General features: G+C 41.0%; 1 protein-coding gene across 1 annotated transcript; it reads left to right on the top strand.

The window, feature by feature from the left end:
- The first annotated feature begins 35,809 nt into the window (after positions 1 to 35,809).
- Positions 35,810 to 63,565, top strand: NXPH2 (neurexophilin 2). The gene is made up of 2 exons (XM_028745104.2): positions 35,810 to 36,411; positions 59,910 to 63,565. Exons 1-2 carry the CDS (start codon positions 36,352 to 36,354, stop codon positions 60,651 to 60,653), a joined length of 804 nt encoding a protein of 267 aa, XP_028600937.2. The 5' UTR covers positions 35,810 to 36,351; the 3' UTR covers positions 60,654 to 63,565.
- The last annotated feature ends 8,524 nt before the right edge of the window (positions 63,566 to 72,089 follow it).

Below are 72,089 nucleotides of genomic sequence, written 5' to 3'. Positions count from 1 at the left end.
GGTGCCCTTACCTAGTAGAGCAAGGGTGGACAACCTGTGGTCTTCCCAGCATATTTGAGTCCAACTCCAATCAGCCCTTGCCAAGCATAGCCAATGATCAGGGGCAATGAGAGCTGTAGCCCAGCAATGTCTGGAAAGGTTACAGGCGCTCCACTCCTGTACTAGGACTTGTTTTGATAGGGCATGAGAGGTGCAGGTGGGGAAAAGAATTGGTTACCTCTCCTGTACTAGTACTACCTCTCACAGCAGAATCCAAGCCACTGTTGCCTGTTAATGCATATTCTCTTGTTTACAAACCTGGCAACATATCCTTCAAGGCACCCAGCGACAACATTCATCCAAACGTATGCAGTAGTTATTGAACTTGTCGACCAAAGAGCAACCATGCCAAAAGAAGAACTTCGCCTGAGGAAAAGGCCAGGCAGCTGTCAGGTTTAGATAGGATCAGGCAGCTGGGACTCCTCCACCTGAAAGAGGGCTTTGTACTTTGAAGCTGAGCCTTCCTAGGAAAGAAACAATATGTTCAGAATGAAGAACAGCAAACTCAAATGGGCTTTCAGCCAATAAAAAAAAAACCTAAAGGGTTTGAATAAGCCATGCATTTTGAAATACGTTCCAGTCAGACAGGTGTGTTGGTGGCAACACGTATTGCCGATGAACATGAATACATCAGGGCAAATGTAAAAGTACATTTGTGAAAAATGTGAAAGCAAAGTAAATCTAGAAGAAGAAGAAGAAGAAGAAGAAGAAGAAGAAGAAGAAGAAGAAGAAGAAGAAGAAAATATGGCTACGTTGGCTAGAAGTGACACTAAATATACATGTGTCATTTAAAATAGCCAGTTTTTAAGCTTCCCTGTGCCTAATAATTTAATTGAAGTAACTCATATCAAATAGAACAGCATTCTGTGTTTCTTCACTAGTTGGTATCAGCCAATTACATGTGGCAGTGAAATGGTGATCATCATGGTGTCAGGACACATGAAAACACATTAGAGCCAACATTAAAGGTAAAGGTACCCCTGCCCGTACAGGCCAGTCTTGACAGACTCTAGGGTTGTGCGCCCATCTCACTCTAGAGGCCGGGGGCCAGCGCTGTCCGGAGACACTTCTGGGTCACGTGGCCAGCGTGACATCGCTGCTCTGGCAAGCCAGAGCCGCACACGGAAACGCTGTTTACCTTCCCGCTAGTAAGCGGTCCCTATTTATCTACTTGCACCCGGGGGTGCTTTCGAACTGCTAGGTTGGCAGGCGCTGAGACCGAGCAGCGGGAGTGCACCCCGCCACGGGGATTCGAACCGCCGACCTTTCGATCGGCAAGCCCTAGGCGCTGAGGCTTTTACCCACAGCGCCACCCATGTCCCAACCAGAGCCAACATTAATGTTATCTTATTCTTGTCTTTTCTAGGAGACCCAGACATCTACCTGGATATATCCTTAATCTGCTCATCTTCAAGCCACATTGCCTTGTTTCTCTTAGAGGAGAAATTAGTACATTTAGATCTGTGGAAAATAATCCACAAGTGGGGATCCATGAATGTTTCATGGTTGGTGTGGCGATTGGGTTCAAAAGACATCTGAGCTCTGGTGAGACACCATTGTTAAAACATCTGTGCTGGCTGCAGGACCATGCAGAGCTTGTCTGAGGCCTGGGGCAGGAGTCTTCTTAAGAGTAAAATTATAAGCTAAAAGAAGAAAAAGCAGCCGGTCCCTGGCAGCACCCCACTCCACAGCTGGTTTAGCCCTCCAAGGCCCAGGGCAAGTGTACACAGCTAGCCACCCCCTCTGCCTGGGCCTGACTGGCAGTCCATCTGCTACCAAGCCAAGTTCAAAGTCTTTGTATTAATTTACAACTTGGGTCCAAGTCACTTAGGGAGTGCCTGAACCCTTATATCCTAGCTCAGTCACTGGGATCATCTATCTGTAGGAGTGTTGCTGGTTGTGTCCCAGGTTAGTGAGGCTCATGTGGCATCAGCACAAAACCAAGCTTTTAGTGTAATTGGTCTAGTCCTGTGGAATGTTCTTCCAGCAGGGATTTAGCAGGCGTCTTCAATATTGACTTTTAAATGTTTGCTGAAAACTTTCCTTTGCATCTAGGCTTATGCAGACAAGTGAGATTAAACACTTTCTGTAATAGTAAACTGGCAAACTGTTTAAATAAGAATAACCTCTGCTTTTTATTTTGCATATATAATGGTTGTAAACTGCTTTGATATTTTTGATGAAATTGCAGTATACACAGGGTGTGGGTGGGTGTATGGATAGATGAATACATGTGTGTGTGTGTGTGAGAGAGAGAGAGAGAGAGAGAGTGAGTGTGTGTGTACACACCAGCTTATATTAGTTTTAAATACAACCCAGAAAAAAATAAGCACTTTAACTCCGGTTGAGATAAATGAGGAAAATAAAATTCAACACCCCCCCCCCCACTGAACTCAGTCATATTTAGAGTTACAGAATTAGCATTCATTTATTTCCAGGTGCAACTATTTCTACCTCCCTCCATAACATATATGGATTGACAATAAAATGAATAGCAGGAGATAGTCGGACCATTTCCTTGCCAGAATATCAATTCAGCCTTCAGGCATTTGAGCTAAAATCTGTAGGCACCTAACAATTAACTCCAACTAGCACCTGCAGGACTCTTTAATTCCTCTACTTCATAGACAGAGCTTTCCAAAATGTGTGTCGCGACATGTTAGTATGTCAGCTGAAGTGTTGTAGGTGTGCCATGCAAACGCTACCTATGCTCCTCCCGGGGCTGGAAAGGGGTTAGTTTAACCTCTGTTTTGCTAGTAAAACTGAATTATTGCGTTGAGAAATGATGCATAAGAAGTGTGACACCAACATGAAAAGTTTTGAAAGCTCTGTTAGGAAATATAGATGTCTAACCCATTAATTTGAGTACTATTCTGACATTTAAAAATGTGAATGGAAGTGAATATTTAATTTATTCACACTGAAAACTGAAATGCTGCTTTGTTACTTATGCATGACATGGAGGTCTTCTGGTTCCATACTCAGGGTCCTGATAATCTATTTTCTTTGGTTCTGTGCTTCTTAATATTGGGGTTATATGTTTGGTCTTTCTGAAAGGTCAGGCTCTATTGGATTATAGCACCAAACTGGATATTGCTCAGAGATCTACACAGGTATGACCCAGCAAAGGTCAGCAGTAGTCCAATACTTTGTTCAAGTGTGGAGAGTTATAAATAGAGGGTGAAAATATAGTTCTATATAAACAGGTGATGTGTGCTAGCCTTCTAAGGTCATTACAAACAGTCCAGAGAAGATTCGTGCCTGATTCAACCAAAAGCTGATCAATATATGAATAAAAGGAATCAAGAATTTCTGGATATTTGAACTTTACAAAAGTCTTGAACGATAATTTCCATTGGGAGCTCATATATTTAGTTCCTCTAAAAATTGCTTTGTGCTGTGATTCAATAAGTGTGTAGCTAAAGTTTTAATCAATTGTTGTCAAGGTTTCAACTGGGTAGCCTTACCTGAAAAATAAATCATGCTATTAAAAAAATAAAATGCAGCACTTCAAATTATCACAGACGTATTCTAAAATTAAATTTTGTGTCAAGTCTTATAGATAACACTTCGCGTGAGATTATAAATTCAGGTTGCCAGGACAACATTTACGAAGGAAGAGTGCTCTGGGCCTGTAAAGATGCCTGAAGCAGGTTTATACCATCCCTTATTTGTAGCTGTTTGAGAAGGAAACTGCCTAAGCATTGTTCTAAGAAGATTAGCATCTGCATGAAGCAGACCTTCTGCTACTGGCACACTTTCAACCATGCCTATTTTATCTTTTAGGGTTTTTTCCAAAGGGGTTTAGCTGATGTGGGCAGCTGAAATCCCAGGTGTATAGAGATCCCAGGTGTATAGAGGTGTATACGGACGCAGGTGGCGCTGTGGTCTAAACCACAGAGCCTAGGGCTTGCTGATCAGAATGTCAGCGGATCGAACCCCACAACGGGGTGAGCTCCCATTGCTCCTGCTCCTGCCAACCTAGCAGTTTGAAAGCACATCAAGTGCAAGTAGATAAATAGGTACTGCTCTGGTGGGAAGGTAAACGGCGTTTCTGTGCGCTGCTCTGGTTCGCCAGAAGCGGCTTAGTCATGCTGGCCACATGACCCGGAAGCTGTACGCCGGCTCCCTCGGCCAATAAAGCGAGATGAGCACCGCAACCCCAGAGTCGTCCGCGACTGGACCTAATGGTCAGGGGTCCCTTTACCTTTACCTTTACCTTTAACTGATGTGGGCAGTTGAAATCCCATGTGTATAGAGATCCAAAGGAGGACAATAGCCTATCTCTCTTTATCTTTACCACTTTATAGCCCCAGCAGACTTTCAAAGCAGCTTACAGAAGATTCCCACAGTAAAAAAAGAGAAAAAATTCAAATCTTGTTCCAGCAGCGGGAGTAGCATGGTATTCCTATGATTGGAGAACAAATGTTTGCTATCCAACAAATTCAGATCTCTTAGCCCCCTTCATCAGGGATTTTCAAACAGAGAAGTTCCATCTTCGGGTATACTGCCTCCCTCTTCTATTGTGGCAGGATTAGCTGGGTAGCATGCTGTGTTCTTATCCTTGGTTTTCCCTGGTTTTGCCATTTGGTGGCGGCATACTAAGTAGTAGAGCCTGCTGATAACCTCTGAGGGAAAGGTATAGGGCAGAGCAGCTGGAATTCACTCAGCTCAAGATGGAGGCAAGCTTCCCCTTGCTGATGAAGTTGCTGGACTTCTGTTCCCTGAAGCAAGGGAGTGGAGCTGAGTGGCTGGATCTTGCTCAGCCAATGATGGAGAAACAGAAGCAGAAATAATAAGACTTCAAAGCAGTGCTATTTTTCCAGAAAAAGAGGTTCTGGGGCGGGGGGGGGGAGCCCTGCAGCAAAGTGATTCACCTGCATCATGCATGAACAGAGGACACATATCTTATACGAGGATGAATAGGTTATATGACTCTGCTGTATTAGTGCCTTCCATCATCCATATCAACAGTCTCCAGTCTGAGATGACAGCGGAGACCAGTAATGTTAGCAACTCTTGGAATAAAGGTTGTGCCTGCTCCTCATATATCACAGAACCACTGGGAATTATAGGGGGCGTAGCTTAGATTTCACTTTTCTTTCCTGAAATAGTCCATTTTCTCTGAAAGAGAGAATGTGCTGTTCTATCAGGCAGAGCATACTTGAAAGAAAAATGATGATGAACCCCCCCCCCCATCCTTACTCAGATTGTGAATTTAAAGATAAGCCTACATTCTGCTGCCACCCCGAAGGTCCTGAGATGCATTACGGTCAGAAGAAAGTATGACTTCAAATTTATTCTTGTGGGACAAATGAACCGAGATACAGCTCCCCTTTCCTCCTCTTGCTGCAGTTGCAAAGAAATTGCTTAAGATCCTTTAATAGGGAGAAAGAATGAGACATACAAGCAAGCTATATAGAGCTAGATGAAAGAATGGCAGGGGACAGGAGGGGAGGAATGTTACTGGGCAGAATGATGAATTTTTGGACAGTGAAATCTATCTCCTCACTTTGTAGTCCACTTTCTGATCAAGATTTTGCAGGCATGATGATCCTAAAAGTTTGTAAAGCATGCTCTGCTCCATCAGAAACTGTACTGTATGCCTGTCCAGTTGTGTTCATGCAATTCTGGGGCACCCTGGAGGCAAATATTAACTGCAACAGATCAACACGGGTTGTAGGATCTGAGTTGCTGTCTTAATATTGAATTCCCTGGCCAGCTCTCTACTTCCAGCAGCAGCAAAGAGCGTGGGAGGAAATCAAAGAGACGGAAACCGCTGCTTTCCATGCTTATCCAAAGCAGGAATGTATCCCAAGGGAAGCAACACAAGAAAGCAAAAAGGCTTTATAAAGGATGCCCTTAGAAGGCCAAGTAAATCTAGTAGGGGGGAAAGGAGAAGAAGATAATAAGCAATGAATTCTGAAACCCACTAGAATAGCCTTTATCGAACCATCGTTCAATGCATCTGAGAAGCTAAGTTTTAACAGTCCACATTTGTGGCTGACAGTACAACCTGGGTGCTTCAAGCCCATTTCCCTGAAGTTTGTATATCACATATAATCAACTATACAGCTGCTCAGTAGATGCCAGATTATTCTGACTGCTCATGAATTGGAATACAGAGCAAAACACTTCAGCATACAACAAGCGTTCTTGAAAATAACAAGATAATTGCTACAGTTTACCCATAAGGAACGGGTTAATATTAGGGTTGTAAAGTTTAATCAGTAGTTTAATCAAAGCTTTAGTTGATTACTCAGGGTCAATGTGAATTGGTGAGGGCAAATTTGAATTGATGGTACTGTGAGTTAAATGCTTAAAAAAAATATTCGAGGCTACTTTGGTTTTGCCATGTAATGAAAATTAAAATATTGCAGGGAATGAAAAGGAAAATATTAAATATAGATATTTTTTTCTGACAGTGAGTGGTAGGTTTTGTTTATTAAATTGTATGTTATCTTACACTTTCTTCAAGATCTCAGAAAGATGCCTATATTGAGGTTTTGATTATATTCATATTTAATAAATTGATCAGGGGATAGCCATTGTTTATCATACTCAAGTAGACTTGCTGCAATCAGTGGACTTAAGTAACTTACATTCATTGATTTCAATGGGCATGACTTAGCTAGACTCTTTCTATATTGAAATGGATTGTGAAAGGATGGCTTTCAAATTTTGGAGGGAAACATGACAAAAAATCACTGTCTAGGGCTGAGCCCTGGTTGCTCTGATGGCCCATCTTTCATTGCTCCTACCTTGTGGTTTTCCTCTACACAAATGAGTTAGTAATGACTATGTGACTTTTAAAATGTACAGTCTGAATTACCTCAGAAAACTGCAAAGCCTTTCACACTGGACAGATTCCTTTAAGTTATCTGAATACCGAAGAACCTTTTTAAATGTTTAGGTAACCTCATTCTGTCCATTACCAACCCCACACAAAATAGCCTTTATGGAAGCAAACACTGGAAAATAGCATTCACAGTAGGATTTGAGAAACTTATTGTAAGACACATGTGTATTTAAAAAGTTGATTGAGCAAGCGACAATCAATTCAACATGACAAAAATATCCATCAGTGTTGCAGCAGTTTGTATGAGTTAATACTTTGGTACCAGACCCGTGACACTTTTAAATCTCATAAAGTATGGAAAATGCAAATGTATGCAGGTAGGCTTTTAAAAGGCAAATCTTTAGGTAGCTGCACAAGTTCCTTTGATCTTTGCAGGGCTTTTAAATTGTAAATGAGAGGCATCAACTTGAATGGCACTTATGTTTTCAAATATTTGCAGGTAATTCTAATTCATTCTGCAGAAAGCAGGACTTTGCATTAGCAAGTGATTTGCGGTTCAGGAGACTGTCTTTTAATTTGTTTGCATAATCAGATAAATCATGACATTTTTTAAAACTCAGATTACTATTATTAGAATATTTGAGTTAATGATTCACTCTAAGAGGTGGATATTCCAGGGTACTTTGATCTCTGAACTCCGGCAAGTGATTATAGAGGCTTTCATGGAGAAACTGAGCCCATTACAAGAATAAGATCCTTCATATTACATAAATGTTGCATTAGGTTTTTAAGAGAAGCAGAAGAATGTAATGGGTTCTATAAACAGGGGGTTGATTATACCACTTTGACATTGTGAGCGTAACAATCCAAATTAGAACCATATGTTTGCCAAGCTGCTGTCATGATTAGGTGTTCAAGAGCTCATCTTGCTTTCTCAAACAATGCTTCCCCAAACGAGACCTGCAACAAAATGTTGTAGTGTTAGCAGCCCCTGTTCAGAATATAGCCATTCTATTCCTCTTACCCAGTTTTCTTTTCCTGACCAGGAATAGGGGATCTGGCAGACACCCCCTACTTTTGTGGGGAGGAAGAGATGGTTATTGCCGGTGGAAATTGCCATCAGAATTTCTCAGTTTTCCTGCCAGAGAACATATTCTGTGCTTGTAGTATTCGGGAACTTGATTGAAGGACATGCCTGGCTCCCTTGGGCAAAATGGAGAGCAAAAGAACAGAGCTTCACTCTGCCCCAGGAATCTTGGCCACTCTGCTTTATTTTGGCTATAGCCAGTTTGGTACTAGGTTGATTACAGTACAGTAGCAAATTTGACCTGTGATGGTTGCCTCTGTGGTCTTAGGGTTGTGGGCCTGCAAAAGAAAAACAGGAGAGACAGATCACATACGATACTACTATCATCCCCAGGATCACCCTGAAGAGGGTTCTAGCTACTACACATATAACCAGAGCTGTGTGGAATGTAACTAAAGGGAATCATTAGGTATAATTATTGTGAAATATATGGACCAAGCGGGTGGTGCTGTGGGTTAAACCACAGAGCCTAGGACTTGCCAATCAGAAGGTCGGCAGTTCGAATCCCCGTGACGGCCCCGTGACGGGGTGAGCTCCCGTTGCTTGGTCCCTGCTGCTACCAACCTAGCAGTTCGAAAGCACATCAAAGTGCAAGTAGATAAATAGGTACCACTCCGGCGGGAAAGTAAACGGCATTTCCGTGCGCTGCTCTGGTTCACCAGAAGCAGCTTGGTCATGCTGGCCACATGACCCAGAAGCTGTCTGCAGACAAACGCCGGCTCCCTCGGCCAATAAAGCGAGATGAACGCCACAACCCCAGAGTCGGTCACGACTGGACCTAATGGTCAGGGGTCCCTTTACCTTTACCTTTACATGATGCTGTCTGTCTTCGTGCAAAAAAGTAACACTTTCTACATTATTCCTTGCAAAACAGAATTCGATATTAGTCTCACTTTTTTTATTTATTTATTACATTTCCAACCTGCTTTTCCTCCAAGGAGCTCAAGGGGGCATTATTATCCTAAAAGTTCACCCCACATTTCATGCTCATATCAGCCCTGCTCTGCATGGGAGAGGGAGGCGTGTCCCAATTTGAGCTTGGTGTTCTTTCTGGTCCTCATCCTACACACTAACCATTACCCTGTGCTCGCTCTCTTAAATGCATGATGAGAGAGATGAGAGAAGGAAAAGGGAAAATGAAAACTACCCCCAAATTGGGGAAAGGGCCTATCTGAGAGAATATAGGCCTCCTGTTTTTGACATTTTAAAGCAATCAGTTAGCTGATTGTTTAAAGTAGTGTAGTGAAATCACACAAGGAATACAGAGTTTTCTGCTTAGGAAGCCCTAAGAAACATTGAAAATGTTTTGCAAAAACCTCCAATACACTGGAGTCCTGAAATGTATTTTATTTCAAGTGAAGTACGTTGTCTGAAAAAATATAATGTAAGTTCAGAATGTATTCTTAATAGCAAGGGGGGGGCGGAATAGAGTTCTGTTTTAGCTGAAGTGTTTTGCACACATCATGATTGGATGATGGCATACATAGCAGCCCCTGTTCTAGTCTTCAGAGTCTGCTTCCAGCTACTTTGAGTGACAGAGTTATCAGTAACATTTTTCTTGCGTGCTTGGTGCACTCACTTAGTGCCCCAGAGATTTCAAGTGTAATTTCTTCCTTCATTCCTTTCCTCTCTAAGCATTGCTTATGGAACACTTTCCCCATTAACTGCGTACCTTTCGTTTCAGGTTTGTAAAACAGTTCTGCCTTCTAACATCTTACAAGGGGGAATACTGTTGAATGATTTCAGTTGCGTAGACTAAAAAAAAGAAAACCCTACAAAACAAAACCCACAAAAAACCTACCAATTCTAGTATAACCATTTCTCTGGCTTTCTCTCCAGAGAAAGAGGATACAGTGATATCACTGCATTGGGTGTATATGCAGATTCTGGGCCACACCATACTTGACATTTAACATCATGTGCAAATGGAATTGTGGTTCGAGGACCCGACCCCCGCGATGTGAAATAAATACACAAGGACACGTGATATAAGGTTAATAGGCAAGAAAAGGCCACAACTTTATTGATTACAGCAGTGAAAAGGTATTGGCTTAGGCATTGGATGTCTAAAACAAGGGGGTTTATTCACCAGTAGGTGGAGCCTGTTGGTGCTAATCCAACTATAGGCTCTCCCCTGATGTCACCGGGGGTCGTGCCATGGCCTCCTGCCAAGCAGGCATCGGACAGAGTACACGACCGCCAGATTCCTTTAACGGAATACCCAAAAATTGAAGGCATAGGCGATGGCCACACCCAGCCCTTCGACACACCACAACACATTATTCCAATGCCTAACCTACCCACCAATACCACAAAAAGTTGTGACGATTGCTACGATGTAGGCAAAAAAACCAAAAAGCCTAATGCCAAATGGAAAAATTCCTACCAGGCCCCCTAGACAACCAGGGCAACCAACCTAAGGTCCATAGCAAGGCCAAAGAACAAAGACACTGAGCTAAAAGGGAGTGGAGGGTGGGTGACTCGCGATGAGAGGACGGAGAAGAATGAGGCCGAGGAGAGGCTGGCGCCGCCGCAAAAGGCTGCTGAACACGTCCCCTTGAAGGCACCTGGTTGGATGCCTGCCGAGGGGGCGTGGGCGCCAGCCAGGTGAGAGGAGGAGGCAGGGGGCTAATGCCCCCTGCTAGGGGCAGTGCTCGGGCTCCCGCCCACAACCACTCCCCTCTCTTCCAGGGAGGAGAGTCTTTACCACGAGCAAGTGCCTGTAGACAAATGTTATACAGATACACTTGTGAGGGACTGCCTAGAGTAATCAGAGTTGTTCGACTACAACTCCCATCACAACACTCGTAATTCAGAAGCTGCTGGACTCCAGCTCTCATCATCCATGGCTACTGGCCATGCTGGCTGGGGCTCACAGAAGCCAACACCTGAATTAGATAGAAGCGTGAAAAGAAGAAAACTTAAGCAGGGGAAATTACCAAGAACATTTAATAATCTGGTGGAAAATCTAGATCTGATAGACATCTGGAGACATAAAAATCCAACAACGAAACAATATACATACCTGTCAGAACCACACCAAAGTTGGGCCAGGCTAGATCAAATATGGGTCTCAAGAGAATTAACATTAAGAGCACTTAAATGTGAAATCCAACCCAGAACTCTTTCAGATCATAGCTCAGTAATGTTGGAGATAAAAAGCAGATTACAAGGAACATACAGATGGAGAATGAACTGTTATCTTTTTGAAAATGAGGAAATAATTGAGAAGGCCAAAAGGACGTTAAAAGAATATTTTGAGATCAATTTAAATAAAGAGACTAATATAGAGATAGTTTGGGATGCCAGTAAGGCAGTGTTAAGAGGATTTTTAATTAATCAGAACAGCTATAGGAAAAAGTTAAGAGAGGGGGGAAAAAGAAGAAATACTCAATCAATTAAGAGATTATGAAAGAAAACTAGCAATAAATCCAATTGAGGAGTAGGTTAAACAAACTTATAGAATATTACAAACACAATACTCAAATTTAGTAGGCCAAGAAGTGGAATGGAGAATCAAGATATGGAAGCAAAAATTCTTTGAATCAGCAAATAAAACCGGAAAATTACTAGCGTGGCAATTACGAAAAAACAAAAAACAAAATATGATCAACAAATTAAGAATAGAAGAGCAAATTGTGGAAGAACCTAAGAAAATAAAGGAAAATTTCATCAAATTTTATGGAAAATTATACAAAAGAGAAAAAGAAGACAGCACAGAAATAAAGAAATATTTAGAAGAAAATAGACTAAAAGGATTAACAGAAGAAGAAATAACACAATTAAATAATCCTATAAAAATTGAAGAAATCCAGGATGTGATAAAAAGAATGAAATTAGGAAAGGCTCCAGGGCCTGATGGCCTTTCAGCTAAATACTACAAAGTTCTAGAGGAATATTTAGCCCCGGTGCTGTGCGAAGTAGCGAATAACATTTTAAGCGGCGGAAAGACACCAGACTCATGGAAGGAAGCCTATATTACATTAATATCTAAGCCAGACACAGATAAATTAGATATGAAAAACTACAGACCAATATCATTATTAAATAATGATTATAAATTATTCGCGGAAGTAATGGCCAACCGTCTTAAGAAATGTTTAAGAAACCTTATCCATATAGATCAAGTCGGATTCTTACCCAATAGACAATTAAAAGACAACATAAGACATATAATTAACATCATTGAATATCTAGAGGCCAAGAATGAAATACCTGCGGCACTAATTTTTATTGACGCCGAAAAGGCCTTCGATAATGTATCTTGGCAATTCCTTGTAAGATGTCTAGAAACAGTAGGGATAGAGGGCGCCTTCCTGGAAGGGATAAAAGCTATTTACTCAAGCCAGAAAGCAAAATTGATTATTAATAATGATTTAACTGATTATTTCGAAATTTCAAAGGGTACGAGACAGGGGTGCCCTCTATCACCTCTTTTATTTATAATGATACTAGAAATTATAGCGAATAAGATAAGAACAACTCCAGAAATACGTGGAATTAAAATTGGAAAAAAAGAATACAAACTGAAAGCATACGCTGATGATCTGATGGTATCATTAGAAGATCGACAAAAAAGTGTCCATAAGATAATAGAATTGTTAGAAGAATTTGGAAAGTTATCGGGTTTTAAGTTAAACAAATCAAAAACTAAAATGATGACGAAGAACATGGAAGAAGTTATGAAAAACCAGCTGGAGGCTAAAATTGGAATTAAAGCGGTAAAAAAAGGTAAAATACCTGGGAATTTGGCTAACTATGAAGAACATAAATTTAATGATGGACAATTACGAAACAACCTGGAAAGAAATTAAAAAAGATTTAGATATATGGAACAGAATAAAATTATCATGGTCAGGAAGAATGGCCGCAATTAAGATGAATATACTTCCAAAGTTGTTATTTCTATTTCAAAATATTCCGGTGATAACATAATTAAGTTATGTTGTTTTTATTATGTTTTTTTTCCCGTGAAGAATTTATTTTCTGTACATATGTGTGTATATGTGTGTATAAAAATTAATAAAGAGAAATAATAATAAAAAAAGAAGCTGGAGTAAAACAACATCTGCAAAGAACCATGTTGGCTACCCCTAGCTAAGCTGGCAAATTAATTAATGTGGGAATGTGACCACATGAATGTTTGAAAAGGAAATGACCACACAACTTTGTTTAAGGACATACAATGAAAAAGATATAAGGGTATTAAAAGTTCACACTGGGAGTAGACCAGTGGTCACCAGGCAGTTGCCTATTGATATTTTACTGGGGGGGGGGGGGGATGCGTAGAAACAAGTAAGTCCCATTTAGTACAACACTAATGGGCACTCACCTTAATGGTGATTATATTATATGTTTTACCAATCTGTGTATTTTTGTGGTTATATAGTACACTACTATTTTTATTGATGATGAAAGCTGCCCTAGGTAGAATAGTAGAAAAGTAGCATATAAAGTAGTAGTTAGTAATAGTAGTAGTAATAGCTACTTTTAGATACGCAGTGCTGTTCAATTGTGTGGATCTTTTACTGCTGTTTTTATGAACTATGATAATAGAACATTTTATCTGAATTGTCCTTGGAAGTTTCAGGGGAGGTGTTATATTCAACCGCAGTTGATATACAGTACTCTTATTTTCATATGTAATCCGCCTTGGTGGAATTTTTATTTAGAAAGGGAACAATTATTTTTTTTAAAAAAATCAATCAATATTCATTTTATTATTATTATTAATAATAATAATAATAATAATAATAATAATAATACCATCTACACAAAAGCAATTGTGTAGATGTAATTTCCCTGTCTGCAAACTGCAAAAAAATGCTTTTTTTCTAAATTTCTAAATCAATGTACGTCCATTGTTTTCCATTCTTCATATGTGCAGAATAAAGTATGCTGTAAAGTTTTGCAGGGTTTTTAAAAAAAAAAAATTAAAAATTGCACGGATTGTGATATAAAATACCAGGAGATGGCAGTATAAAGCCATTTAGCTGGTACTGTGCCCATGACAGACAAAATCCAGAGAGGAAACAGGTGAAAGAAACAGATTTGTGTTTTGCTTCAGTTTCACTTATTGGACATTTTCTGAAAATAAGGACAAAATTGATTGGGAATGGGCCAGCAAGAAATGCTGTGGGAAAATGCGATGGTGTTGGATATAAGTGGCATGAAACACACACAAAAGTAGTCATATATATCTAAAGTCTTTCAGAACGCCTTTCAGTTTTCTTCTTGAACAATAAGCTGTGAATTTACATTTTCAGTGGAGCGTTCTTGTATTTCAGTGAGCATTCCTGTACATTAGCACGGGATGAATAACTATTGCCAAATTTGCCACTAAGTTCCGTAATTTGCAGTTCATTTTGTGCCAACTTTCAGAAGCACAATAAAAACTGTGGGAAAGTATTAATGACATTATGTAATCACTCTTATGCATGGAGGATAGTGAGGTCACACTTGCACAGTCAAATTGAAACATGAGGTGTTTGGGTGGTTTTGTGTTTTTTTTAAGTGTCTCTTAATTGCTTTCCCTTGTTTTCTAGTCATGAAGTAAGTGGGATCTGCAACAAAATATTGTAGTTTGGAATGCTTCTCTTCCCAGTGTCTGGCAGCCAGCCATCGGGGCGGACCTTGGTAATATGCCATCCTGTGAGAGGCCATTTAATGCCCTCCCCACAGACCTCGTGGTGCCACCTTAAGCCAACCTTTGAGAAAAAAGGGTGATGTTCTGACAGGGTCCTAGAGCCCTTGTATCTCCTTCCCAAAGCCTGGTAAGCACCTGCCTGGCTTTGGGAAGGAGAAAGGAGGACTCTAGGACCCTATCAGAGCCCTCACACCTCCTTCCTGAGGTTGGGCAAGCACTTACCGGCCTTTGAGAAGGTGCCCTCCTCAGCTGTGCACCCAGCGCAATCACACCGCTCACAATGCCCTAAATATGTTTCTGCGGCGGCCATATCCTCTTCTAAGATTCTATGTTCTGTTATCTCCCTCTCTGCCATTTGTCTTTCCTCCTCTACCCACCAACCTACTCAATAGTGAGCCAGCATCCCAGGACAACTGAGCAGGCTTAGTCATCATTGGGCTATAGTAAAAGGTCCCCCCACAAGAAGTTTCTGCCCTCAAAGATTTCTTTATTATTCTTGCAAACCTTGGCATTTTCCTAAACCTCCTGTTATTTATTTTTTGTGTGTGGCTGGTACAGACAAAGCCATCACTTTCAGCTTCACTCACGTTCTCATTTTTTTAGTCTTAAATTCGGTTCTCCTCATATCTGCAGCAATTTGCATTTTTTAAAAAAATCAATCCCCATGAAAATTCATCAGCATTTCATTGTGAGTTTCTCCAAATATATACATTTTTGTATTCAGTTTTGGAGTAATATACACATTTTTGCTAGCTGTTTTTTCCTGATATAATGCATTTAATATGTCGTTTTCATGCATTTTTGTACACAGGGCTTGCTTGGAGAAGTGTATCGCAAAATTCAGAGCAGGGCGAATTTCAAAGGATAATAGTTTTGGCTCACATATTATGCGCACATTCGGTATGAAATGATGCAAATTAGGTAGTCTCTCATTAAAATGCAAACAAAATTGAATTTATCCCCCATCCCTATCTTCAGTTCAACTACCCTATCCAGATTCCTTTCCTATTAGCCACACCTTCCTGTATACATATTCACCTACTGCTGTCTTCTTCCATTGTCTTTTTTCAATACTGAAAAAAGAAGAGGAATCTTTCCAAAGAACCCATTTAGCAGTAGACAGGTAAAGGAGTGGCAGCAGGCACAGGAGTAATAGTGCGTTTAACTGCTGTTAACAGTCCAAAAGGAGGCATGCCAGACTCTACCAGCTGTCACAAAGAAGTATATGCCAGGTTTCTATCACCACATGCCTTACCTCAGTGTAACCTTTGCAATGATGCAGCACATGGTTTTTCTTTAAAATGGATCCCCAGTTCATCTCCTATTTTTTAAATATTTTCTGTTTCTTAGAGTTCAGTAGATACAAGCCTCACTTCAATGGTAAAATCCAAGAATTTTTGTTAATTTTGAATGCTTTCAAATGTAAAGGATGGCATTCTGCCTGAACAAATTTAGACATGAATGAATGTGAAGCTATAAACCTGTGGTAAAACTTGGAGCCGAGTCCTACCTATGAGCCAGCAGAAGGAAGAGAAGCTAATCTCAGCACTAAGCTTAAAATGAATGAATGAATGAATGAATGAATGAATGAATGAATGAAACTGAAAGAGAAATGTATGGTGATTCATATTATTTTTAGAAGAAAATGTATTATTAAATAATAAAATAGGTTATTATCCAAAGAAAAACAGAAAAGATTGAAGTACAAGCAAAAGAGTTCACAGGGAGAATACGAAGTTAAATTACCAAATTATTATAACAGTAATATGGTAATACACAATTGCCCAGTTTGCATGTATCACTAAGCCAAACCATGGCTAAGCATGAACATGCAAGTGTGTGGGTACTCACGGCAACAATTGTGGCTTCTCTACTCCTTCCTCAGTCATCCTGTTGCTGCACTACCTGGAGCTAAACCATGGTTTGGCTTAGTGTTACATCTGAACCTAGGCTGGCGTCTCGTCTTCTTCCAGGCAAACCATGAGCTGTAGCCAAGGTTTGTTCTTGGCTTATTGCTTGCTGTTTGTCTGGCAGATGCAAACCATGATTTCCAGTTCACATGTCATGTGAAGCCAAACTATGACTTACCTCCGGGTAGTGCAGCAACAGCAGGAGAACTGAAGCACGTATTATTTTTGCTGTGCCTACTCACACATTCACACTTAGCCACTGTTTGAGCTGGGGTAATAAATAGGTTACTTTTATAAATTACTTAAGCTATTGCAATCACTTTCATTCTACTATGACTTTGATGTGTACTTGGTACAACTTCATCTGCAAGAGTTCTCATAGTCACTTCAGTGCTGGGAATAGCTCTGGGGATGCAATCTCAGTGTATGTAATATAGCAATGATGGGGGGAACCAATGGGCAGCAGATGAGCATGCAAAAGTTGCCTCTGAGCTTTGAATGAATCCTCAGAACTCCTCCCCGAAACTAATAGGATCAGACTCTGGGCAAAAATCTCAAGGTCACTGCCTAATTTTGAAAACTGTTTTTAAAATCTAGGCTGACCACAATTTGTGTTCCTGTTACACAGTTCGCAAGACCAGGAGAAAACATGCATATGTAATCAAAGCTGATGTGGGGGAGGGAATCTACTTGGTTGTACAACAGGGATGGGCATTCACTTCAGAACACTGGAGCAATTGCAAATGGGGCTCATGAGGTTCCATTTTAATTTGTTCCAAAATGCACAGAGGTGTGAAGGGATAGAAGAACCTAAGAAGAACCCTCCTGGGTCAGAGTTATCTAGACAGACTAGAATGCTATCTAGTCTAGCATTCTGTTCTTATAGTCACCAACCAGATGCCTATGGGAAGCTCACAAACAGGAGATGGCACTGTTTTGTTGCTTCCATACCATTCAGGGGTGGGCAATCTACTGGTCTCCACTGGCATGAGCTGGGTTCCATGGTCACTACTGCTGCTGGCCATTTCCTCCGCCCCAGATTGCCCCAGCAATCACAGTATTTCAGCAAAAAAAAGGAGAGGTGTTTTTTTAGTAGTGACCCCCAACCCCCTGACATGAAATGAAATGTCTGGAGAAGAAGAACAAAGACCATTTTTTGAGTAGCTGCCCAAGTTGGTTCTATTGACGGCACTGCTATAAGGCGGTGACAAAACAGTAATGAAAAGAAGCAAAGGTGGGTGAGACCCAAAGCAAACAACTGCAAATCACAAATAGAATATAAGTCCAACAAATGAGCAATAAAATGAATACAATTTGCATGGTGTGATAATCAAACTAGTGTGCCCACTAATGAAGAAAATGAATGGCGTTAAAGAATGGAAAAAGTACTTACACATCCCTGTCATGCAATACCTGAAAATAAAATAATGTTCAATGCATTTTTTTTAACATTTATAGCCTGCTTTTCTTCCATATCGGGAATTTGAATTCACAACAGGTTAAAACAATTGTACATGGGATTTCAGACAAAGTCAACCATCTGACACAACCCCATCTGAAATGCAGCAATACATATTCATTGTAAATGACTAGGATTTATTTATGCAGCTGAGAGAGACAAGGCAAGAGAAAAATAGGTTGTGCAAGTGAGCACTTGGCAGATGGAACTGACTCCGATTCAGAAAGAGCGTACAGTCTTAAAGGACTCTAGGACTGATTTATAGCTATGTACTTACTTGGCTATACAGTTCCTCCTGTTTTGACTTTGTCCCTTCAATCCATCAAAAAAGGACAACATTTTTTACATGGTCAGAGATGTACATCACACTCTAGCAAAACGACGATCATTAAAATGGAAAGGGCCCATGGATTACAGCAACCTTTGGCAGGTGGGGGCGGGGGTGGAATGAATCTTTTTCTTTCCTGACACATGCAACCCCTCTAATAGCCTCTCAATGTATGTTGCTTTGCTCCACAGAAGTGAACAGCAACTACTCATACTCTCAACTGGGAAAAATAAAACTTTGCAATAGCAAGCACCATTGACTTCTGAGCCACCTGGCTCAGAGCCACATTATGAAGCATTCCAAGTCAAAACACTGACCAGCTGATTAATATTCCCTATGAAGCTGGGTTTTCCTCTTCATAGCCCACACTAGGCAGTAGTCTAATTAATAGGCCAGTCTCCTCCCCTCACTGACTTTTACACCATTCAACAGTCCAATCTGAGGCATGCCTACTTTGAAACATTACCCGTTAAGTTCAGAATGCCCTACAAGACCACCTAGTTTGTTTCTTCTTCTTCTTCTTCTTCTTCTTCTTCTTCTTCTTCTTCTTCTTCTTCTTCTTCTTCTTCTTCTTCTTCTTCTTCAGTGCTTAGCATTTTAAAAAGCTGCCAGTGAACCTGGGAAGGTATGTTGCCTCCACCAGGTACTCCTAACTTCATGCAAAAGAAGCTCTACCCTTCTGATGCAATTAGGAATAACGTGTGTGTGTGTGTGTGTGTGTGTGTGTGTGTCTGTGTGTGTCCCTTACCACACACGCAGCTCCAACTTCTCTACTAGATCAGAGAGAAGACAATAAAATGTCAATTTGCCTGCCTTCGCTGGGCACACAATGTAAAAAGCAAGTTATTGTTGAAGACGTAAAATCAAATGCAACCCTCTTATTAGAACAATTAAGAGATTTTAAATGGCTCGTTCTTAACTTGCCAGGTCGCCTGAAACGATAATGTTCGCTTTCGACGTTTTGAGTGCAACTAAACTTTGTTCTGTCATGTGAGAAGAAATCAATTGGAAAACATCTACTTCACTCTGGGAGTGACTGGCTAGAACCCTTAATAGCTGCTGACAAATTTAGCCTCTGCAAGCCTGTGTTATTGGCTATAATTCTTTCATCTTATATATTTAGCATTAAATATAGGAAATCGCTAGAACACATTGCACCAACTATATCACAGTGTTCTAGTGACTATCCGACAGATAAGAGCTGCCCAACAAAGATCTTCTTTTTTTTACTGTAGCTCAAGTTGCCACTAAGAGCTCACAGGAGTAACAAGCCAGTTACTGTGTTGTCCTCGCAGCCAGCTACGATTTTGCAGTGAAGCTTTGCTCCTCTTTTCGTGCTAGGATAAGCCATTGCTGTAGTTCAGCAGAACAGCAGCAGAAGAAAGTAAAAGGAATTGATACAAAGCTGAAAACAGGCACACACAGCTAGTAAAATAAGGACTGTACAGCTCAGTGGTAAAGCATCTGCTTTGCATGGAAAATGTCCCCGGCCTAATCACTGGTATCTCCAGGTGGGGCTGGGAATTTCTCATCTGAAGCTCCAGAGAAGTCCCTGTCCATGTCGAGAATATTGGCTAGCTGGATTAATGTGTATATCAGCTCCCTGTGTTTCTGTGTTCCTATGCTTTGCGTACAGAAGGGCCCAGGTTCAGAAATGTGTCTGAAACCTGGAAGGCCACTGCCTGTCAATGTAGACATTACTGAGCTACATGAACCAATAGTCTGACTTGGTATATAGCAGCTTCCTAATAACTCTGTGCCAGAAATCTATATAGAGCTTCAACTAATGGAACTATCACTTTGGCACCATTTGAACAACCCACAAAAACATTTGCAAAAAGACAAAAAAGGGGGAAATGATTATATTAGGCAAACTTGTTTACAAACGTATGAATATTAGGAGAAAATCACATTAAAATTGTGATTGTTTTTCTTTTTAGCTTAAAAAAATATGCAGTTTGATGTGGAAATGTGGAGGGGCTTAAGACTGGAAAGATGTGTAACTGAGAGAAACCAAAACTGACAGATCTGCCCATCCCTATCTTATACCAGTTTATGCCCATTCCTCTCTTGTACCCATTTACAAACACATGCAAACATTATTTTTCATATAAATTCCTATTATACGTTTGTGCACATTATCTTTTTCTAGAGCCACTCCATATGGCACATTTTTTTAAAAAAAGTGTCAAGAAAATATGAGTGTAGGAAAACATGTGTGCCTTAAAATTCATTTAATAAATAAATTCAATGATTAAATTCATAAAAAGTAGAGCACACTGGTCTGATTTGTGGTGAGCTGCCCCGATAACCACAACTTAAGCTTCTCTTTAAAAATAAAGAAAGAGGCAGAATCTGTGAACAGAATGTATTCTGTACTGGGTTTTCTCACCAGGTTGTTTCTGTAAAGAATCCTTTGTAATGAAGCATTTCCCCAAAGTGCTAAGACTCAGTAAATTTTTAAAAGAAGTTTCTCTTACATTGACATAATTTGAAAAAAACTTACATATATATATATATAACTCATGCAGCTGCATAAGGAGTGATGTGAGTTAGCGGTAGGGTATCAGTGTACCTTTCAAGTACTTTAATTAAGCCGGTTTGCCTGTTACCTTTTCTATAAATTAATTTTCTCCATTTAATAGTATCAAAGCACTTACATTTAGTTTTGATGAATGATGTAGAGAGAGGGAAATGTAAGCCCAGCAGGGACCAGTAACGAGCATGCCAGTTTAGGATATCTCCTGCATTTCTATAGTCAAGCCAAACTGGTAATTTGTTACTTCCCTGCTGATAAACTGCAACTCACAAGCTTGTCTGCTCCTAGTGTGGATGAAAACTTAATTGGCTCCAGTATTGCAGCAGAAGGAGGAGTAGGATGAAGGCTTTGTCTTTTATAAGGAGAGAAGAATGACTTCTTATTTTTGTGTGCAAAAAGAGAACATACGGAAGACCAAAGATGGTGAGCGAAACAAAAATAGGCATATTTTTGCACCTTAGTATCAGCAAGACAAAGGAGATGGTGTTGGACTTTCGGAGAAAGAGAGAACTAGCCCCGCTGTACATTAGGGAGGACTGTGTGGAGAGAGTCTCTTCCTTTAAATTCCTAGGAGTTTATCTCAGTGAAGACCTTACTTGGAAAATCAATACAACCCAGGTGGTTAAGAAAGCCCAAAAGAAACTCCATCTCCCCCAAGTATTGCGAAAGAACGATGTCAATCAACATTTGATGATCCCCTTCTACCGGTCCACAATAAAAAGTATCCTTTCATACTGCATCAAGGTGTGGTACGCTGGTTTGACATCAACTGATAGGAAGTGCCTACAGAGGGTGGTGAATACAGCACAAGATATTATGGGCTGTCCCGTGAATCCACTGGATGACATCACGGAAGAACATTGCCTCAGGAGAGTGAGGAAAATTCTCAGGGATGATTCACACCCTGGCTGGCACTTTCTTGATCTCCTGCCCTTGGGCAGAAGATATAGAAGCATGAATAGTCACACCAACAGGGTAAAGAACAGCTTCTATTCATGGGCTGTTAGGCTGCTGAATGAATGAAAAGATAACAACAGGGCAACTGACTTTCGAGTAAACGAGGGGAATTAAGACTAAGAGAGCTGAGTGGGGGGTGCTTGTGTAATCTCACTATATACAAGTTGTACAAGTGACAATAAAGTATTTCAATTTCAATATTCCACAGGAGATGAAGGTTTACTTCTGCCAGATTTCATCCCAGAACTTCCTTTGGGCCTATGGAAGCAATACATGGAGGAAGAAGACTATGGTGGTACTTTTGCATCTTAAATGTAGCAAAATCTGCACATGCAATCCCACAGTAACCCTGGCTGAGTCTCAACATTTCAGGAGGAAATCAATGTCTTCTCCCCCCATGCACTGATCTGGGGGTTCTCCTGACTCCCCCCTGGTGCATGGGGTAGGAGAGAAAGCCCTGTTATGCTAGCAGGATTCCTTGTGCTTTCTCCTATAGTCGTGTGACTATTCAGTTCAATACAGCCCTTTGGTTTTTGAAAGATTATTGTTCAGATGTTCCGCTCATGCTCTGCAAGCATAGGGATCTATGAACATCCATCTTGCTGTACTGAGGAACGCTTCTGTCTGAAACCATGCAAAGTCTGTTTTGCCAGTTGAGGTTTGCAACACTGGATTAGGCAAGATTAGCCTTCTTCAACCTGGTGTCAACCAGATGTTGTTCAACTCCAGCTTCCATCAGTCACAAAAAGAATAGCCAGTGATCAGTGGCGATAGCATTAGTTTTTCAACAACATGGGAAGAGCAGAAGGCTTGGAGAGGGCATTGTTCAGCTCCACCCCACATGCCCAGAGAATAGGAGAGGTGGGACCATGACCTCTGGCCATGCCTCTGTCAGTGCTAAATGTACCTGCTGGCCACAGCATTATTGGCTGTGCACTAGGAATTAGTAAAAAAGAAGAAAAGAGCCAGAACAAATACTGCTGTAGATGCATAGAGATTTCTCTTGTAATTGAGAAGCCTGAGCAAATCTGGTTTACTGGCAGCATGGAAAAACAAGCCTGACGATCGTGTACCTGCATGTATGAAGATCCCTTTCTCATTGATAACAAACATGCATCTATCAGGAGTCTGGCCAGCAGGCATGATCCTGCTCCAGCCCCCTCACATGAGCATCTGCTTCACATATATAGGTAGAAGAGACTTTTGTATGTTCATGAGTGATTCCCATGCCAGCAATTTGGACAGAAAATGGTCCAGCAGCTGGAGTATCAACACACAGTATGTATGTAGGCACTTCAGTATGTGTGTGTATGCACTGAAGATAAAGGAAAACTTACAGAGAAACCCAGCCCCCCTTTTATTACTAAATAAAATGAAATGTTGTTTATTCATCTAATTAAAATACTTCTTAACCACCTTCCCTCAGATTCTGGGGCAGTATACAAAATTGTGACTAAAACTAATTCACAACACATCAATGCATTTTAAAACCAACAAATAAACGTAACAGAATATAACCAAACAAGGATCAGATAGAACCTGAAAAACTACAAAGACTCTCCTTTGTGCAATACTCTCCTTTGTCAACCTCTGATTCTACATGGGATCTGTGGAATATGCCTAAATAACGTGAACAATATTACCCTGTTGAGTTAGGCTCTCTGACCCTGTTAATTAGTCTTAAAGGAGGGTGATAGTTCTTACTGATGTATTCTATTCCTTTGAAACTAAGTCTGCATGTTGGTCATCAGATGGTCCTAAAATACTCCAATCAATTTCTTTATTATTTGCTCAAGTAGTTTCCCCAATACTAAGCTTCAGCTGACTGGTCATTACCTTTCCTATATTTCCCTTTTTATTCTCCTTTCATGCTCATAGAACAGCTTTGAATGCATTGATTACCATTATTGCATCCATTTCACTTTTAATTAGGAGCGTATTCTAAGCACTCTGTTCAAAGCTGGGTCAGCATATCTGGTTAGGAAGCCTGCGTTTTCAAAGGGTTTTATTTGCTCATAAAGTTTTGTCTGCTCACATCTTTGATTTGCCTCCAAACCTCTCATCTCACAGGCAGTTCACTTCCCAGCACCCTGGGCTAACCTCACCTAAAGGTCTTCTTTAAAAAAAAAGGTAAAGGATCCCTGACAGTCAAGTCCAGTCGCAAACAACTCTGGGGTTGCAACGCTCATTTCACTTTACTGGCCGAGGGAGCTGACATTTGTCCACAGTTTTTTCCAGGTCATGTCGCCAGCATGACTAAGTCGCTTCTGGCAAAACCAGAGCAGTGCATGGAAACGCCATTTACCTTCCCGCCGGAGCGGTTCCTATTTATCTACTTGCACTTTGACGTGCTTTCGAACTGCTAGGTTGGCAGGAGCAGGGACCAACCAACGGGAGCTCGCTCCATCGCGGGGATTTGAACCGCTGACCTTCTGATCAGCAAGTCCTAGGCTCTGTGGTTTAGACCACAGTGCCACCCACATCTCAAGGTCTTCTTAGGAGCACTATAAAGTTGCATCAATTGTTAAAATACCAGCTACTACACAGGCAATGTGCCACTGGGTGTTGTTACAAGGGGAAAGCAGTTCCCCCTTGGAGACAGAATTCTGCACTGTTTTAATTGGATGCTTTTGATGTTTTAAAGCAAACACGCTTCTATGTGTAACAGATGTCTACAACACTAAAAGGAAAAATGAACTCAGTTTAAAACAAGTGAGACTTGGTGTGGCTTCCTGCCATCCTCACTTGACTTACAGCCCAAGCTCCACTTGGAGCTATCCATGGTGCTATCCACCTTTCTTTGTTGCTTGTTGATCTTTGACCTCTGCTATGCCTCACCTATATTGCCTCTTTGTTTCATCTGCTCTTGTCTTGCTGGGACTTGACCTTGGCTTGATGTGGCTCCACTTCTTGGGCACACAGATGTTATTCACTTGGGATAAAGAATGGGAGACAATGGAAGAGAGCCATTTTAAGTATTGCATATGCAATTATTTATTCAGTCAACAGAATGAGGAAATATAAAGTACAGTTGAAATACCATGGCCCTGATCCTTTTGTAGGCGTGGGCATTACATCACATGTAACATCCACCTTTGCACCTTCCTCATACGACTAGCTCCCTGAGTGCACCGGAGTACCAATGCTCTCTATGACTTTGGGGCTATTGGTTATAATGGTGTAACCAGTTCTATGCCCTTCCTTCACCTGCCTGTGCCTTCCTCCACACTTGAATCCACTTTCATGCTATACAATACCACACAGACTTCTGCTCCTGCATTCTTCCTTATGGAAAACCACAAGGGCAGTATAGCCATATAACTTTTACTTAGGAAATGGGAAAGCACTGCACTTCAAATGTAGTAAATTGAGATCCATGCATTATACTATGTGATTTATGCCCACTGTTGATGGAGAAAGAGGTGCTAGGACTGGCATGATTTGCATGGTATTATTTATGTGGCTTGTGTGGGTGAAGGGTGAACATAGTAGGGAATTACTATGTTTAAATGTAATTTAAGGCTGCATTCCTATACCCACATGCCTGAGAGCAAGTCCTGTTGCATTCAGTGAGGCTTACTTCTAAGTAGTTATGTATTGGGTTGCACTGCACGTCTTTTATTAATACACTGTTTAGGGTCAATAGAAATAGCAATAATACTGTCTGCGCATAATGCTTTCCCCTTATATCTCCAAAGGGTATATACGAACATTATATTTTAGTTAATCTCAGAAAGTATGATTTTAGGACAAATTTTGATCACTACTGTGTGACAAATCTAATGCTATTTAAATTGGGAATGATCATGTTTAATAGGATATAACTAGTTTAAACCCTATTGTTCCTCTAAAAGGCAATGGAGGGAATTCATTTTTCCTTTAAATTATGGCATATGAGACTAGCATTTTAAAAAACTCTCTCTTAATGGATCATCTGAACGCAGCTTTTGTAATCTCTCTCCCCTCCCCACCCACTTTCTAATTGTATAATATGCATTTGAGCCTGCTTCCTATCTTATCTGTTACTTGGAAATAAAGCCTGCTCTATAATAGGCTAGTGCTTTCTTTCCCTCTGTCTTCCTAGGTAATACCGCCTTTGTGCAGCAGATAGCGCTCAAGATGTTTGTATTTATCTAACAGGGAAAGCAACAGTATCACTGCTGTTGTGATGAATGTCACCAGACACATTCATCTCTATTTGTACTTAGCAATGATCCAAGGATGCAGCACATCACCAAACTGCTTTGTTACAAATCATTTTCATGTATTCAAGTATTATTTTGCTACAGCGAAATCAACAATCATGTATGCTTGAAATACATAGGAAAGTTATTGCAAATTCCCTATATTAAGTTAACAGATGCAGTCTGGAATCCAAAGAGATGCAGCTTAGGAAGGAAGTTTCATTCTTCCAGTAAAACAAACTGCTTCAGTAACCTCCCTTTGGTTCAAAAATAGTTTACCTATTTTACAGGGGGAAACCACACTGACCCTTGCATCAGCTGCTGTTTCTGGTGGTGTGAAAACAAATATTTATTGATCTCACAAAGCCAGGGTTGTTGTTCTTTGAAGCGATAGCTCAGGCGGTAGAACATGAGACTCTTACTCTCAGGTTTGTGGGTTTGAGCCCCACCTTGGGCAAAAGATTCCTGCATTGCAAGAGGTTGGACTAGATGACTCTTGTGGTCCCTCCCAATTCTATGATTCTATTATCCGGACCTGGTCATTTTACTAGTGTTAACTATTGTTCCTGATTCATCACATGCTGCTAATATATTTCTTTTTTAGATTATATACTAATTTATTTCAGTATCAAAAAGGAGACATTCCTCCCCCTCCTCCCCCTCCTCCTCCTCCTTCTGGGTTAAGTATAATTGTTTCCAGTTTTGCAAAGACCTTCAACCCTCACCACATTTCGAGATTATCACTAGAAAGTTATTCTGTTTTGTAACAGCATTCTGGTGCAATAGTTTTTATATTTTAGCTTTGAACCAAGTCTTTATTTAATTAAATATTCCTATATTTCAAGAAGGTGTCATACTATTATGAGTCTCAATATGCTAGTAACTAGCAATAGGTTTGTGCAAACTGTAGAGCTTTCTGAAAATGTAGAATTATTTTTTTAAAATATATATATATATAAATTGGCATGAGAGATTATTATTCTTGCAGGTGTGGTTGCTATTCTTTTAGCCACCCATCATATTTTTAATGCTATTGTCCGAACCTCCCTCTATAAACAGGATGCATGGGGAATCTAGTATGTGGGCTAGACAGTCAACAAGAACAACAGCAGCCACCAAGCCCCAGCAACATAGCCAGCAATAGTGGTGACAGCTCCATCCTTGGTGTAGGGATCTGTCCCTCTGGGATTTTCAACTATTGGCAGATAGAGTAACAGAATTAATTTCCACACATGAAGGCAAGAAATGAAAAATAACTCCACACTGCAATAATAGTAGTAGCCATCAAGTACCAGATTGGTTAACTCATCATAGGTAATGATGGGATTAAGAAAAGATGACTTTTGCCACTTCCAATGTGGTAACATCAATAAAGCACATTTGTGTGCCAACTAAAAAAGTGTAAAGGTAAAGGTAAAGGGACCCCTGACCGTTAGGTCCTGTCGTTGACGACTCTGGGGTTGCGGCGCTCATCTCGCTTTACTGGCCGAGGGAGCCGGCGTACAGCTTCTGGGTCTTGTAGCCAGCATGACTAAGCCACTTCTGGCGAACCAGAGCAGCACACAGAAACACTGTTTACCTTTCCACCGGAGCAGTACCTATTTATCTACTTGCACTTTGACGTGCTTTTGAACTGCTAGGTTGGCAGGAGCTGGGACCAAGCAATGGGAGCTCACCCCATCGCGGGGATTCAAACCGCTGACCTTCTGATCAGCAAGCCCTAGGCTCAGTGGTTTAGACCACAGCATCACCCACGTCCCCAGAAAAGTGTGTGTTTATGCAAATGATGAAATGGCTATATTCCGCTCTGGGTGCATGTTCAGACTTTCAGTGAACAAAACTTCCAGTGAGTACATGCACAGCTTATCAACATTCTTATTTCTCTTTCTCAAATATGGAATTTTTGTAAACTCCTGATTTAAATGCAACATTCTTTAAGTCAATGGTGATACAGTATACCAAAACTGTAGCTGTAATCACCTACTTGAAAAACACCAGCACTTTTATCTTCTTTCTAGCTCTCTAGCTGTGCCGCTGTGTCGGGTGATCAACCATTTACTCTTGCACCCCTTTACCTGCCTGTTGGTTAAGTATTTGTTCTCTCTCTCCTACAACAACATGAGCAATTCTCCTCGTGTCTTCCTGACGATCCAAGATTCCATAACATCTCCCCCGAACCAAAACTTCCCTCCCTCTTACAACTCAGAAATTGATTAATAGTGTTTTGTGGACTCCAGTTTATGGAGAAATGCATCTATGTTCCAGGGTTATGGTGATGTTACCCACCATGTGATGAAACAGCTGGTGGTGCCACCTGTCTTCAAATTTCTCCATCCTAAGGATCAGCAGAATCACAGAGTCTTGGACTGTCAGATGGGCAGCACGTTGAAGGGGATGAAGCCAGCCTTTCCTCAGATAGCATCATTTTTAACCAAGTAAACATTCACTCCGTTTGGTGTGATGATGCTTGCACAGTGTGAATCCTAAACACAAAGCCTATTTAGGCTTAGTGGGTCAATTTGCTCAATTTATTGTTCACCTGTTGAAAATAAAATAAAAAAAGACAAAAGAATGCATAAGTTCTGTTACAATCTATTTCAAATAAGTACATGAATACCCCCACACTGTATTACATCATGTAATATATCAGCGAGCTATTTAAAAGAAAACGAAAAACAGGTTAAATGTATACATGCAATAAAACTGTTCTCCCTCTAGAATTATGGGGAAGAAAAAAGGGGGGTTTTGGTAGTATTGCACATTTATTAATTTAACCATTTCAGTTACGCTATTGAAATGACCCTAAAGTACTGTCTGGTCAGTACTTCTGTCCTACAGTGCATTGAAACGCAGGAAAATAAATTGCACCATGAAGTTTTATCCCGTTCCAGAATTAATAGCCTCCCAAAGTACCTCTATATAGTATTCTATATACAGTCATAACTCGGGTTGAATATGCTTCATGTTGAGTGCGTTCGAGTTGCGCTCTGCGTCAACCCGGAAGTAATGAAGCGCGTTACTTCTGGGTTTCACTGCTCGTGCATGCGCTCAAAATGACGTCACATGCATGTGCAGAAGAGGCGCACTCGTGTGCAGATGTGCCACCGCTACTTACATTTGCTTCTGGATGCGAATGGGGCTCCGGAACGGATCCTGTTTGCATCCCAATGTACCACTGTAATAGATAGTAAGCCTGAGAGTAGGGACTATCTTAATGCTAATGCTTGTAAGCACTCTAGGAGCCTTTTTTGGCTGAAGTGTGGGAACAAAACATAAGAAAACATAAGAAATACTTTAAATGTCTTGCATATCCTGTCACTTTATTTTCAGTTCAGAAACATTGTTTTGACATGTCAGAGGCTTAAAGAAGGACATACTTTACTATGCACTGGAATCCCCATACGGGTTCCGATATCCCAGAATGACAACAGGGCTGGAATCCATTTGGAGGGAAGAAGCAGTTGGCACCATCCAAGGAAGAAACAGGCATGGTTAGTACAGGGGTGGTGAATCTGTGATGCTCTACCTGTTGTTGGACTCCCAACTCCCATCATCACCAGTGTGGTCAATGGTCAGGCATGTTTGGAGCTGTAGCCCAGCAACATGGTCATACTTGGTTTAGTTCTTGAATCTATTCTGCTTCAGCCTTGATGAAATGGTCCATAAAATAGTGATCCCTTCTGCTATGGGGAAGCTGAAATGACATATTGTCCTCTTCCATTACGGTATTTCCCACCTCCTTGTGCAACTTTTTATTTTTATTTTAAAAAACGAAACCCTGCAATGCTCTTAAGAGAAATGGAGTTATGTGAAAGGGTATAGGTATCTCATGGTGTATATGTAACACATTATTACTATTTTCCTTTGCAATGAAAACAACAATGTAGGGAAATACCAGTTGAATATAAAAATGAAATTCAGTCTTAGTGTTTTCTCTGTTTAAGAAAGAAAACAGTGCATGTGTGGTGTGTTCCTCTGCTTAGTTACATGAAGCCTGTGGAGTAATTAAGTTGGACATTCTTATTGCAGTCCTGCAATCTGTGGTATTTGCAAGGCAGGTGTAGCTCTCAAGAATTCACTGGTACCTTAAACAAATAAAAATAAAATAAAATGAGGAACTACATTTAAATTTGTTTCAAATAGGATCCCTGTCTTCTTGAATTTGGAAGTTTGCTGGGAAATGAAAGGGGGGAAATTATTCTACATTAGGTCAAGTTGATAAATACCTGTATCGCATCCATCCCATATATATGGAGACCATGAGCATGCCTTCCCAACCTGTGCTTTCAGTGCACTTGAGCAGACTTCAACATCCCCAACCCTCCACATTTGATTAGGGTCTACATGTATAAAATACATCAGGGAACTTGAATTTCACATTGCTATTACTAGCTCAGGTAAAAGTCAGAAATCAATCATGCAGTCAAGGCCTGTATGCACATAGGTTGGCCCAAAGTGAATTAGATTCCTCGCCCCATGTTCCAAACATACAGATTCCTAAGGAGTGTTTTGTAGCTTTGGGATGAAAGGTGAGTGGTTTCCAAAACCATTGGAAATTGCTACTAAAAATGGCAGATCAATATTTCAGATATGCTGGACCTATGATATTTGTTCAGTGGAGTGCTGTGAAAATAATGTGCCCTGAAAGAATGTATTGTGTTGGGCTATAGGTATATCTCTTTTAATGCCTGACATAATAGCAGTGAAGGAGGCACATGGACAGGGGGACATACCAATATAGGAGAAAGGATCTAAGGATGCCATTTCTGACATTACTGGGTGTAGGAAAGATCCTGGGCATGCTTTGAAGCCTTGCTCCTGGCTATATTCAAGAATAAAGTGAAAGACAATGCTGTATTTTAACAATATTTTGTTATGCCCTTCTTTTGCATGTGTTATAACAATTACAGCATCTTAGGTCAAACAAATACTGTTCTTGTTATATTAATTTATATACTTTTTACTTGCTGAAATGACTCCTAAGTAGTTTACAAATGTGAAATAAATTCTAAAAACATATCAACACATAATTAAGATACGTATGCAATGAAATAATTCCATCAAACCATTAAAAACATCCATAATGAATATGTACAATTAATAACTTTTTTTAAAAAATGAAAGATGAAATATCCTTTGGAATTCCTAGGCATTCCAACACAGAGGCCTAGCTGTTTATAACAATAGCTACCCACTAAACAGAATTAGTAAGACAGCCACAGATACAGTTATTCTAAAGACTTATTAATCATACGATTCAGATCACAGGAAAGGGGCATCTCCTCTTGACTACCCATAGTCAAGGTCCCTCACAAATTCATTTACTTGCCACACGCCTATATATATGTACTACCATTGCTGTCTATTTCCAACTGCATCTATTTACAGCTATCCTACCCTAAATCAGTACACCTTGACTAGGGTCTCTTTCCCCTGGAAGTGCAGGTATTATGCACATAATAGAACATCATCAATTGTAAGAGAATTGTAGATGTTGCCATTTCTCTATTCTTCCAAACATCAAATTAATCTTCTGGTTTCAGACTTGATGAGATTGCCATTTGAAGCTATAAGAGTTGCCACTAATTATGGAGCTACAACGGTGGCAATTATGATTTATCACTGAGCCAGCACTCAGGTACACAGTTTCTTTGGTCAGAGGCACTTTCCAATGAACAAAACCAATAACGTACTCTGAGGATTTGCTAAGCTGTGGTAGATGTTGCTGGCTTTGAGTTAACTGTTTTCCAGGCACATGTGGACACATGCATACGTTGCCAAAGACAGGGTAATAAGAAAGGGGTGCATATTGTTTACTTTCCTCCTTATACACAGCAAGAAGTGGGGACACTCTTTGTGACAGCACTGGGCCAGGATCTATTTTACCATAGTGAATTAACTCTTACTGGTTTTTCCACTGGTGGAGAGCAGCCTCTCCTTAATCCAATAATTAGCTTATATACATTGGTACCTTGGGTTAAGGGACACGGGTGGCGCTGTGGGTAAAACCTCAGTGCCTAGGACTTGATCGTAAGGTCGGCGGTTCGAATCCCCATGGCGGGGTGAGCTCCTGTCGTTCGGTCCCAGCTCCTGCCCACCTAGCAGTTCGAAAGCACCCCTAAGTGCAAGTAGGTACCGCTTTATAGCGGGAAGGTAAACGGTGTTTCCGTGTGCGGCACTGGTGCTGGCTCACCAGTGCAGCTTTGTCACGCTGGCCACGTGACCCGGAAGTGTCTTCGGACGGCGCCGGCTCCCGGCCTCTTAAGTGAGATGAGCGCACAACCCTAGAGTCGGTCACGACTGGCCCGTACGGCAAGGGGTACCTTTACCTTTTTACCTCGGGTTAAGTACTTAATTCATTCCAGAGGTCCGTTCTTAACCTGAAACTGTTCTTAACCTGAGGTACCACTTTAGCTAATGGGGCCTCCTGCTGCCGCACGATTTCTGTTCTCATCCTGAAGCAAAGTTCTTAACCCAAGGTACTATTTCTGGATTAGCAGAGTCTGTAACCTGAAGCGTATGTAACCTGAAGTACCACTGTATATATTTGGCACCCACATTACACATTCTCTGCAGCCACTTTCTAAAGCTCTTTAGCTTAGAAATAAATCCTACAAATAATAATGTATGAAAAGTATGACTTCTGAAAATAATATAATAATACTTCTCATGAGGATTCAGATTTATTCTCTTAGAATGGCAATGGCACCCACCTGAGAGGTTTTGGAGCTTAGTTTTGGTGACGTCCCACTGAAAAAAAGCCCAGATTTTAAGTGTGTATACTTTTGAAGATGATTTAGAAACAATTTAATTCAAACCATATTGGTTAAATAGATAACTGGGACCAGGAGTTATGATCATATTACACTGGTGTTTTGCTGACTGTACTTGCTCCTTGTTAATTTCTAAGCTCAATTCCCTGTTCAGGGAAGTTTTTAATGTTTGATGTTTTATCACTTTATTAATTATTATTATTATTATTCTGTTGGGAACTGCCCAGAGTGGCTGGGGAAACCCAGCCAGGTGGGTGGGGTATAAATAGTTGTTGTTGTTGTTGTTGTTGTTGTTGTTGTTGTTGTTGTTGTTGTTGTTATACTAGTTTGACCTTTAAAGCTCTTCACAGCTCGTGACCAGGTTACCTGAAGCAGCCCCTCTGTCTACATGTATCTCATATACAGCTAAGGTCTTCGACAGATGCCATCCTCTGGGATTTGAAATACATTGGCTGGCTACTAAGAAGGTGATCTTCTTAGCAGGGCTGTACTGCGGAAAGCATGTACAGAGACTTGCGTAGTGCCTACCTTGATGTCATTTTTTTTGCCAAGCAAAGAAATAATCCCCCCCCCCTGCATTTTAGCTTTAAATTTAGGCTGCAATCCAATGTATACTTACTTGGGAGTAAGCACCATTGATCAGAATGGGCATTTCTTCTAACTGAACAATCCTAAACATATGATTGCAATGTGAATTAATTTTAGCTCTGGTGATGATGTTATGCTTCTCTGTTACTTTTAGAATCAGATGCCTTTTATGTTTTGATTGCTGCTTTTTAAAATGTTGGTCTTGCATTATAAGCAGTAATGGAAATTATTTGAATGGTGGATTAAACATTCCTCTAGATAAATAAGTTTCCCAGAAGCAGCTGGCTGTCCAAAGTTGGGGGAAAATGCTGCCCTAGATGGATTATGGTGCAATCTGGGAAGGGTATTAAATTTTAAGTGTGAAGCTTTATTTTCTGCACCAGTGCAACATCAGTAATATGTATTCTTTTGGACAATCTAAAATTATATATACATATATCCCCCTGTTATATAAGGATTCCTACGCTCCATAAACATTCTAAATGAGGAAAAACTCATTGATGCTTTTATTACTGGTACTTAATAAATGCATTAATGGTTACATGGTAAAGCCAGTAAACTAGGACTTAGGAGGAATAAATATGTACAATTGGTTTTAGGCAATGCAGCCACCAGACTAGACTCAAGTAATGAAGTTGGCAAGACGTAACATTGATCTATTTAAAGAAGGTCCTGTCCAAATGAATGTTCTGCACAGTTACATCAGACTCACTCATATTCTTTGCCCATCATTCCTTGTCTCTGATGTACTGACAGGTGGCTGCACATCACAATGCAAACTTACAGATTCCGTTTTTCTTTAAAGATTCTGTTCAGGGTTGTCTTCCCTTCTTGTTTTATTAATGTACTTGCACATACTTCTTAAGGCAAAACTAACTCCTGCTTAATCTAGTCCCATATTAATTCACTTGTCTTCTACTGAGGTAATATGTTTCCTTGCAGAAACAATTTGTGTATATGATTCCCTCTGATTTTCTCCTTGTCTGTGCCAACAGTGGAAAGGTATTTAAGTGTTCTTGAAAAAATGCTTTAGAGACCACAAATACATTCTTGATTAGAGAGAACACAATTTACCTTAGGTGACAGCTATTTTTTGTTTAGAATACCTCCAGAGTCTAATTGAAGCAGGGCAACTTGTGAACTGCCCTGGTCTAGGAACATTTTTCATTCTACGTAACAGACTTAAAATAAAGCAGGTATCTGTGAAAGCACATGATAAGATACTGGTCCAATTCACTTGCCCTATACAGATATATACCGGTATATATTTAAAATGATTCCTCTGAGAAACAGATGTAGAAAAGGTTAGATTCTAATTGAAAATCCACAAGGATGCTGAGCTTAAATATGAGTTGGCAAATATGCTGTTCATGAAACTTTTCTAGAAAATCTATGCAGATTCTGGATTGCACCCAACTCATTCATTCTCAGAGTAGACCCAATGAAATCAATAGATTGAAGTTAGTCATGCCCATTTATTCCAGTGGGTTTACTCTAAGTAATGTCTCAAGCTCCACAGAGGAACTTAGCTTCTTCTGCAGAGCAACAGCAGTCGGACATGTCTCCGCTTTCTCACTGGCAAGTTCAGCATCAGAGGCAGACACCTCTCTTTCCGCCTTCCTCTGCCTCATTGGTTGGCATAGTGGGGAGAAGTGAAGCCGGCAAAGTTGCTCTACAGAAGCACTGTAACTTCCATCAGCTTGCTCTTCCTCTCACCCTCTGGGCTCCACATGTGGAGAACTGGGTACCATGGCATCGTGTAGGCAGAGAGACAGAGGTTGAAAGATGCCTTTGTTCCCTTGGTGATCATCCACCCCTTCTCAAGATGGTACATTCAACTACCACCAGCACAGTGCCCAAAGGGAAAAAAGGAGGTGTATAAAGGGAAGTTGATACATCCTCTTGCTCACTAGCGCTGCCTCTGCATGGAAGGCGCAGTTGTGAGAACTGCATCTAATTCTCCCTAACTTGGTTGCCCAGAGAGAGCCAGCAGGCAGACCATCCCAGAGCCAAAGAGGCTGGTGATGAGAAGAAGCGACACCTGAACACCGGAAGCTGCCTCATGCTGAGTCAGCACCATTGGTTCATTATTGCCTACTGACCGGAAGCTCTGCAGGGTTTCAGGCAGGAACTCTCCCGCTGAACTGCTGCCTTGCCCACTTCAGCTGCCTCCCTCCCTGGGTTGGCAAACGGGCAGAGTTGGCTGCCCCTTTTTTTTTCTGGCAGTGCCCTTCTGCTCCTTCCTGGGTGGAGACAAGGTGGGACCAACCACCTGGCACACCGAAGGCAACCCTCTGCCCCTTGCTGGGAAGGTTTTCTTCCCTCTGCAAGGGAGCTCGCCCAAAGACGTGTTACCACAAGGGGTCCCCATAAGGACCAAGAACCGCCCCCCCCCCCCGGCCGCCTCACACACTTCCCACCCTGCTCCCAACTGCGTTCATTAATACGCCCCGGCTGAGCCACGCCCCTCCCCGCTCCGTCGCCTCAGAGCGCTTTCCCGCCAAGCGCCAACAAAGCGCCCTCCTCCTCTTCCCTCGCCTGCTCCAGGCAGCCGGGGAGGCGCCGCCGAGTTGCTTGACGCGCGTGGCTGGCATAGCGCTGCGCCGCCGCCGCCGCATCTCTTGACGGGGCGTGTGTGAAAATGCCCTCACTCTCGCCCGCCCCTCCCACCTCTCCCAGGGACCCCTCGACGTTCCGCCGTTGATTCCGGCCATTTGCGCGGCTCTTTCCCGCCTCGCCGCCAGCCATGAGCGGCGCCCCCCGCGCGAAAGGGGACCCCACGCGGCGCCTGCGCGAGTGAGCGCCGGAGGATTTGCCTCGGGGTCTTCGCGGGGCTCTTCTTCTTCTTCTTTGCTCTGACGGGCGCGCGCCTCTCGGCGAGCGCGTGTATGTCTGTCGTGTGGCAGTTTCTGGAGGCAGAGGAAGACGGCGACGAAGCCGCCGCCGCGCCGTGCTATGTCCCTGGACTCAGTCCTGCCCCCTAAAGTGGAGATGAGCCAGACCCGAGGAAAGGAGAGCATCTCTTAAGACTCCCGAGCCAGGATGGCGCACCTGCGGCAGCCCCTGCCTCTCCTGGTGGCGATGCACAGCTTCCTCCCGCTTGTAAGTCTCCCGCTTTGCCTGGGCGCAAACGGAGTGAGTGCGCTCTTAGGCTTTGCCTCCCTATTTCTCTGCAAGCTTTAGAAACGCTGGAGAAGTTCGTAATGAACCCGGGTGGCTTTAGCATGAGGTCTTTCCTTGTTCCTTTTCGGGTTTTCTCCCCTTCTCCATCTCTTCTCCCACCCTTGCTCTCTTTTTTTGGGGGGGGGGAGTGGACCATCCATCTCAGCGATGCCAGGGAATGAATGGGGCGCGCACCTGCCTCTGCCGCCAATATTTCGCGCGGCTCGATGGCGAGATCTCTCACTAGCTAGCCGCGCCTGGTGTGGCTTTGGTTTGCGAAGGAGGAGGGTGAGCGTTTCGATTCGATCGCTTGGGCTCGGATGCTTGGTGGAAACTTTTCCCTTTTCTAAGCAGCCAAAGAAGCCTTGCGAGCTCCTGGGCGCACCTTGCGTCTCTTCCGACTGCTGTCGTTTCGACCGGGAACACTGTTCGCTTTCGGAAGGGAAAGAATTCGATTGAGTTAGAACAGCCCAGTAAAGCCAAAGGCGGGATTGCTTAACAATATTGTCTTGTTTTTTCAGTTTTCAACTGGGATTCCCGAAAGGCCTGTGTCCAACATGTTGAATATTGTCGGCTTTGGACTAAGGTTTTCGGATCTTCCATTTATGTGCTGTTAGTGTAACCAAAGTAAGGCTGCAACTCTAAACACAACTAGGCAGGAGTAGGTGCCCCTGAACTCAGAGGGACTTTCCTCTGAGTAGACATGCCTAGGGTTGCACTGCAATAAGCCCTTTGGAAATCTTGGATAATAAAGAACTGGCTTTTTACAGTCATCTCCATATCTTGTGCCTCCAGAGAAAGTTAGTTACACTGTTGCTTCTTACAGTTTTCTAATTTACAAGAAATCATGTGTCTGTTGAGCAGATTTGTTTTTTGGTGGCTCATATATCTGCAGGCTTTGTTTCAACAATAGTGTGAATCTGAAGCAATGTTATTAAACAGGATGTTGTGTGGTGTGACTATGAAGCAACTTTATACTTAAACTCTTACATACGGTACTTATTTAATACATCGATACATCACCATCACCTTGTGTAGCCTTGTGGTATGTTGAAGACTAACAGATGTGTTGTGGCACAAGCTTTCGTGGACTAGGGTCCACTTTGGTTGATCCTAAGCAATTTGCAAATAAGTTTATTTTAATTTATAATTAATATTTTATTTTGTTTTATCTGAGAATATTTACCTGCAAATAAGAATCTTGTACTGTTGACAGCCACTCACTCAAACAATAAACTACTTATGCAATTATATGGTGCTCACGCAGCTGGACCCTGTGCATGTTTACTACTCTGGAGCAAATGTTTTCAGTGGTACTTGATTTTCATGTAACTGCATAGGATTGCAGCTTAAATTAAATTTCTTTGCTTTTCGTAGTTTCAAAATTCGTTTTACATTTCCTATAGATGATGTAAAAGTACAGTACTGCTGTCTATTCTCTTGTGGTATCTTATGGCTTTGGGGTGGACTACAGCTCAGTTGTAAATACCTTTACTGTACTTAGCAGTAAACCCTGCAGAATATAATGGGAGTAAACTGAAAATTGCAGTCAGAAGCAAATGGCAAAAGCTGGTTTGCTGAAGTTGTGGAGAACTCCAAGCGAGACACTGCTACTGATCAGAGTGTAGAGAATACAGTTGTAAATAGTTGTAACAAACTTACTTGAATAACTAACTTGGGGCATTAAATATATGGAGTAAGGCAGCAAAAGGAGCTAAATCAAACAAAAACAGCATTGCAATCGTATTTCATCATACTCCATTTCAGGAAGATGTTAATTGTTTGCACACAACAGGATACAAAGTTTTGTTTTTCTCCTCATGGCTGCATTCTGGCTGAAAGTTTATGTGTGTGTGTGACTACAGTCAATAAGGGGATGTGTAATAAACCTTGAAGGGATTAGACAGCCTCCTTAAGAGCTGGATTCTAATATTACAGCATGAGTTGATTGATTAGTTTTTGAGGAAGCTTATGTCAAATTCTAATCCGGTTTTGGATTGTGCTTGTCTTGTAATGTTGTGGGGCTGTTTTCCCTTTCCCTTTTTTTTTTTTTTTTTTTTTTTTTTTTTTTTTGCTGTGGCACTTTATCATAGCAGTGAAGTGCAGAGCTGCAGCTCTGCGATAAGACACTCATATTTGCTTTCACACTGCTTTGCTTTTTTGAACAATAAAAGGCTGTTTATATTCTTAGAGCAGAGTTTCCAGCTAAACACCACACAGAGGTTAGGGATGTGAATGGGAAGCAGTTAATGGATTACAAAGTTGCTGGTCAGGAAAGAGGTAAATTGAAATACCCCAACCCATTTTTATTTTTGTTATTTTAAATCAACCAGATAATCAAAGGAACCGATTAAAACTTCTGACGGACATTGGTTTTATTCCACATTTTATTGGATGATGTCAACTTTTTTGCTGTGGCTTTACAACAATTGCTTTGTGTTGATTACTTTAAAGAATCAAAAGCTGTTTTCTTGTAAGGGGAGGGAAACACACACAAGGGAGTACCTGTTCGCAGCTGATAGCCTAACAATTCCATGGGGAGTAGCTCATTTTCTGTGCTGTTAGAGAAATCTCCATCAGTGGTGTAATGAAACACTTTTATCATAGAATTCTTAAGAGGGAAGTAGTCCTAAAGTTAAAAAAATAATCCAAGTAACCCTGCAACCCTATAATTTTATTTATTTAGATTTCTATCATGCTCCCACTTCTCATAGAACCCTTGGGATGGGAGTAAGCCCTATGGGACTCAATAACATATGCTAATTACAAATACAAAGCTGTGCTTAACATTTTGTTGCATATCACACAGTATTACCATGTTGTCTACTATTTAGTTGTGCACATGTACTTTTAAATGACCAGTGCCTTCCAGGTGTACAATTTGTAGAGTCAGAGCCAGATGGCATGGACAATATCTATAAACAGTAACAAGCATTTTTGCCAATGAGAGAAAGAAACATTAAAAAAAACCACACCAGAACTTCTTTTTTTATGTGGTAAAATTTCCTGTAGAGTACAAAACTTTAAAAACACAAACATTGGGGGCAGTATCTTATGGCAACTATAATGAATTGGCAAGTCTGGCTGCGCAGAGAAATTCAAAAGGCCTATTTAATTTTGCTGTACCCATTTTGATTCCTTGTATAGATGCTGTTTTAAGTTGAAGTTTTACAAAATCATCCTCTTGTTAATGATTCAATGAGTTTTCCTTCACTACAAATAAATTAGTCTCTCTGTTGTTGAAAAACATTTACTGCAACTGATAGGATGTCCTTGGTATACCACCTTGTAGGTTATACCTATTTCCCCGCCCCCAGGCTGCAGCCCCCGCAAACACTTAAAAGTAAGTCCCACTGTATTCAACTGGGCTCACTCTCAGGTAAGTGTATATACGACTGCAGCCTTAGTGTAGGCAAAAATTAATAACTAAACATTTAATTGTAGACATATCTACACAAAGGTAAGCTACACTGTGTTCAATGGGGCTTCCTTCCATTGTTTATTTATTTATTTTGTTTATTTATACACACATTTATAAGACTGTGTTTTTAGTAAATACAGGTTGTGGAGACAGTAAAAAGTGCTGTTGGTGGTAAAAAAAATAATTGCATACCATCCATTTCCCCTGCAAACTAGATAGTAGCTAATCAAAGATAATTAAACTCACCATAATTCACCATTCGTTTAACATTATGGTAGTCAATATATGTAAAACAATATTGCTGTTTCCAGTCAATAATAATCTGGGTAGTTATTGGCTAAATAGTAAAAAGAAAAAAAATGCTTTGTCCAGTACGTATTAAGGTCACAGCATACCATTTCTTTAAATCTAATGTTAATGGCCATTCAGCTGCTTTGTTGTTACAAATTATTCAGTGTCATGTTAATAATTAGGTTAGAGGAGCCGTGCAATCTTAGGCACTAGCAGTAGAAAAGTGCCTTGTATAAGAGGATTTTACAGCCCATTCCCTAAGGCACTGATGTTAACACTGAATCAAGCCTATTTAACAGATTCCTGCAAACAAATCCTGGTATATTATTTTTGTGATATCTATTACAATTTCCATTGGTGGTGCTTGCAAATGAAAAATAAGACTAAGCCAAAGATGCCAAATATATATTTCAAAACAGTCTTTTAAGAATCAGCTCCCAAATGAACAAAATTTAAGGTTAAAAAAAAAAGCAACGGAAATTTAAATAAAAATTGTATGGTGTTGCTGTCAAAACCTAGCTGCAGTGCTTTGCTGTTTTATAGTCCACATTTTAAATCCATACAACAAATGAATCACAGCGCAGGCTTATAATAAAAGGGAAGTCCTCAGACTATGAACTGCTTCTGCAAATGGTGCATTAAGCTTTGCATTGCCTATGGATACAGAAAAGGGTTTCAAAAGCACTCAATGATGTTTATAGCTAACAGAAGTGCTGATGTATCTTTAATGCTTATTTGTAACTTGATCAAATGTGCTGCTATTTTGTTAAAAAGTCTTTTCCATAGTATGAGGGAAGGGTTTTTCCTTAAATTCAAATGGTGAGATAAAACAAAAACAAAAAACCTCTTGCAATATTGTCTGGCAATAAAGTTTTCTTTTTTAACTTGTTAAGTATTCAGTTTGTTTCCCTCTATTATTTATATTTAATTTGATATCTTTTGGTTAAAACGTATCTGTGTTTTAGCTTTTGGGTGGGTGTGGGTGTGTATTACAGAGTTAGCTGCCTTGATGTTTTCTTTTTTAAAATAGAATTATTTTTCAGTATCGATGAAAAATAAACTTCTTGATGATTGAGGTGCTTCTCATACAAGCATGGACTATACAGTAAAACAAGCATTATTATTTTTTTTAAAAAGTAAATTAAGTGTCTTGCATAAAAGAGTTTTTTCCTATTGCTAACCAAAGTTGTAGGGGGTTTTTTAAGTGTGAGATTCATACTGCTCCCCTCCATCCTGGGATAGCCCACTTTAAATATGTGCAAAATTATGTCACAATGCTAGGCATCTTTGTGATGTACCATTTTTGGTAAAATGTTGAAGGTACGGGATGTGACTGTGTTTAAAGTGAAAATTGACCAGACTTCTACATAAAACCCAGATTGTGGTTATCTACCTCCGGCTCCTCCCTTCTGAGCCCACGCCCATCTCCCTATTACCACACACTGCTCTTCTCGTCACGATTCACCTTTCACTACCATTCTACCCTGGTCTCCCAGATAACAAGAAGGAAACCAGGAAGACAGAAGCCATCAGTATTGCACAGTGCTTTTCCCGCAGTGCTAGCAAACATGGTTCTCCATCTTATATGCAAACATCAAAACATTTAAACAGGCTGCATTCTAGATACTCCACACAGAGCTTTTTTCTGTCATTCTTCCTTCAGGTTCTGGAATCTGAAGGAAGGAAAGAGAATACATTGTACAAAACACAGTCTCATGTTAAAACAGGGTTGCTTTCTGTAGGCATCACCTAGGGCTGCCTTTGTGTCTTCCCTAAGCAAGGAGACAGGAGCTCTAGAAAGATGGAGATCCCCCTTAAAAAAAAACCCAACTAGAGTTGGACATTGGACTAGCCAAGGCTTATCAAATAATGTTCCATTATTTAAAGCATGAATTGATTAGTACCAGAACAAAAAAGAGGGAGATATTACAAAAATAAACGAATGGCAATAAGTGAGGGCAGTGACATTAAATTCAGGTCAGCTGTATTATTTATTACTAATAATGAACTATGTGGAAGGTGGCGATCAAGGAGCCCTTTCTCCCATGGGATATCTCCTCAACACCTTGAGGCAATAAAAAAAAAGTTAGCTGCATTTTTTACTTGCCCTTTATGACATGATATCATTCTTCGTGGAAGTTTGGGCCATATTTTAGCACAGGCACATAATAGGCAGTCAATTGAGCGATGTCACAACCCTGCACAATGGATTATTTTTATTTGCCATTGCCACTTACGAACAAGTGGATCACTGTGAGTCTTGTTAAAAATGTGGAAGTAGATACAGCAGAAACATTCCTATGATTTCCAAGATGAAGTAGTGAGTTAAAGTGATGCTAGAAGCCTACAGTATGAGGAGAGTCATACGCTTTAAATGTATGGTGTGTACATAAGAACGTAATAAGAGACGGCTGAATCAGGCTACTGGCCCATCCAGGCCAACATCCTGTTCTCTCAGTGGCTGACCAGATGCCTGTGAGAAAACAACAAGCAGAATTTGAGCACAAAAGCATTCTCGCCTCCTGTGGTTACAAGCAACTGGTATTCAAGCAACCCTGGGCTGTTTAACATCTACATGAAAACGTTCAGTGGGGCTATCTGGAATTTTGGAGTCCATTGTCATCAATATGCTGATGGCACACAGCTCTACTTCTCCTTTACATCTGCAGGTATGGCAGTGGATGTGCTGGGCCATTGTCTTGCCTTGGTAGTGGACTGGATGAGAGCCAACAAACTGAAGCTCAGTCTGGATAAGACTGAAGCATTGTTAGCTCCCTAGACTGAATGGATGGGAGATGGTCTGCTCTTGATGGAAGGAGCAGGTACATAGTTTGGTGATACTGCTGGATCCTGGCTATCGTTTGAGGCTCAGTAGCCTCAGTGGTGCAGAGTGCCCAGCTGCACCCCTATCTGGACAGGGGTAGCCTAACTTCTGTTATTTATTCTCTTGTAACCTCTAGGTTAGATTGCTGCAATGTATGCAGTGTTTTAGGACACTTGGCAAGCATTGCTGATTCTATAAATAATTTCAGGATTTGGAGAGAGATTAATCCTTTGAATCTTGTGCAATAGTTAGTTGTGAGATGTACATTTTAGTTCATAAGTGCTTCAGTTATTTATATCAGCCATTGCCTATTCTTTAAAGACTTTAGGCAGTTTGCAATCTGTATATAGTTTATTTAAAGCAGAAGTAGAATTGTTATTGAACATTTTCCTCCTACAGAAGTTATTACTCATTTTATTGGCTTGTTTTATTTTTGAAAGGAGGAATCTCAGATTCTATATAAAATGCTTGTTTTAAAACTTTATATTTTCCCTTATGATAAATTTATAGTCAGTTGTACTGATGTACTTTTACTGTAATTTTAGCATAAGACTGGGGGTTTTGTTTTTTTTATAAAAAATGTGATTGTATAACAAGAGGAATATGCTAAATTGTATGTGTAGCAGGACTGCTATGTTAATTGAGGTGAGATGGATTGAGTTGTCTATAATTCAGCAAAGGGACTTGATTTTTAATTGGAGTTAATAAAGCTGATAAACGCTCATGCAATTTTTAAACATGTAACCAGTGTCCACAAATTTGAATGTAGCTATAGTGTTCACTTTCTTTGTTGAAGGAGATCATGTGTAATACAGAATAAAACTTAACTAGACTTTTGAGGTGTGATATAAGCTCTCTCTCTGTATATAGACAAAGTATAGTTAGTGTCACAGGAAATAATAATACTGGTAAAATAGCTACTGGCAAGGCTCTAGTGGTGACAGGAATTTTTATATCTGGGTGTAACAGTGATAAATGTCTAAGCTCGTATCACTGGAAGACAGTCCAGAAGACAAACGAGAATTGATATGCTGCATTTATAACTGAATTAACATACAGTGGTACCTCTAGTTATGAACTTAATTCATTCCGGAGGTCCGTTCTTAACCTGAAACTGTTCTTAACTAGAGGCATGCTTTTGCTAATGGGGCCTTTTGCTGCCACTGCGCCGCCAGCACACGATTTCTGTTCTCATCCTAGGGCAAAGTTCTCAACTTGAGGTAACTCTTCTAGGTTAGCGGAGTTTGGTACCTGAAGCATTTGTAACCTGCGGTGTTTGTAACTCAAGGTACCACTGTATATGAATCTCCCCTCACTCTTAAAAGGCTTAGAATTTTACAGGTCCATAGGTGAGTGTAGCTCTAGGGACGCTACACCTAGATGGTGTTCAGACGAGAGCTTCCAGAAAGGCTGAGGGGTTGGCTGTCCAAGTCCTATGCCTGGAGAAGATTATAGGGAAGCATGGGAGCTGCTTTCAAATACCTGAAAGGCTGTCACAAAGAAGATAGGGTGGACCTGTTCTCTGTTACTTCAGAGGACAAGACTAGAACTGATGTGTAGAGATGGTAAAGAAACTCATTTCAGCTAAACATTAGGAAAAACTTCATAAAGAATCTTCTGGTTCAACAGTTTGCTACCCTAGGACTGTAGAGCTAAAGGAAAGCATGTTCCGGCTCCACCCACCAGTCAACAGCTTGAAGCTGTGTGTGCATACGTGAGCTATTTTGGGTATGTGTGTGTGTTATTACTATTGTGTTGTTAGCCGCCTTGAGATTAATTCAGGTAGGGTATAAATCTTTAAAATAAGTAAATAATATGGCACCACCCACATGCAAAACGTGTCAGCAGGTTTGGGTTGACTCCAAGGTTTGCATAAGTATGAAAATTGTTTAGGGGGAACCCCCCCCCCCAAAAAAAAACCCCACTCAGTGAGGACTGAGCATGCTCAGTAGGCATAACCGGCTGTTGGAGGAGGAGGAATATAAGGAAGGGGAAGTGGAAGTGGAATAGGGTATCCTGGAAATGGATATGACTGGCTATAACCTTGACCAGGAGCACTCCATACTGCAACATTTTGTTTCAGGTCGCACTTATTTTATAGATGGAGTTACATATGTTATGAGGCAGAGCCGTCAAGTTGCCCCTAAGATTGACGGGGCCCGGCTTTCATTGTGTGTGAGAGAGACGTGACACATGATGCAACAGCGTGTTGTCTGAAGGAGGCCAAGCATTCTGGAGGAGCTGGCCACTGAAGCTGCACCACGCTCGACCTCCTCAGCCCCCTCAAACGTTTAGGGGGGCAAAAATGCCTCAGCTCCCTAGAGCTGGTGTGTCAGAATCTCACTTTTGCCATTAGAACAGGTTTCTTTAAAACCTAGATGTTCACTGCTGTGGCTTATTAGCATTTTAGCATACAAATAATTTTTTTTTTCCATTTCCTTCATTGCCCCCAGCCAGACAGCAAACCATACTACACACAACATTTGATGAAGGCAGGTGAAGAGCAGGTAGGCTCTTCTGCAGTAAGAACCACCTAAAAGGTAAGGTAAAGGTACCCCTGCCCGTACGGGCCAGTCTTGACAGACTCTAGGGTTGTGCGCCCATCTCACTTAAGAGGCCGGGGGCCAGCGCTGTCCAGAGACACTTCCAGGTCATGTGGCCAGCGTGACAAAGCTGCATCTGGCAAGCCAGCGCAGCACACGGAAACGCCGTTTACCTTCCCGCCAGTAAGCGGTCCCTATTTATCTACTTGCACCCGTGGGTGCTTTCGAACTACTAGGTTGGCAGGCGCTGGGACCGAGCAACGGGAGCGCACCCCGCCACGGGGATTCGAACCGCCGACCTTTCGATCGGCAAGCCCTAGGCGCTGAGGCTTTTACCCACAGCGCCCCCCGCGCCCCCCCAAGAACCACCTAGATACATGTAAATATTGTGGAGTTATATAAATACTAGCATTATGCAACCTCTAGATCCTTTTAGAGCTGGGATAAGCAATGTGATACCCTCCACATTGTTGGACTACAATTCCCATCAGCCCAAATCACCATGCCCAATGTTCAGGGATGATGGGAGTTGTAGTCGAGAAACTTCTGGAGAGCACTGTGTTGGCCTCCTCTGTTTTGGAAGACTGAAAAGTCCCAAGGCCCAGAAGTGTAAGAGATTCCAATTTATGCTTCTCTGTGGGCTTACTGGAAGATCTAACTGCATCTTGCCCAGAGCATGCTGCAAAAGCCTCACTACATTTGTGTCCTTTTACTTCTAAATATAATGTTGCTTGATCCATAAAATGTAACTCTAAAAGAACAGTCCTGTGCTGTCAGTCTTTTGGGTGCAAGAGTTATTTACCACAATACTGATAGCCCTAGATATATGCACATCTATGTGCTCCAAAACATTCTGGCTGACTTCTGAAATCATCTGAAGTGCTTGTGCATCCCCGTTAAGTTGGTTACACAACTATCTAGCTTATATTACATTTTCCTACTTACTGTGTGACTTCTTGCTAGTTTTTAAGGACCCATGTTTTGACAGATGGTAGTTCTTCCCCAGTCTTGACATTCTGGTGCTTATTCAGGCAGAGGAGTCACAGCTGACAGAGAACGTTGCCCTCCCTCTAAACCAAAGTGCAATTACTATTTGTGCTGTGATATTCGAAGCCTAACAACTGCAAGCTCAGAAGTGAACCCTGTTCAGCTTGCAAGACCAACTTCTTCAGAATACTTTTGAATTCTAGCTTTTACTGCTGTGTTTTTTGGAGTGGAATTTATTGTGTCAGGTTTCTCTTAGCACTCAGCCAGTGTTTGCTATAATAGTTTTATAGCATAAGAAGTCTTTAGGATGCAATCATGTGCATACGTTCCTGGGAGTAAGTTCCACTGAGCTAAATGGGCCTGACTTCTGATGAGACATTTACAGGACTGAGTTGTTAACATTGTATGTGCATAATTATATATATATAGTGATAATAAATCGGCAGGGAACTGAGCGAGAGCGGGATATAGCTACTTTATTCTCTCTACTTTTCTTTTATGCATCTGAGTTACAGTACATTGAAATAAGAATTAACTTATTTGGTTTTATTAAAAAAACTATCACACATGAATGGGTTGTTTCTTTGATATTTTTTTTAGATGAAATAAATTAAAGCTTTTGCTTTAGAGCATCTGGCGGCCTTAGAACCTAGTACATGTAATTACTACTGTTTATTAGGAAAAAAATTATGTAACTGTATGGTTGATTTACTCTGATGTGACTGGCTTAGCAACTTAATTGGACTATACAACAAACCAGAGCAAACTAGAAAAAAATTAATTAGCAGATTCATTTGAGGATGACTACAAGCCCTCTGTGTTATGCTTCAATTCACTGAAGGTGTACAATTGCAGGGTTCTGCTATGCGAATTCACACTGAAATCACCAGATTTGGGGAACTGCCAACACCAGATGAAATGGAAACCTAGGAATAAACAGCTAAGGTTGCAATCCTATACATACTTACGGTACTTCAGACTTAATGGAACTAATTTCTGACTATATTTGTATAGCAGTACAGGCGTACATTGGATCTAAAACGCCTTGGCTCCCGAACGATCAAAACCCGGAAGTGAGTGTTCTGGTTTTCAAATGCTTTTCAGAAGCCAAACGTCCGGCACAATTTCTGTGGCTTCTGATTGGCTGCAGGACGCTTCTGGGAGTCAACCAGAAGCCATACCAGTGGAGTTCTGGGAGTCAACCAGACTCCCAGAACGCATTCTGTTCAAGAACCTATGTATGACTGCACACTATAAACCATGTTAGAGTTAAATGGAGAGAAATATATTTATCAGTGGAATTAGTAAGTGAATCAAATAGGGTTAACAGTACCTTTACTTCCATAGAAGAAAGAAGCCATCTTTAAAAGAGGGCACTCATATCTCAATTGTTGTTCCATTAATGGCTTGTTCATCACATTGTTTCAAACTCTGCCGCAAAGTATCCACACCTTGAGTTGCAATCGGAATGGAGGGAGACATGGCTTCCCAGGTGAGGTACACAAGCAGGAGTGTTGGATTGGCTCCACTGGTATGTTTGTGCACACCCCTGACCTCACCTCTCCCTGCCATTAAGCAACAGTGACCTACCTGCTAGAAAGCTAGCATAGCAGCTCCACTCCACCTAATGACCTATTTCAAATCCACCTTTTTAAGTGAATCAACCTAATTCACACTTCTTGGATTCATAAACAGATCAGGATTTTTTTTGCACTTCTCAGAATGTTATGAAATAGGTCTCAGCTCAAAACACACACACATCAAAACACATTGTAACATGTGGGCAAAAGACATATTTTTAAAACAAACATTTTGCACTAAAATGTGTATTTAAGTAAATATTTAATATTGGATTCCCATACATTTTCTGGTGAGGGTAGAGAATTGCACATTAATGCAGAAATAAAATGGAGTGTACTTTTGGTTATGGAGGAACACATGGATGGGAAATATCCTGATCCGTCTATTTGTAAACATCCCAGAGTGCATCAGGATGAAGAACTTAGTAAAGCAATGTTGAATCTTGATCTTTCTATAGCAGGAACATTGCGAATATTATAATATTGGAGCTTTGACAAGCATTGCTGACTTGCTGATCCAATCTACAGAGAAGCCAGTTCATGGTGACTCTAGGACAAAACTAGGTGTCATGTCATTCCCGAAATTCACAATTTTAATCAAATAGCACGCATGGGGTGTAGGTTACCTGGATTGGGACTGTGGCCTGAAAGGGGCTTTAATCCTTTGCTGTCACTGCAACTTTGATCTGAATCGAGTGTCTGTTTGTATAACAGCTTTCTAAAAAAATAAATCTCAGTTGTATTTCTGTCAACTTAACAGTGTTACCATCTTCACTTCCAAACTCTTTTCAGTTTTGTCAAATTGTTTCTTATTTGGTATATGTTTATTTTGTGTTTTCTGTGGTTCTAGTCATAGGACTCCAGTATTGCAAGTGTTTACCTTCTGTATCATGTCCAGGGCAACAACTGCTTCCATCAAACAGGTTTTTCTTCTCTATAACCTCTATTGGTTATCCTCCATAGATCGTGGGCCCTTGAGTTTGTATTTCTGAACAAAAGTTCAGAAGGACTAAACTGGACATGAGGGGCGGAATTCAGCTTGGTGCCATTATAGTCGTTCTGTCAATGCAAGCGTTTTTGCTTTTCAGATAGAAGGATCTCCTATTTCATTCCCCTGTATGCTGTTCTGGGGGTTCTCCTGACCCTCTGGAGTGGATTTGGGGGAAGCACAGAGGAAAGAGTCCTGCTTGTCCACCAGATTAGCTGAATCCAGCCCTTAATATGCATGGTTTGTGGTTTTTAAAATAATGAACAGCAGGTAGAAAGGGAAATTAACTCTTTCCTTCCTTGCTGCAGTCCTGGAAAAAATCCATTGTCTCATACAGCATTTGCATTGGGAGGAAATTCCCCACAAGAACCAGAGTATCTTTGGGCAGAATCATATTCTAAGAATAATTTCCAGTTCATCAAAAGTTAGTGAAGGAGCGTCTCCACCCCCATCATTCAGCCCGGACACTGAGGTCCAGCGCCGAGGGCCTTCTGGTGGTTCCCTCACTGCGAGCAGCAAAGTTACAGGGAACCAGGCAGAGGGCCTTCTCGGTAGTGGCACCTGCCCTGTGGAACACCCTCCGGTCAGATGTCAAGGAAATAAACAACTATCGCACTTTTTGAAGACATCTGAAGGCAGCCCTGTTTGGGGAAGTTTTTAATGACGGATGTTTTAATGTATTTCAATATTTTATTTGAGGCCGCCCATAGATGCATATAAACACACTAGATCATACATCTACATAAAAAGCTGAGAAGAAACATGGCAGCAGAGACAACATTAAGTCTCTATTTCAGTATTAATGTCACTTCTAGTTGACCCTGAGTGATGTCAATTTCTGAGAAGTGGAGATTACAGCATATACAGCATATTGTTTTACTGCATATTATATTGTGCCCCACCTCAGTATTTTATTTGAAGTGGCAAGTATACAAATACTTTTATAAATAATAAATAAAAGAAATGTTGGAAAGTTTGAAGGGGAGAGATAGCTTAACTAATTTACATGAGGCCAAAGTTCTGTGGTTGGAGCTTCCAACATAATTTTGCTTTTTAAAGAAATTTATTGCTAAAAGAAATACGTTGAACAATATAAATACAGAAGCAAAAAGCGCAACAGCTAAAGTAGGCCCACGTTGCACCCAGTCAGGACGGTATTTCAGTATTCACTGGGATGTCATGGACACAGTGCTCTGCATGGTGTTAGCATTGTCAGCCCGCCTGTCGTATCTGACATTGTCATTGACATGCCTGACCGAAAGGTTCCCTAGGTGCCTCTTCTGCTATTTTTTTGACTCTCTCGCCCATCTCACTTGGCACATAAAGCATTGGAGTGAATGGGTTCTCAGCACATCAGTCATTTTTAGCAATGCGTTATGAGATTGCCCCCCACCCATTTTTATTTTATTTTTTTTACAAAGAAAATGAAATAACATATACCCTGTTTCAGTAATGATATTCATTGCATTTTAAAACAACTGCCCAACTTAAAAAAGGCTTAATTAAAATGTGTGTAGGAAATGAAGTGCACTTACCATAGCACCAGAAATGAAATTCAGTCTCTGTTTCCTGCGTGTTTGTGTGTGATAGTTTTACTGGGTTTTGTTTGGTTTTTTTGAACTGCCAAGTTTGATGCAAGTGCACTGATTGCTGGATTTCTTTCCCACTACCGTTTGTGCTTTGCAAACCAATTTGATCTGCATTCTAACAGAATCCAGGGAACCTAGAAGTAGACTGGTACAACACCTTTGTCTTTTAGAGGTCTTCTGGGGCTTGTTATTTTAATCCTAGTGTAGACTGATTTATCACTTCAAGCATCTGTCAGCTGCGCTTTGTCTAGAAATTGATAGTGATAGTGTTGCTGATTTTTCAGGAGCAGCTGTTAGAGGTTCATTAGTTACACTCTCAAAGGGTGCAGATAACTGTAATATTTTCCTTTGTTAATTATCTCTTATGTGTTACAATAATAGAGGTTCTGGAATTCACTCAGCTTCCTGCCTACCAGAGCTATAAGGTATACCTTTAGCTTTAATTAAATAGTTCTAAACTCTTATTCCCCAGTTTAAAAGATGAGAGGCAGACAAAAAAAGTAGGAAACAAAAAAGAACATTTGCTGTAAGAACTTTGTGCCTGCTATGGGAAGTAGTTTGTGACAAATTTGTGGAAGTAAGATCATGTCTTAGCCAGGACATTATTATACTGGAGTCGTCTCAAATTATTGGAAGTATTCGGTGAAGAAGGAGCAGAGCAGATATCAAACAACCCCATTTATTTATTTATTTATTCACACACTTGTTCTGTACACATATAAAGCAAAGATTGAAATTATTATTATTTTACATGAGTGCACAGGAGATGGGAGATGTAAATCTCCAGTGAAGAAGTGGTCTCAAACTAGAGTCACTGATATTTTAAATGCCTATTCCAGCAGAACTCTGGCAAACCCTGTAGGCTCTGTGCGTAAAGGGCTCCCTCTGGACTTCAGTACTATATGTCAGCTGACTCCCACAGGCCAATCAGGACTCCCTAGGTCCTATAATACCTGAGCCTCCTTTGGCTAGGCAACAGCTTAAGGTTCACTGACTCTTCTGGCCATGCCACACTTTGACCCTCATTGTGTGCTTGCCCTGGAACCACCAGCCCATCTTAAACCATGCCATCTACCTCTCTCCCTTTGGACCCAACCGGCCCTAGCCCTGGATCCCGTGCCTCCCCTGAGTGAACTCTTCCCCTCTTCTCTGCCTTTGCTCTATAGCTCCAACCAATTTCCTCCCAAACTGGAACCAAGCCAGACAGGGAATGTTTTTTAAACAAACAAACAAACACTGACACACAGCAAGGCAAAGAATTTGACTTCCCCTGCACATGCAAAAAAAAAGAGGGGGGGACTGTCACATATTGTTTGGATCTAAGAAAAAATGTACTCTGTTACTGTCTTCTCTAATCAGCCAGTATTAGATGTGGCAGCATGCCCCTTGAAGAAAAAGATAGGGGTTGGAGTTTCTTCTGGACCTTACCTTAAAAACACAATAACAGACCCCTGCTGGATCAGAACAAGGGCCCATCTCATCCTGCGCTCTGTTCTCGCAGTTGCCAGCCAGATTCCCATGAAAAGCCTGCAAAGCAGAACCTGCGCACAATAGCATACTTCCTGTCTGTGATTCCCAGCAACTGCCTTCAGTGGTGGAGGTGAATCAGAAGGACCCTTGTCCTCCATGATTTTGTATAGCTATCTTTTATAGCCACCCAAACTGGTCGCCCCTTGCTGCCTTTTGTGGAAGTGAATTCTTTAATTTAGTTATGCACGGAGTGAAGAAGTTTTGGGATTTTAAAAAAAATCTGTCCTAAACTTAGACATACAAATGCAAAGCACCCATCCCAGTATTTTGAACAGGTGAGTTATTACCTTTTTCTGCAAAGGAACATGTCTCCCAAATGAAGTATAGCTGCAGAACTTTGTAGACAGCCAAGAGGAGAAGCTGCATGCTACAATTAGCATCACACAGCCTTATATAAATATATATGTAATATATTTCAAATTAGTATTAAAATGACTTATCCAAAACGAACAGCAACAATGTATAATCAATCTTAAATACTTATTACAGGCTTTGTGGGTTTATCAAAACAATACATTGCCTTGCTTAAATCAAGTGTTTGTTTGTAAATATATATTGTGTCACTACAAGTGTGCTCTTCCCTATTGACTTGCTGTGGGTCAGTTTGGTTTGCAAGCTTCGGAGAAAGCAGAGAGGAACAAAATCACAGCCAGCTGTGCTGTGCTTCCAGATGTGAATACTGGAAGGAAATGGACCATGAAACCTGTTTTGCTCATAGCAGAGGCAAATCCAACTAACTCTAAATAACATCACCTTGACTCTGTTAGTACTATTGCAAACTTCAGATTTTGGGGTTGGAGTATCTTGCCTGGCTCTCCCTCCCTTCCCCCATTTCGTTTAATGCCCAACTTGAAGAAGCCTTCTGGAAAACTAAAATCCTGCTCACCAATTAGTAATATTCTATCCTAATAAAATATATACCCTATTGTAACCTTTGGATTGTTTCTAAGGAGCCAACAACACCAACTATAATGTCTTAGGTTTGAGTTTCTTTAAGCAGATGGAACTGGTGGGAGCTGGTAGGATAGAGGGGTGCTGATACCTTATTTGAAACTCATAAATGTTCTATTTTAACTCTCTGTAGCAACACATTGACCAAAGTGTTTAAGTTATCAACAGGGTCCTTTTTGATCAGTAGCGTTACCTGTTGTTTAGCCAGATGGTCAGGATTTATGAACCTCTCAAAGTCTTGAAGGAGATAGTTGCAAGGACAGTTTGTTCAGACTTTCTGCTTTTTTAAAAAATGTAAAGGGTTTGTTGTGCATAAAGGAAAACCAGGTGGCATTTTCATAAGAGGTCAGTTTATTAAGATCGCACTGACTTCTGTTACTGTGTCTTTCCCACTGCCTACCCCCCTGACTCTTCCTGATATATTCACTTGGGGTGCAAATGCTTGACTCTTAAAAGCACATTTCCTAAATCTCTTTCAAGACCGTCTCTGAGCACAGTGGAGCCTCCTGGGGACTGGAACATCTGTGAACTTTTCTGCAGTTGGGAGTATATCAGCACTATAGCTTGTTCAACCAGCAGAGCTAACCAACAGATAATTACAGTTTGAAATTAGTATTTTAATGAACTGATTTTAGCAAAGGTAAAATGAAATCTCCCAGGCATTAAAAAAAAGTATGCAGGAGGGGAGAATCATTAAACTCTAAAGTTCAGCAGATGGATGGTCAGCAGGTGCTTGTTGAAAATGAGTGCTAACTCTGCTTGTTTCAATCAGCAACCCACAAAAAACTAATTTGGGTGCTGTCGATAGAGGTGTTGGAGCATCTGCATGTGCATTGTAATTTCTTGGGGAAATGGGAATCATTTCTACTTCTTGGGGAGCAAGTATTTAAATGGTAAATTGAAAATGTCCTCTAACATGCAGTTAACTAAGGGTTGATGCACATCAAAAATGACGTTCCCATTTTTGGGGAACACAGGTATAATCATCCTCAATCACCATTTTTACCTATAGAGTAGAGCTGAGGAACCTCTGGCCCTCCAGATATTGCAGAACTACAGTTCCCATAATCCCTGACAATTGGCTGTATTGATTAGGGCTGATGGAAGCTGTAACAGCTGGAGGGCACAGGTTCTCCAACCCTGCTGTAGAAGAATGAAGCAGATGCCCCAGTAATGTAAAAATAGGGAGCAGCAGCTGGGGAGCCCCTTTCCTGAACTACATTGCATTTTTATCGCAACTGCCATCCTACGAGTTCAGGGCAACATATAAGAGCATGGGTAGGCAAACTAAGGCCCGGGGGCCAGAGCCAGCCCAATTGCCTTCTCAATCCAGCCCGTGGACAGTCCGGGAATCAGCGTGTTTTTACATGAGTAGAATGCGTGCTTTTATTTAAAATGCATCTCTGGGTTATTTGTGGGGCATAGGAATTCATTCACCCCCCCCCCAAATATAGTCCGGCCCCCCACAAGGTCTGAGGGACAGTGGACCAGTCCCCTGCTGAAAATGTTTGCTGACCCCTGTATAAGAGCAAGCTCTCTCCCAGTTTCCATACACATGACTCTACTATGTATTAGTATATTTGCCTGTATTTAGCTTAAAAGTGACTAATCTTTGACCATTGCTGGACTATTTATTTATTTCATAAAATTTATATACCCCTTGATTGCAAACAAAGCTCAAAGTGGTTCCACAGCTCACATTATCACTAATCATTTGTCATGCTGGCTAGGGCTGATGGGAGTTCACACCGCAAGTTAGCTACTCCTTGATTTAAGGGTTTTTTAAAAAAAACAACAACAAAAAACCTGAAAATAGATTCCCAAACTAAAACCTTCAATTGTGCTTTTGCTGGTCATGCATACACAGGTAGCGTTATGACACTATTTAGCCAGGTGGCTGCAGTATTAAGTAGCAGAATCTAGAATGTGGAGACAGCAAGCTGGTGGACGATTGCTGCAGGGAAGACATGTAAAGCAATTAATCCCTTCAGGAGCCTAGACAGTTTCAGACTACTGTACTGTGCTTCAATTTCCCTCCTAAGTGAGGCTCTTTGTGCCTCACAGTTAGTTGATTCCATGCAGTGGCATTGTGCCTCCAGCTCATGATAAACACACACACACAGCTTTATTGTGGTCCATAAACCCAAAATACACAGTACAGCAATAGTATATATCAACAGTTGTTAAGATCAGCCTTGCTAGCCAACAGAGGAGCTTTAACCTGTACATACTGATTTCTGATAATGATAAACTGTCTGTTCCAAAAGCAAAATGGCAGCAGTTACTGCTGCTTTCTTACCCAACATATTACTCTAGCATGAGTTGCTAGTTCATCACTAACTGTTTAGAATGTGGAGGTGTGAACTTAATATTTTTCCTATGTTTTCAGCTTTTACCATTTTATCTGATAGCCACCTTGAGTCTCAGTCTGGGGAGTAGGTGGGATATAAATGAATAAATATAATAACAACAACAAAATAAGATTATTCAAGCAGTGCTAGATAACAGGGACAAAACTACAACTGAGTTAAAATGGATGCAGTTGAATGTAAACCATGCTCAGGCAAGACCAATTAGTTTCAAAGGTTCTGCTCTTAAGTATGATTTAGTTGGATATCGCTCTTTGCAAGGCAATGCTGAATGTGGCAAGTTTTTCCCCTCTTGTCAATTGAACAAGTTTTTGGTGGTATTTTCTAAAAAGTTTTAAAAAAGAAAAAAGTTAAAGCTTTGGGCAAGCCAAGAAAAGTTTGTAATTATCTCCCTTCTTCCTTTGTTGAGTTTTGTTCCAGGCTTCTATTAGTATTTATCAGCACTAGCAGCTTTTCAGAAAATGATATATTACACGGGAAAATATTAATATCTTCAATTAGTATTCTGATATATAGTTCACTTCTGTCATTCCTCATCTACTTTCTGTCATTTTCCTATTATGCTTCTCTGACAATTCCCTAAAGATTCAGAAGAGATATGGCTTTGGGGGAAGTTGCACTACTAATCATGGATAGCCGTGTTTTGTGCAGCTGGATCTGCTTTCCAGTTTTGTCAGCAGAGACGTTGGTGTGCTTGTACCTCTACAGGGAGGATAGTTCTTTATAAGATTCATTTACAAGCAGAAAATTTAATGGGCTGCAAGATTTGATCATGAGAGGGGTTTTAAAAAAAATAAAATCATTATTTCCTGCTGAAGCAGCTTGTCATTTTAGTTAACTACAGGAGACAGGACAGAATTGTTAAAGCAATCCAATTATATATGTTATTGAACAAGGGAATTCTGGCCACTTTTCATTAATATAGTAAAACTGTAATAACAGAAGGTGCTTTACCAGTTGCTTGGGTGGGAAACAGAATTTGTACATTCCTAATGTGATAGCGACTCGACCTGATCTCCAGTCCCACCCCAGAACTGTTTGTGAAAGCCTGTTTTCCACTTAACCCTATGATATACTACTGGGGATTGGGACGGAGAGGGGATCAGACATTGTTCGGCCTTCAATTGCTTTCTTTGAAATCTGCGTCTTTGCTGTTCTGACTCAATGGATGGCTACGCAAATGATATTTTAAAACTGCAAACACTGAAATTCACTCTTCAGTTATTACTTCTATGACGGGGCGGGGGATAGGTGCAGTCACATATTGTGTGATGGCTATTTAAAAAGATCCGAGTGTAAAGATGAAATCCACAGTTAACATTGGACTACAATGTGGATACTTAAAAAACCCCAAACAAGTCTCCAAATACCGTACAGTGTGGGAAGAACCATTCTACAGTGGAAGATGGCGATGGGGGTGGGATTTGTTTTAGTTTGCATTTAATGGCAAACCTATCTCATTCACCCCTTCTGAAACAACATGCAAACCAAGGGCAGGATCCAGCTAATGAGTCCTACTAGCAGAAGCCTCAGGGCATAGTTTCACCAGGACTTAACTCTGTTCCTATTCTGTAAAACATATGAACTGTTCTGCTGCATAAGATTGAATACAGTGGTACCTCGGTTTAAGAACAGTCCGATTTAAGAACGATTCGGTTTACAAACTCCTCAAAACTCGAAATAGTGTCCCGGTTTGAGAACTTTACCTCGGTCTAAGAACGGAATCTGAATGGTGGAATGGCACTGGCTGTGGGAGGCCTCATTAGTGAAAGCACGCCTCGGTTTAAGAATGGTTTTGGTTTAAGAATGGGACTTCTGGAACAGATGAAGTTCGTAAACGGAGGTACCACTGTACTGCAGTTTCAAGACCGGCATAAGGGATTAGCATCACAAGAGTTCCACATGAAGGGCAGTTTTGGAGCCGCCACTCACAGCCCCTTGTGCCCATTTCCTCCTTCCTCATAGCATCAATGCAAATATAACAGGAGCAAAATGCTTTAGCAACAGGGGGTGGGGGAATTAGGGGGGTATTAGAACTGTAGGATAGTACCACAAGCATAGGGACAAAATACATTCCAGAAAATGAATATGGTATGGATTTTCAGTATAGTGTAGCTAATAAGAACATGCTACTTAAATCCTTAATGCCTTACAGCAATCACATATGCTGCTACAAAACCTATCACAGCCTTTGCCTTTAGGAAAAGCACATTTAATTATCAGTAAGGTCCAGGCTCTGCTTATTATGTTGAATTATTAGTGTCTGTTATAATTTTCTTACAATAGGAGAATTGTAATGGAATATAATGTGATCAGTTTAGGATTGCATTTTTTTAAGTGTAATTGATGACTGTTGGAGACTTCATTATTCTTGCCTGGCTTGAGTGTAAGATGCTGAAAACTTGTATGATATTGCATGAATCCAATGTGCATGCACTTGCAGAATTGGTAAGCTTTGTCAAGTCATGAATTATGTAAACGTTTACTTTGTTCTAGCATTCAAGTTAATTTGTATTGTTAAAGCAATATATGAGCAAAAAGAAAAGGAAAAGGAAAGAAGTCTAGACCATGGAGGAGGAATTTGAGGCTGCATAAGAGATTTCCCTTTTGTTGTGATTTAAATGGTTTCTTTACAGCTCTTTCTTAACATTAATGCCTGAGATCCTATTTAAACCATTACCTGGGCCCTTCTGCATGTGAAGGCATGTGCCCTGCCACTAAGCAATAGCCATTTCCAGGGAATACATTGTTACTCACCACCACAATCTCCATGAGCGGTGCGAGATTCCAGGGGTGCACCAGGGTCTATGGAGACGATTAGCCAGAGCTCAAGGTGGGGGCATGTTCAAGCCCTGGATTCTTCATGTAGGATTGGGGAATACCTGTGTCAGAAACCCTGGAGAGCCACTGCCTTTCATTGTAGACAGTACCAAGCTAGATGAACAGGTGATTGCCTTAGTATAAGGCAGATGAAAACCTTGAACTAGGATATAACCCCGATATCCACATAACAGAGAAAGCAACGAATGTTCTGTGAAAGCTTCTGCCCCATATCTTGGATAACATTAGGGTTAATCTCTCCCTGGACCAATAATTTAGTATTAAGAAAATGCAATATTTGTTGTTGTTGTTACTCATGATTGTTGCGCTGTTGTATTTGTGCAACTGTTATAATTATGTTTTATGTATGTTGCTGAACATTTTAAATGCTTTTTGTAAAGGCTTAGATTTCACACACCATTTGAGAAGATGTTTGTACTTTACATTGTGGGATTTTGTTGACCCCAATAACTTACGGACAACTATTTTGTTTTACTGGAAAGGAGGAGGTCTAAGTAAAGACATGTTTTGTTTTACATGCAAATGGTGTCATGCTTACTAACTTCTACCAGGTATTTTATTTGGATTGCTTTGTTGGGGTACATTTGCTGGTGGGGGGTTAAGTAGAAGCCTATAGACTTCATATGTCACATTTGATTTGTATAAAAAGTAGATTTTCTAAAATACAGAAATAAATATCTTATAACGCTAAACCATTATCACAGAATGAGTTTTCTGCCCAAGGTCCAGTATGTATCAGCTTCTATTTTAAGCAAATACAATCTTCTTTTAAAAAAGAGAAATAATTAAAGATGATTCTCAAAGTGATTTATATTAAGAGGAAGATTAGCAAAGAACTGCAATGCACTTTCTGCATAAAACTGGTATTTAAGAATAAGATTTTAATCTTTTTATATTCATGTGTGAATAATTCAAAAAGGTTATTGCTCATTAAGTACTTGCAACCTAGTTATTAACTAATTTTATTTTACCATTCTTTTAAGTACTTAGAATGTAGTGTGTTGTTGTTTTAAAAATACACATTTCTCTGTGGCTCCTTACAGATAAAGAGGGAGGGGAATGACCAAAAGAATCCATTGCCCTACTGAAACCATTTCTGTGAGAGAAAAGGATGGGACCTGCTGGTAGTGATTATTTTGAGGATCAGAGAGATGGGCAGAAGCATATAGGAAGCCTCTCATTAATAGTAGCTGAGGATGGCAGGAGAAAGATGGCAGGGCTACGGCACTGGAGATTTTAGGAGGTTCAGAATCTTGCCCTACAGAGGAGTCTCCACTCTCTCTTCAGATGCAGTCAGGTGTGATCACCACTCATTCAGGCACATCTAGAAGGGCAGAACATGCATCTAGAACCTAGCAGAACTGAGCCCAGTTACCAAAAGAGTCACTCAATATTACAATACAGATATAAACTGTCTTGAGTGTTTTCACAGTAAAGTCAGGGCAAGAATCTTTTAACTTAATTTAATATCACATGTTAGTTTTTAATATTTATTGTCTTCTTTTTCTCTCTCTTTTGAAACAGATCTTTTGTGATGCTAAGCAGATCATCCATGCCACAGACTTACTAAACTGGGAAGACAAAGATCCTGCAGACACACTAGTTGATAATGTAGTCAATTCGAGGATCATCAACCCTTTGCGCCTCTTTGTTAAGCCATCCCCAGCACTGAAACATGGACAGATGTCATATTCAGACAGCATAGACAACTTTTGGGATTGGTTATCCAACATCACTGAGGTTCAGGAATCTCTTGCACGAACTAAACGCAGACCAATTGTAAAAACTGGGAAATTCAAGAAAATGTTTGGGTGGGGTGACTTCCATTCTAACATCAAAACTGTGAAGCTGAATCTTCTCATAACAGGGAAAATTGTTGACCATGGCAATGGAACCTTCAGCGTTTATTTCCGGCACAATTCCACAGGCCTTGGAAATGTTTCTGTGAGCTTGGTGCCACCTTCCAAGGTGGTGGAGTTTGAATCCTCACCACAGTCAACGCTAGAGACCAAGGAGTCCAAGTCTTTCAACTGTCGAATTGAATACGAGAAAACGGATAGGGCTAAGAAAACTGCATTGTGTAATTTTGACCCTTCGAAGATCTGCTACCAAGAGCAGACACAAAGCCATGTGTCCTGGCTGTGTTCTAAACCATTTAAAGTCATCTGTATTTACATTGCTTTTTACAGCGTTGATTACAAACTGGTGCAAAAAGTCTGTCCTGATTACAACTACCACAGTGAAACACCGTATTTGTCATCTGGATGATATAATCCATTCTCTCCCCACCCCCCAATGACTGATAAATCAGTGTATTGATAAGCTGTCTAAAATTCCACTTTAAGCTTCTTTTGGACAGGGCTTCCTAATCAGGTTATAGCAACAAAAATCTCTCTCCCAAGAGAAAATAATCCTCTCTCGATGGGCTGGTTCACCTGTGCATGTTCTTCACTTGATGGCTACAACATCAAGTGTCAATTTGCATGTGTCAGTGAACACCCTCAAAGACCAAACACCATAAATGACACTTTCAAGTCTTTCAGTGAAATCAATTCACCATTTCTGCTGCAAGTTCAACATAATGTCTAAGCAAGTGATGTTCATGAGTATGTGAACTGGCCCTAAGTCTAAGATGTTGCCATAAATAATTAGGCCTTCAGATACCAAAATGTCATTTCAAAAAATGAATAATCATTTGTTATTGTGTCTGTTCCCATCAGTTGTAGAGGAAATACCAGACACTGCTAATATGTAGACAAGCAGAAACAACAGACCCCATGCAAGCAATGTACACATTATCTGTCTTCTCTAGGAGTTGCTGCAACAGCAGATTAATATTTAGAATGGGGGGAGCACACTTCATTGGTGTTAGAGGAAAGTCATAACACGACTGCCAATAAACATGTCAGGATAAATATTTAGGCTCAAGTAGTGATGAGCATCTATAATTTTGAGGGAAGTCAGACATTTCCAAAAGATTTGGATGTGAGAACTATTATAGGGAGGGGCTTGCCCAACACTAGAGTTCCTATGAATTTTGCCTAAAGCTTTGGCAAATGTTCTGTAGGAATTGAATATTTAAAAGAATTTCTATGAGATTTGTATAAACTGTCTTCATGAATGAATCATTCACAAGAGCTGTCACTGACTTGCCATTGAGCTTGAATACAGCAGAACTGAGCCCAGTTAATGCAAGTGAGGGTGGGTCAGCTGCTCACCTCTGAAGCCATGCTTAAAAGCCATGTTTTAGAATGACACCTTCCATTTTCATAGTTGTTAGTGACTGAGACCCACTAAAGAGCAAAAAAAAAAAAAAAGTGTGTTCTGGGTTTACTGCCCAACTCTAGGCTGTGTCCTCCCTCTTCAGATGTGTGGCTAGTATCTTTTTGGTGCCAGATTAAAATTTATCTTTTAGCCCAGACATTTTAAGGGTGTAGTGAGTTCATTGGTTTTAGTTCAGTCTGCCCTTGCTTTATCTGCTCCTGTTACCCGTTGACGTATTTTATGGGTTTATTTCTTTGTACTGTACTGCTTGTTTCGTTTTTGCTCATTCTAAATGTGAGACCCTCCCCCCCACTCCAACATCTGTATAGGCGAAGCTGTTTAAAAGTGCTTTTGACAAATGAATAAAATCAGCCAAGTACAGGAAACGGAGGGAGCTTGCCTCCCATATCAGTGGTCAGAACATACAGAGGTATATCAATAGAGCCACGTAATACAAAAAATATTTAAAATACGGTTGCTGTGCTTAAGCAGGCGAATCCATACAGTCTGTCATTAGCACAATGCAATCACACTCCTTCTAGGGCAGGGGTGGGGGATCTCAGGGCAGGGCAAATATGGCCCCTTCGGCCACTCTATCTGGCCCCTAAGGACTCTTCAGAGGCCACACCCCCTCCCCAGGCCACACTCCTCATTCACTGTTCTGCCCTATTGGAATGTATCCCTGAACTCAGATAATGCTTCCTGCTTACCTGGGTGAAGGATAAAAAGCTGTGTGTAGAAAGTAGCCTACTGTACAAAGGTCAAACATACATTTGCTGCTCCACCAACTTTTCCTATGGCCCCACCCAAAAATGGCATGAAACCCTCAGTATCAGACTACCTTCTGACCAGAATATGATCTGGGGGCTGTTAGTAGAGATGAGCCCTGCTGGTGTATTGCCCAATTTTCATGAATTTGGGAGACAGCAATGCATTCTTACTTCTTGTCTGGAAAGCAGGCAGGAGGGGATAAGCAGAGAGATGGAATGAGCAGGAGGGGCTGTCTCTGCTTTGTAAGCAGTGGAGAATGCCAAGGAAGGGATAGAGAGTTACAGGAAAGTGGAAGGTTGTTGGGAAAACAAGTAGCTGCAAAAGCACAACAGAAGGAAAATTCCAGGTGCAATTCATTGATTTTTCAGAAGGAGCAATAGATAGTCCTCAACCCTGCCCTGGGATGAACTGGAGCTCCATGATCAAAGAGCAAAGTGTGGCTCTGAGCCCTATCTTGTGATGTAAGATATGATCACCCAGAGGTTCTGGTCTAGTGGAGAAAACACACACACACACACACACCCCCGTGACTTTCAGTGAGAAACTCCAATTCAGATTAAATAATGGGCAAGCAGCACATACACTGGATCTCCCAGTCATCTATACATCTGCTCCTACATCTAAATCATATTGTCCGTTCTCTTCTCCCTTGTAGTAAAATCTCCACCCCAAAATCCTTTTTATTAAAGAGAACTTATTAGAAGGTAGCAGCTTAGAAATGTGGGTTTTATTTGGCTAGTCATAAACCTGAGCAGTTCCCTGCTCCCCCCCCCCCCCCAGGTTGAAAACTGGTTTCTTGCATTAAGTTCCCTTTCAGTTGTTCCTTTCTACCAAGATAATGAACCACTAAAATTCTAGTTCACATTTGTGTTGTGTGTCCTAGATTTAGCTGTATATAAGCTAGGTTTTGTTGCTGAGATTTATGAGTTCAATTTCGGGTGCTTTTGTAATTTAGTCGTAAGCCATTATTTTTTGAACATGTATTTTTACCCAAGTCTAGGCGGTTTAAAACACAAGCTAAAAGTTATTTATTGTAGAGTATGTGGAAACTATACATGTATATATACTTAGAAATGTATGTGTACAAGTACAGAACACATGTGTACACATATTTCTATGTAAATAAAGAGAGTTTGTTAAATCTGTCATTTGTTAGGTCAGATTTACTTTTGAAATTTATTTTTCTCAGTGCAACAGCGAAATGTCATGTTTTAGGATGACGCTTTATAAAAATTCATCAGGACTCCAACTTACATCCACCTACCTGGAATAATGCCCCATTAAAGTCAATAAGGCTTATTTCAATTAGACATGTCTAGCATTTTACTGGCACAGTGCAATACTATGCATGCCTACTCTAAAGTAAATCCTATTAAGTTAAATGGGACTTACTCCCACACAAAACAGCATAGTATCACAGCCTATGTCTGTTAGATTTATCCTGCTGTTAACTGGTGAGTCCACTAATTCACTCAATATTGTTGTATCTGTGAAGTACATCAAGAGTGATAACAGGGAAATCTTGTTTTCACACTGGAATTTCCAACTTGGAACAGGAATGTCAGCGGATACAAGAAAGGGAAGTTTCAACACTGCAACATCTTCATGTTACCAAGCTCCTTCATGGAACACACTCCAGTGCATGAATTTGTATGGAAATTCCCATAAACATAACATACAGCATTTTACATGCGAATTTTCAGCGCGTGCACAGTGTCCAAATCACAGCTAGGTAATCTAAGCTGCAAATGTTCCACAACAACAAGCCTCATGATGAAGATCAGGGTTAAAGAAAATATCTTGGGAGGAATTCAACCTAGCACTCTTGACATCAATCAGTCTGTCATTGAAAGCATTTGCACTTACCAGAAGGATTTCTCCTTCCTCTCTTCCACATATGCACTGCTCTGGCAGTTCTCCCAAACCTGACACCCTTAGCCAATTTGAGGGAAAGGGGGGAAACCCTGTTGCACTAGTAGAAGTCCTTGCACAGGCTTCTTCTAGTGGGACTCGGTTGAATCCAACCCTTAAATATTAGAAAATTATTTATTGATCCAGTGTAGGCTTCCACTGCCACACTATTTCAGAGAGTCCTCCAAACCTGCTAAGGGGCTGCAAAGAGAAGGATGAAAATATCTGCAAAGAATCGCTAGATCCAGGCCTCTAAAATCTGTAAGCTGCTATTTGCTTTCTGTAAACTGTGCTTGAGAAATACCGCCTGCCTTCAATAACACTCTAGAGAATAACAATAATAATAATAATAATAATAATAATAATAATAATAATAATAATAAAATAATAATAATAATAATAATAATAATAATAATAATAATAATAATAATAATAAAAAATTTTATTTATACCCCGCCCTCCCCAGCCAAGACCAGGCTCAGGGTGGCTAACAACCAATAATAAAAATAAGTTGATTAAAACACAACTTAAAAAACAAGATTAAAATACAACATTAAAACATTAAGATGCAGCCTCTAGTATGATGGTACCTCTGGTTGCGGACAGGATCCGTTCCGGAGGTCCGGCCAAATCCCGAGGTTTTCGCAACCGGAGGACTACTTCTGCTCATGTGCAGAATACTTGTAAGAATGTGTAAAATACTTCCGGGTTTGCCGCTTTTGCAACCCAAAGTTTACGTTACCCAAGGGTAACGTAAGCCGAGGTGCTACTGTACTCAGCTTAGCATCCATTTTTAACAGGAGTTGAAAAGCTGGCAACATTTAACTTTTTTAAGGGATATATTTTGTCTGCCTTTCTGCAAGCTCAGGGTGTATACAGTGAAGCAGTATAAAAACATAATAACATCCCAGCAACAATAATACAGCAAGAAAGCAATCAACAGCTAATCCACCATTTAATCACCAAATGCCTGGGGCAAACTGGCATGTTTTCAGCTAGTGGCAAAAGAGTCAGTACCAACAAGGACATGCTACAGTTGGGCCCCTTCCTTTCAGAAGGGAGGCACTGCATAGTAGATCACATTCAGCTGTGAAACAGATCTGAACTCACATGCATGTCAGTCTGGGAGGAGGTGCTCCATTACATCTAGCCCCAATTATATCATGAATTGGAAACAAAAAGTACTGTTTAATAATATGCTGGTTGGAAAAAGATAACCCACGTTATTAACTAACTCATTCTTATGCTCTGTTATATTTTTGGATGCAGCCGCATTTATTTAGGTGAACTGCCAACACCCACCCTCCCACACACAAAGCTGCACACAGGATCCCACAGATCATAAATCCACAACTGGTCCAGCAACAGTAACTTGGAGGGCCACAGATCAGCCACTCCTGGTCCAAACTGACCTTAATCTGACCTGGCAAGGTAGTTACATCTTTTGGCACAGTGATGTTTTCCAAACTTCCTCATGAATACCTTTCCTTTTATGTCAGAATAAAAACATTGCCGTATCTCCATTCTGAACCAGGTTGGCAGCACCAGAAGCTCCAAATCAATTTATGGTTGTGTCCTCAATTCAAGTCTCCTCATTTGTCCTTGTGGCTTTTACTCCCAATTTGATAACCTTAGATGCAAATCCAATTTATACTGCACACACATTCTCTCGCTTCGTTCCTAGCCACAAGACAGCACTCGTTCTTTCATCATAAGTAAAGGCAATTAAGCTTTGGTTACCTTATCTTAGCAATTCCACATAAGTCGGTGATCTCCCTGAAAGGTGATATGTTGTAATTGGTTTCAGACTGGAAATCAGGTATTTAGAACAGAAGAGATGGGGGGGGGGCTATTTGTAGTTCCTCTGAGATTTTATTTGAAGCAGGAAGTGTGGAGGAAGAGAAACATGTAAAGAAATTAACCGACAGCATGCTAAAATGAGAACTATTTAGCACAAAAATTGGTAGCCTACAGCCTTCCTGACAATAGGTAAAGGTAAAGGTAAAGGTACCCCTGCCCGTACAGGCCAGTCTTGACAGACTCTAGGGTTGTGCGCTCATCTCACTCTATAGGCCGGGAGCCAGCGCTGTCCGCAGACACTTCCGGGTCACGTGGCCAGCGTGACATCGCTGCTCTGGTGAGCCAGAGCCGCACACGGAAACGCCGTTTACCTTCCCGCTGGTAAGCGGTCCCTATTTATCTACTTACACCCGGGGTGCTTTCGAACTGCTAGGTTGACAGGCGCTGGGACCGAGCGACGGGAGTGCAACCCATCGCGGGGATTCGAACCGCCGACCATGTGATCGGCAAGTCCTAGGTGCTGAGGTTTAACCCACAGCGCCACCCGCGTCCACAGCGCCACCCGCTTCCTGATAATGTTGGACTACAATTCCCATCATACCTATTCATTGGCCATGCTGGCTGGGGCTGATGGGAGCTGAAGTCCAACAACACTTAGTGAGTGACAGAATCCCCATCCTTGGTTTAGTTGCTCAGCGAACACTCGGGGAAAACACTCTTCGAGACTATGTTTGCTATAGTTGTCAGCGATTATGATCTGCAGAACCAGGGTATATTCGAGTGTTTACACAGCAAGCACTTTCTTTATCGCTTTCACTGCTGGATTTAAAACTTTCACAGCCATCTTCAGGGAAAGCACATTTCTGCATTTCATTTCTTCCTCCAGAAGATTCTCAGACTTGGGTTTTGACTGGTCTTGGAAGAAAGGATGCTTCAGAGTTCATGGCCAGCTAAGAATATGTCATAACATAAGACAAGCCCTGCTGGTACACACAGGGGAGTCCCCACTTACACAGAGGTTCTGTTCCGGGCCACTGCACACACCACCAAGACACACACAAGTAGTGATTTCCCCATTCTGCCTTTGCCCCATTCCGCCCCCACCCTGCCCCTTTTTGACGTCGGACTTGGGGCCTATATAGTTCAGCAGTTCCCTGACACAAGGTGCTGAGCCGAGGGGGCCCCAAATTGAGAAGATTCATGACCGAGAAATCCATTTTGGGGTGTCAAATTTTGACCTTGCAAAGGGCGCCATATTACAAAAGATTGTTCCCTTGCTCACAGCACCCATATGGGAAGCACACAAGCAGTAAGTCTACCACTCATGATCTCCATACTGCCTCTTGATACTGGAGGCAATATCCTGATAGCAATTGATAGCATTGGCCTCCCTGAATTTGCCTAATCCTCAAATTCTCCAGGATGGTGGCCAACATCTCATGAGCATACCCTGCATGAACTACTTCCTTCTGTCCGTCCTGAACCTTCCAGCATTCAGCTTCATTGGAAGACCCCTGATTGTGAAAGGAGGAGGACAAATATAGAATTACAGAATCATAGAATTGTAAGGTTGGAAGGGTCCTGAGGGTCATTAGTCCAACCCCCTGCAATGCAGGAATCTCAACTAAAGCAACCATGACAGATGGCCATCCAACATCTGCTTAAAAATCTCCAAAGGAGGAGAGAGCAAAACCTCCCAAGGGAGCCCGTTCCACTCTCCAACAGCTACTACTGTGAGAAAGCTCTTCCTGGTGGTTGAACTCTCCTTTCTTACAACTTCATTACTTTGGGTCCTAGCCTCTAGAGCAGGAGAAAATAAGCTTGCTCCACCCTCTATGCACCAGCGCAGAATTTCCAATGCATTTTGTGTATGCATTCCCCCCCGCATTGAACCTCACACTCAAAAGCAGCATTGGCATGCTTTTAGTAAGAACAATCTGAATGGTTTAACAGTCAATCCCTTTTCTCAGGGAACTCTGAGAATTGTAGGTCTGTTAGGGGAGTAGGGGTCTCCTAATGATTCTCAGCAGCCTTAATAAACTACAATTCCCATAAATCCTGGGGGGAAGTAATGACTTTTTAAAGTGCTGTGGTACTGCTTTAAGTGCATAGTGCAGATGGGAGCCTTTATTGTTTATTTTTAAAGTTGCTCCTGATGCGGTTTGTCAGTGTCTTTCTACTCTGCTTTAAAAAGGAGCATATTAAGACACAGTGAAGAACCTCATATAGATAGCTGAGACTATTCATTGCCAGAGAATTACAGTGAAATGTGGTAGCCAGAGAAATGGAATCAGCAAAATGTTGAAAACTGTCAGGAAACATGCAAGCCAATGACTCTGTGGAAGAAAATGGTGACCAAAGCAAACTAATACTAAGCTGATATTTTAAATTATGGTTAAAACACTTGATATTTAACCAACACTCATCACATCCTGTTGCTAAATTTTGATTAACATTTATAGTTGGAAGAAATAACTCAGAATCTCATTTCACTTGGCTTTCTGTTCCCTCTTGCATTAAGTTTAACACCAATCACATTTAAATTTTATGACTTGGATTTGCATAGTTATCATTTACCAATGTACTATCTTTAATTACATAACACAGATCCTCTGCACTGCATTATTAACAAAAGTGGTTTAATTAAACAGCCCTCGGAATATTATTCTATCATTAATTCCGCCTGCTTTCGCCTCTGGATATTCAGATCCCTTTCTCATAGTCTGAGGCTTTCTTTCCCCCTGGTGGGGTGGCAGAATTCCGAAGTTGGAGTTTCAACAGCGAAGAGGGGTCGGGGAACCATTATGAGTGTTGAAATTGCCCTCACAGCAGCTGGCACTCAAGTCCCTCCTCCCTTTTACTTTGTATTATTACCCTTCAGCTGATTTGCCTTAATTTTTAGGATCATTGAATCTTTGGGATCAGGGCTTCAGAGGTTTGCCTCCCGTGAGGCAGGATGAAACCCAAACTCATCATGAGATGTGCTCACTCAACCTATTCAGAGCTTCCACTGTTGAGAGTCTAACAATTGCTGGTAGCAGTCTGTAATCCCGTTTTCTCTTTCACCTAACAACAAGTACAATACTGTATCTATTCTTAGGGTCACTTCAAGCATTTCATTGTTCTGCATAAAAAGTAGTACTAATAATTATCACAATTCTCCAAGTGATATAAAGCATCTCCACTTAAGAATGTCACAACCACAGAGAGTCACTATTACTGATACTGGGCATTATGGACTGATTCAGACAGGGCATCTTCACATACTAAAAAAATCCTTCTTAGCCTGGGATGGACCTAAAGTAGCTTGGCTTTGCCTGAAAGATTTTTGAACCATTTCTGTAAATGGTTTATTTTATTTTTCTTTATTTGTAAGATTTTTACCCCGCTCATCCCCCCTTAAGGACACAGGATGCCTTGCAATGATGTGATTGTGTACAACCTTTAAAACAGTTCAGATCATAACAATTATTTAATAGAACAAAGGTAAAAGTAAAGGTAAAGGACCCCTGGTCAGTTAAGTCCAGTCAAAGGTGACTATGGAGTTGCTGTGCTCATCTCGCTTTCAGGTCGAGGGAGCTGGCGTTTGTCCACAGACAGCTTTCTGGGTCATGTGGCCAGCATGACTAAACTGCTTCTGGCGCAACAGATCACCGTGACGGAAACCAGAGTGCAGTGCACAGAAACTCCATTTACCTTCCTGCCGCAGCGGTGCCTTTTTATCTACTTGCATTGGTGTGCTTTTGAACTGCTAGGTTGGCAGGAGCTGGGACAGAGCTCACTCCATCGCGGGGATTCGAACCGCTGACCTTATGATCGGCAAGCCCAAGAGGCTCAGTGGTTTAGACCACAGCACTGGTTCTATTGTCAACTTAAGGGCTTGAGTTTAATAAGAAGTCTTCAAATGTCATTTCAATGACTCAGCTCAGAACATGTGGGCAATCCACATGCTCCCTGAAAATGGGGTGATGCCACAGAAAAGGCTTGCTTTTGTGTCTCCTGCCTCCTCACCTCCGCCAAGGATGGGACAGCGATTCCCTGGAGTCTACAGTGGCTTCTTTCAAACTCTCCTTGATCTCATCTATCAAAGTAGGGCATACTATTTAAACACACGTCTCATTGTCTTTGTAAGAGGGTTACGTGTGACAAACGCTTGCCTGTTTCATTTTTAAAGATAACTGTAGTACTTGTTTGTCACCATTATCTCCACAATCTTGCTTTGGCAACTACCGTGGGAGGTTCTTCCTGGGAATACTTATCCCAGCCCATTGGAAGCCATGTGCTGAATGTGCGGACATCGCTATGCTACATTCCCAATCTCAAGAATGAGTAGAAAAGTGTCCCTGTGTTCGGTTTGCCTCAGTATAAATGGGTAAGTACCTTTGTCTCCTTTCGTCAGGGTTGAGAAAGTGAGAGAAATGGCGGTTCCCTCTTGCTGTAGGAACTGTCATAAGGGAACAACCGCAAGAATGCCGGTGAAATGCGTTCCAGACTTTTGAGTCTAAGGGGCGCTTCCAGTCTATGGCTGGTTTGGGGTGGTATTCACTCGTGCTAGCAATTTCAGGTTGCACAATTATAGTTCACTGGGAGCTCTTGAGCAACAAACTGGACTTTTTGATGGAGAAATGCTGTGTAGGTTAATACTTGCTTTGTCGCAACATCATCAAATGGCTCTACAAACAAATCAGGAGGAATGCTCGAGAAACAGGTCATCTAGAAGCGCCCCGATTATGGGCTGTATTGAAATATCATCAAGTGTCTGAAATACAGTTTGAGAGAGTTCCTTCTTGCCACAGATACCTAATCAGGCAGTGGTAGTTGGGCTAGGTCTTCCTTCTGAACGGAGAAAAAGCTCTTACTAGATTTAGGGCTCCATTGGGATATTAAAAGACCTGTTGGTAAGCATCATACTCCCTTAATTTTCATATACATATATATGAAAATTGGTCATTGTTGAACTGTTAGTGCTGCAACAGTTTTAATTGTTAGGTGTTGTAAACTGCTTTGAGCACAAAACTGTGGAAAATGGGGTATACAAATGATCTATGACTAACTTTTAAAAATGCCACCAAATGCTGAAATCTGTCAGTGCTGAGCATTATTGCAAAATGTGCCTCTTCGCTTTCAGCCCAGCCCTCAGTTCGTCCCAGAAGAAAAATACCTTGTGCTTCTGTACAGCACAACTAATTACAATATGAGCTCCTACTCCAAGCCCTTAATGTCTACATAAAACATCAGGCCATAATGAAGATAATTGAAAGTATGACTTTCATCAATATTTAATTAGCATTTGGTGCTAACTCATTATTTCGGGACAAATTTGACATCTCGCTGTGCCGCCTCACACATATTTCATTCCACACGGCTCTTTTTATTGGTGGGGCAGAAGCAAACCTAGACATGCGCGCCCCTTCCCTGAGGCTTAGAGGACACACTATATGAACTAGGGAAAAGATGATTGACATTTTAATCTGCTGCAGAATATGAAAGCACAATGTACGGAGCACTGGAAAAATACATTCCGTTTCACGACAGAAGGAACACACTAAATGAAAGAAATATCCTCCAAACACACATTTGCACCTTTGTGATTATCATGCTTGATTAGCTATTCAAACTACTGATTATTTATACAGGTTTGGATAACTTAGCAAATTGTGAGATAAAGACACTTGATAGGCACTGCAATCAATAAAAGGGACCATGTTCCCAGCCAAATTCAGCTTTAATGATGGCTGCCAGAAGAGCAGCAAAATTTTCCATGGTAGAAAAGGTATCACACAAAGTGGGATGGGAGAATAATGTTTGAATGGAGTTCATAAAAGCAATGGGGGGCAGCAGTGGCGTAGCGTTGGTTGTCAGCACCCGGGGCAAGGCAAGTAATTTGCGCCCCCTAACCCGTGGATTTGCGCCCCCTAACCCGTGGATTTGCGCCCCCTAACCTGTGGATTTGCCCTA

Source organism: Podarcis muralis, chromosome 1, assembly GCF_964188315.1.
Source record: "Podarcis muralis chromosome 1, rPodMur119.hap1.1, whole genome shotgun sequence".
In the NCBI taxonomy this organism is placed as follows: Eukaryota; Metazoa; Chordata; class Lepidosauria; order Squamata; family Lacertidae; genus Podarcis; species Podarcis muralis.
This window is presented reverse-complemented; position numbering and strand designations above follow the sequence as displayed.

Excerpts from the sequence above, each read along its gene's own strand:
- NXPH2 (XM_028745104.2), top strand. The coding sequence starts at position 36,352 with ATGGCGCACCTGCGGCAGCCCCTGCCTCTCCTGGTGGCGATGCACAGC. Across the intron at positions 36,412-59,909 it reads TGCACAGCTTCCTCCCGCTT|ATCTTTTGTGATGCTAAGCA; the intron begins GTAAGTCTCCCG and ends CTTTTGAAACAG.